The sequence below is a fragment of the Anolis carolinensis genome, chromosome 3, assembly GCF_035594765.1.
Source record: "Anolis carolinensis isolate JA03-04 chromosome 3, rAnoCar3.1.pri, whole genome shotgun sequence".
In the NCBI taxonomy this organism is placed as follows: Eukaryota; Metazoa; Chordata; class Lepidosauria; order Squamata; family Dactyloidae; genus Anolis; species Anolis carolinensis.
In genome coordinates, this window is record NC_085843.1 from 240,345,453 (window position 1) to 240,417,541 (window position 72,089).

Below are 72,089 nucleotides of genomic sequence, written 5' to 3' on the forward strand. Positions count from 1 at the left end.
TTATCATTTTTTTTTGTTAAAGATGCATGTTTTGTGAGAAGGAAATTTAGTTCACAAGAAAATTCAGACCCAGATACCAAAAGATATACAATAGTAGGAAGAATTGTAATCTAATGTTGTTGGATTTTAACCTAAGATATTGTGCATTTACTTTCCCTAAAGTTGTGGAAAATAAGAGAGACGCAGTTCTTTTCACCAAGTCTCTTCTCATTCTTGTCATGTTTCCATTCCAGAATTTGGGTCTTCCACACAACTGGTGCCACCAGAAACCAGCAGCAAACATATAGGGACCAACTGTTTGAAGAATATATGGCAGCCTTCTCTCCCAATTTGCTGTTGTGTACCTTCAAGTCATTTCTTATTTATGGAGATCCTATGGTGAACCTGTCAGGGGTTTCATTGGCAAAATTTGGTCTGGTGTGTGTGTGTGTGTTATTTTTGCCTTCCTCTGAAGCTGAGACAGTGTGGCTTACCCAAGGTCATCCAATGGGTTTCCAAGATTGAGCAAAGATTCAAATTCTTTTCTCCTAGTGACCCAATCCAACACTCCAACTACTAAATCATGTTAGCTCTCTGTTTGTGACTGCCTTGGAAAGCTCAAAAGGACCTCATAGATCTCTAGGTTGCATCAGGACAATCTTGTTCTATCCACACTCTTCTTTTGCCTAAAGGGAAGGAATGAACATCTCTATATGCTTGCTTAATGAATATCAGAATTAATTTGGCCTTATTGTACAAACTATCTTCTTCTGTCAGCAAAGGCTATGAAAGTGGTATGGCAAACTGGAAAAGGAAAGATAAATTGTCTGTAACATTTTACAATGTTTTATGCACAGTTCTTTCCCTTAATAATCTGTATTTTATTTTAAAAAAACAAAAACAAAAATATGCTTTTAGAATACACTCATAAATAATGTAGATACATGTTCATATTTAAATCTATTGAGTGTGTGCTCACATTTCAGTATGCATTTAAACATGCATTTTCTTTCAAAATATATGTTTAAAGGTGTACTTTCTTTCACAGTGCACACATAAAGGCTTACTTTGATGTGTTTAAGGTGCTAAGTGTTTAAGGATTATAGCTTTCCGAGAGGTGCAAAATCTGGTGGAAAATGACCTGCATGTTAAGCCAAGAAGTACAGATCAGATCATTTCAGAAATGAATTCACACAGATCTGATTCCTTACATATTCCTAAAATGAAAGAAATTCTAAGATCCAGAGAGAGAGAAGTCTGGAGGAACTGGTTGGTGAAACACAAACTTTGTTGTTTATTTGTTCAGTCGCTTCCGACTCCTCGTGACCTAATGGACCAGCCCACACCAGAGTTCCCTGTCAGCGGTCACCACCCCCAGCTCCTTCAAGGTCAAGCCAGTCACTTCAACGCAAACTTAGGGAGTTGAAAAGCACTTTTGATGACCAACAAGTGAAAGAGAGAGACAAGAGATGAATTGTAAAATTGGATAACTTTATTAATTTGTTATATTTATGTTTTCTCCTCGAGAGCTGCAAAAACAGGTTGGGGAAAACCAATCAAGATAAGAGGCCTCTTACTAAACATTTTTCCACAGCTTTCCTTGGTCGAAAACACCACACTAGAGCTCCAAGGGGAACCCTTAGGCCTGCATCTGGAAGGCAAACCTCAGTTTTCCCCTTCTCAAGTCATAGGACTTAAGCTTGGAGTTGTAACCCTCAGGCTAAGCCCTTTGATACCGATAGCCTGACATTTTAGCTCTGGCTTCCCATGAGGCCATCAAAAGCACCTTTTTTGTTGCATGACTTCACCAGCATGTAGGATTCAGTTTTTGCTTTGTGGGGATGGCTAAGTGGTTGTAATACCTGTCTGCAAGTCTTCCTGCTTCTGCCTTTCACTTGTACATATGCAAATTAAAAAAACAGGTATTAAAAAGCAAGTATACATCTTCAGCATCATCTTCTGACAAAGAAAAACACATAGCATGGCTTAACCTGGAACTTCCTACCACTCAGGGCAGTGATGAGTGAAGAACAACAAAGAATCATCTCCACAGGTTGAGTGGACTCTCATGTTGCTGATAAGCACACAGTGAAGAGATTTCAGGAGGCTTTACCAGCTCTTAGTATTGTTCAGCATTTGATGAGGTGCATGAAGAACTTGTCTGGGTAAATCTCTCAATCTCTCCTCTTCATGGACTTTCACTAAGGCTTAGATGTATTAAAGAAAATCAGGAGTGAAGCTTTCTGGTTAGGGTTAGAGCAGTTACAAGCAACTAGAAGATTGCTTTGCAGGCCAGTTTTAAGTATAGCACAGGAGCAAGATATTTAATCACTTCACTGCCGCCTTATCTACTTTCTTCTGCCTCTAGCATACACTCAAGCTAGAAGAAACTGAAAGTACAAAACTATCATGTTTCTGCCTTTTGTGGAAAGGCTATATGTAGGCAGGAAATATGGAAGCAATGAAAATTCTTTGGGCTGCCTCCTTTTTCCAAGCCTAGCTTGAATAGTTTGCATGGGGATAATATTCTCAATTTAGAGCAAAAGTAGAAAGGCATCTCCCTCTTGATTGTGTTCTAATGTTTTCAATACAGACCAAAGAATTCTGGAGAATGGGAGGCTAACATTAGTCACTAATGCCTAAAAATATCATAAGCAAGACGTATTTTGCTGTGTAGCTCCAATAAATGTGACTGAGCTTTTTACATTCAGTCCTTGCATTGAAATGAACTGTGCAATCCAGGAAGATTGACAATGAGTTGCTTTTTTAGTCAAAACATATCTTGTTGATCAGCTGGTAGCTGAGATAGCCAGTGATAATATCTGGCTTTTTGCTCTAATCAACCATAGTGTAGCACAATCTCTTTAACATCTGTTATGTATTGTTTTCTAGCTTGGAAATTAGTGTTCGGAGGTGTCACGCTTATTTGTTTTCATCCGAAGGGATGGATATTTCAACCCTTAGTGACGCTTAATTAATATAGTACAACATTCCTTGGGAAATCTGTATATAAAAAGGGTGTGTGTAGATGTCAAGGCATCCACAATGTTTCAGAAATTCATGGCATTTGTTTCAGATTCTTGCATTCATATTCTGGAAGATGAGCCAATTATAATTAAACATTTTTTAGTTACAAGAGGTTCAGCTATCTATAAATTAATAAAATAATACTAATATTTTAATCTCCTCTGGAAATGACATTACAGGCTCTAAAACATCACTAGCAACATGTCAGGGGCTTTTACTTGCTTATCCTCCAATGTGCTACATATGCAGTTCTCCCCCTACACTCTACCTTGGATGAACAAGTTAGTCTTTGCAGAGGTCTGCATATAAGCCTGGAAAATGGACACAAAGAAATGGGAATATTGCCCTTGTACCCCGTGCCCTCCCCCCAAATAGTTACAGAGCATTTAAGCTTTCATGAATATCCAATCTTTGATCAACAGGTAGCTATTTGGAAAAAAATTGCAACATCGGAAAGAGAAACGACTTCCTCCTTATTTACTATGGATACGCCCTGGTGTTTCTGATCAGTGCAATAGTGTCAGAAATGATATTGGAAATGGCCAAATGCACACTATTTTTTTTATTTCCCTTATGAAATGAAGCAGATGAAGAAATGAAGCAGTCACATGGATAAATCATTTTAAATGTTTCATTATACATCAAAACAGTTAAAAAGCACCACCATGTGGCTAAGTGCAAAATGTTCCTTGCTTTTCATTGTTACAATAAAATTTTGCAAATGATTCAAATAATATTTCAAGTCTAGTTAGTTTGCATGCATATTTATTTGCCACAAACTGGAAAAGAAGAATACATTTGATAGAAATGGATGATGTACATTTGACGTATCTTTCTCTACATAAAACAGTTTAGCATTTTGAAATATGCTGTTGTTATTTTAACTTTTGTACTCGGAGCTCAAATCTGAAACTTTATTCCGCAATAGATTTTATTGGGCTTCCTGAAACTTAATTCTGACTACACATGAATATTATTCCACTGTAAGAATAGTTATTTCAGGCTGTAAATATATGATTTGAGGCTCATTTGAAAAAGAAAAATACTTATCTGAAGGATATATTTCAAACATCAAATTTATAAAATATGGCTATGTGTGGGTATCTCTACATTGATTATTTTGACTACTGAGCTTGCTGTTTCAGCTTTAGGTTCATAACTAGTTTTAATGATCTCTGTCTTATTTCAAAAATATAGCCATGTTAATTTGGAATTTCAGTTAGCATTTGTAGCAGTAGATTTAGGACCTCTTCACACATGCTGCTAAAATTGCCCAGAATCGACTTGGATTGCAATGATTGTGGCAGCGCCTGCCCAGGGGGTGTGGGGACCTGTTTCTCCATGATGGCAGGGGTTTTTTTTGGTAGTGCCACCACAGAGCCACCACGGAAGTACTTCTCCAGGGTGTATTAGGAGCTGTAGGGGTCTGTGGCAAAATTGCTAAAAACCCATCATCGAGAAATAGCTCATGTGAAGAGGTTCTTAGTCTGTAAAACCTTTAAAAATCTACTCTATATTGGTCATAAAAGAGCTTTTGTTTTTGTTTTTGTTGCTTACTTTTTGCTATTATATAGTGTTGGTTTTTAAAAAAAATAATGTTATTTGACTTTAAATCCATGTCTGAGACCCAACACTGAGGTTGTGTATTGTAATTCCATGCAAGCAGAATTATTTATTAATTTATGATCTTTTTTTTTTTTTGGAAAACATTGTCCAACTGAACTAAGATATCAGACAATCAGATGTACAATCAATTGCATATGAACATACATGCATGATGTACATTGCCACATAGGCTGAGATACTTCAATGTAATTGTAAATAGGATAATGGAGCTCCACCATCCTAGTAATGATTGAAGATGCCACCCCAAACTTACTTTCACAGCCTGGCAATGTTTCAACTGAAGCATTTCTAAGATGTTGGGGATTGGGATACTGGGAAATGATGTTTACAGCATCATGCTCCTGGTCCCAGAGTGGCTTCAGATATAATATTGTAAATCCACCTTATGATATGGTATCTGATGGACAGGATTCCAGGCATAATGCTCATCTACATAGTGCTTGCTTATCTACATCTGCAACACCCTTCGATGTACAATGAGCAACTGCATGTGCTGTGGCACCAAATGAGCAACTGTGCATTCACAACCTTGAACTGAATGCATAAGTTCTGCAGCAGACAAAAATGTCTAATTGTTTTTGTATGGAAATATACATGCATAAGACTCTAGCCTTTCATTTCCTAAATAAGGCTCACCTCGCAAGCACTTTTTTGAGTTTAGCTAAGCATTACTCAGGTAATCGTCTCATACCTTATAGACTTTATGGGATTTGGACAAAATGATGCTAATCATAAACTGGATGTATCAGGTTTACAGTTCTGAATTGTAGGAAATGATATTCATCCTGAGATTGCTCTCTGCCCAAATCCCATTCTCTTTTAGCAATGTTAGCTAGACAGGGTTGCACTTTCTTCTAGATAATATTAATTAACACACTATTTGTACTGGTGCTCCTTCTTCTAATGTGATTTCATACAGAGTGGTAATTAAACATGACCTTGGTCTTGATCAGATTCACATTTAATTCATCTTGCTCTTCTCCATGACATGTTCTCCCATAATTAACTGTGTCTTTAGCACAGTATTCCTACTGTTGTGACCGTACTCTCTGCACACCAGAGATAGCAAAGGAATTCACCATTTATGTTCATTCTCCACCCTTCACTTATATTAAGCAAGTCCTATGTTTTAGCAAGAGTAATATAATAAGAAATAGCATATCTTCATGGGGGTAACTCCATTATCATAGGTGAAATATTAAGACATAGTTTTCCTATTCAATTCAGTGTATTTTCTGAGCAGATTAAAATTCAGTTGCTTTTCCTTTTTAAAAAGTTGGAAGGCGGTTACAAATAAAGGTTGCCAGGTTTCAGAATACCAGCTGAACCTTCAGGGAATTTTCCTTTGGGGGTTTCCAAGAGAAGAGACAATTCTTAGAGAAAATAGCAGCAAGGGGGAAAAGCTTGATTTTTATTTGCAAGATGGCTTTTTAGCTGGGATATTTATGCCATAGGTCAAGGCTCTCTGGCTCAGAGCAAAAGGTCTTTGCATATATGTTGCATTTGTGCAAAAGTGATTCATCAAAAAACCAGGAGTGCATAGGGGGATTGATGAGTTGGTGGGCTCATCAATTGCTCTATTTGAGGCAAGGCAGCATTATAAGTTGTGAGGCCTGTTTTGTACAAGCTCTAGCAGCAGTGGCACAGGGACAGTGCAATTGCTGTAAACTCCTATTGGTGAACTTTTCACAAACCCCAGGAGCTACTCAGGGATTGGAAAGCTTTTCCACATCTTATGTGCACATTAGTCACCCAGGCAGTGAGCTCCAGAAGAAATGATGGCAACAAATACTCAAGACATTTTGTCACTTGCCGAGTTGCTGAAAAAGACTTTGGTTCCCCTTTCTCCTGGCTTCTTGATTGCCGTATTACCTGGTTTATTAAATTTTTACCATGTACTGGGCTCATTTACCATTATTGCCACCATGTCAGGTTTCACACTGCATTCTAGCTGTGCTCCTTCCTAGAATTAGATGGTAGTGCACACTGGTAATCTTAAGGTTGGACTTCTGCAATACATTGGGCTACCTTTGTATCAACTTTGGAAATCCTAGTTTAAAATATGGCAGCCAGATAAGTATCTTGACTGGTTGTCAATTAGTTTCTGGGCAAAATACAAAGTGTTTGTTTTGACTTTTAAAGCCCCACATGGTTTGGATTCAGGTTTGCCTTCTCCCATATAATCCACCCCATATACTTAGGTCCTTAGGGAATCCCAGAGGACCTAAGTATATGGGGTGAATTATATGGGAGAAGGCAAACCTGAATCCAAACCATGTGGGGCTTTAATCTGTAGCCAGGATTTTAATTCGGGGGAGGGAGGTGGGTGGGTGGTGGGCTGAGTCTGAGTGAGAGAGGATCTACCCTAGAAAACTTTTTGTATTGTTATCCCAATACCCCCATGCATGTGGGATATATTGAGCATGGTGATCAGATCACGATATGAATAAACACAACAGTTTAAATACTACCAGTAAGGCCTTCTTGCAGACCACCCTGATAATTTCGGGGGGGGGGGGGGTGGTGGTGGTGTCTGAAGCCCCTCAAGCCCCCCCCCCCCCCGCCTCAGCTACATGCCCAATGGGAAGCATTTATTCCAGCCAGCCAGAATCCAACTGGCAACCGCTATCCAGAGAACCTTTTCATTGGCCACCCCATGACTGTTGAATGACCTGCCAGAAGAGATCCAACAGTTGTCAGAATTCAAGACACAACTGAAGACCTATCTCTTCTGATAGAAATACTCAGTGAATTTTAAACTGAATTTTAACCTGCATTTAATTGGTGCTATTCTTTGTTGTGTGTATTTTGGTATATGTGTTTTAATAGAGTTCCATTTTATCTGTTTCATTTAATTATGTTGTACTCTGCCTTGAGCTGTAAAGACAGGCAGGTAATTACTTCTTCCTCTTCCTCCCCCTCCTCCCCTCATCTTCTTTGTCTTCTTTCATAGAAGCAGTTTCACTCTTCTTGCCATTCCCTTTTTTTCTTCACTTTTGTGACACTAGTCTTCCATAAATCACCATATATATATTTTTAAAAAAAGAAAATCAGCATATCTTTTGGACATTTGTGCCCTCAAACCACATAGAAATCCATAAGAACGAACACTTATGAACATATCCTGATCTTGCTCCCCGCCCCCCCCCCCCCCAGTACAGATGGTCCCAAAGTTACGAACAGGATAGGTTCTGTAGGTTTGTTCTTAAGTTGAATTTGAATGTAGGTTGGAGCAGGTACATTTTTAAGTGTATACTTTGGATAGCATTAGGAAGGGTTAACATCCCTGTGATGTTTGTTTTGCTATCTGTGCCCCTGTTCAGAAGATTTGAATTAAGTTTCTGTCCCTGTGATCATTGGATTTTATAAAACATGACTTGTTGTGAAAACAAGGACTGGCAATGAAGCTTCAGTGGAGATATCTTTTTGGAGTGAATTTTCCTTCTTGGGGGTAGATGTCTCTCACTTCCTTTTGTCCCACTCCCGTTCTTAACTTTGAGTCATATTTAAGTCAGATGTTTATTACTCAGGGACTGCCTGTAATCTGTACTCAAATATTTCTGTTGTTATTTGCAGTCCCTTTCAAAATGGCAATCGAAAGTAATAAAATAGCAACAAGAAAGGATTTTGAGATTGTCATTTTGAAAGAGACTGCAGAAAAAAATAGAGATATTATATACAAACTCTTCACATGGGCCACCAGAATCATGGTGAATCCGGCAACCACCATTGGGAGGCTTGGGGAACTTGTCGTGCCACACTCCTCATTGCTTGGCTTGCCAGGAAGCTGATCACACAGGGGGAAGCGTCGACTGTGCGGCTTCCCCCCATTGCTTCCTGTGCAACATGGGAAGCCTACTGTGTTGCCAATGCCTACTGTGTTGCCACTCTAGTTGACCCACCGTGCCCTGCTGGAAGTTTCTCTATATCATGAGATGGGAGCTGGCAGGCTCGTGGATCAACTAAACTGAACCCGCATATGCCACTGAAGTAAGCCCTGTCTGATGAAGTCATTAGAGTTCTGGGAATTGCAACCTGTGAAGGGTTAAGCAGAGGAAAGTGGCTCCTAATTCCCAAGCGGTTGCTCACTCTTGCCAAAGACACACAGATTTGTCTCCATGATGTCATAAAGTCTCAGGTTTTGGACCTGAAGTAATGGGGACTGGGATGTTTCTGACCTGGAATATTCATTTTGGAATACATTAAGACCTTAAATGAAGAGGTCAGATGCATTCATTCTGAAATGAGTATTTTTTTTTCATATTCACAAGAAGGGATTATCTTATTATTGTGCCATCAGACTTCTCTTGGCCCCCAAATGTTGCCATATTATTGAATGGGTAAATATCCTGTATGTTGTCTTGATCTTGGATGTTTGGGGAGGGAAGAGCCAGCCCCCTCCTTGGTAGTAGTTTTGAGATATTATACTGTTGTCACTGCAGGCAGTGTGGAAAAAAACATCCAGTTTAAAATAAAGGAGCAAAAGCAATACAAATCTGAATAATTAAATAGATGCACTTTGGGTGAATTATTTATAAAACAGATGTGATTTTTCTGAATGAGTAACAAAAGAAATGAGTTTTTAAATAATGAAAATGAATGGGAAAAATAAACATTTCATTGCCTTGTTCAACACAAACAGCATAAATGTTTGAAAAAAGGCTGATGAATTGTTGTTTTTCTCCTAACTCTGTTTCTTGTTTCATCTTGTGTAAATAAAAAACACATTTCTTTTAACTTTGGAAGGAATAATACTTCAATCTCTAGGCACTGTAATCATCAAAAAACACTCAGATGTCTTCTTTTATTTTGTTGTTGGTCTTGGATTCAATGAGGTTCATGAATATTGTGAAGTCTGTATCACTGCTCTGCAGCAAAAAGACCATCCATTTTAATATTGGAAGATATAACTGAAGTTATGTAGAGACGGCACAGACTTTGTACAGTAAGGTTTTCTGTTGCTAATCTGCTTGTGATGGTTACTGGAAGAACCAAGGAAATGTATGATGAAATTCATGGCACATCCCCTAAGTCTGCCAGAAAGCAAGCTTGACACAAGGATTCTAGTCTGGGTCAGTTCTTAGACTGATAGCAGATGGTGAGAGATTTTTAAATCAAAAGAATAAGAACCATATTTATAAAAGTGAGACAGGACTACTACTACTTTATGGTCTAGTCCCTCATTTTATTTATGGTATGACAAATACTATGTTAGGCAAACAGTTTACACTACAAATATAGTTTTAATCTTTCATACAAATATAAATTCTCTATCGCTGCATAGATTTACAAAGATAAATTAGAATGGTTTTATGCAACATTGTATATACAATCTGTATTAACAACAGCAAGAACAGGCTTTCATCCAAATACTATTTCACTGTGAAAAGTGCTGAATTCACATATTCTGCACTGTGTGTGTTCTTAACCTGTATCTTATGTATAGTTTTTAAGCTTTTTCACCTTCACTAAAAATTATCTCAAGATCAAATAATCCCTTAACCAAATTTCACATCAGAAAGCAAATACTATGTTACAGTGGTTCTCAACCTGTTGGTCCCCAGATGTTTTGGCTTTCAACTCCCAGAAATCCAAACACCTGGTAAACTGGCTGGAATTTCTGGGAATTGTAGGCCAAAACACCTGGGGACACACAGGTTGAGAATGACTGCTATAGTAGAAAACAGTTGTCTGTCTGTCTTCACTCCCTTCGCCTCCCCTTCTTTCTTTTTCTTTTTTCTTTTATAAAAAAAACTCTTATTTTTCTATAATCAGAAAATCCCACCAATGACAGCTGATGCTCTGTGGTCTGAATAAAATATAAAAATTGACTTCAGCACAGAGTGATAGCTTCATGGATGGAAAATTCCAACATCCTTCTGGAGTAGAATTGTATTCCCATTTTTTTTACACATGAAAGAACAGAAGCAAATTGTAAGAATGTGCACACTGAGACATTCAGTTTCATTTCACAAGTTAAGTAAACAAGATTTGTAGAGTTTTAGACAAGATGAAATATTAATCATTTCCAGTGCTCTAAATGATATTCAAATCAGTTTTTTGTTGTTGATTTGTGCCAATAATAATTACTAGAGGAACCAAGGAAATGTATGGTGAAATTCACCACACATCCTCTAAGTCTGCCAAAAAGCAAGCTTAAAACAAGGATTCTACTCTGGGTCAGTTATTAAGACTGATAGCAGATGGTAAGAGATTTTTAAATAGAAGGAATAAGAACCACTATTCATAAAAGTCGGACAGGACTCCTACCACTTTATGAACCTAACAGCTAGGTTCATAATGGTCCTAGTGTGGTTAGGTTGGTAACCTGCACTGAACTTTATCTCATGTCTTTTATTGCCCTTTGTCTCTGGTTCACATGTGGCCAAGAAGGGGAAAGGCCTCTGTCTGCATTGAACTCCCTTTAACTGACAACATAAGTAACATCTGAGACAAAACGTAGGCCTGTGATGCTTAACACCACCATTTTTCACCTCTTGGATGGTTGTTAACATCTTTGCCTGATAAATAAGCAAATGAAGTTTTGAAAGCTTTCATGATATACCGTATGACTTCCATATCCAGGGGAGTGGTTATCTTCAGTTTCCTTTATCAATATCTGACCAAATAAGTGATCTGTAGGCATTCTCTGGGTCCTCCAACATGACTCTATATCAGGCATAGGCAAGTTTCGGCCCTCCAGGTGTTCAGGACTTCAACTCTTACAATTCCCAACAGCTTACCTAGAGGGCTGAAGTTTGCCCATGCTTGCACTATATGGTATTCTTGGGCTGGAAGTCCTTCTTTACAATAGGGCTCACTACCTTCAGCAGTTTTGTATGCAAACATGGAGTCCAGGAGAAAGATGTCATGTTATATTTTCTATGTTTTGCCTGGCCACTAAAGATATCACACCTTTGCGGATTTTGTTGGGTTTTAGTCAAATATTTAAAGGAACTATCTACGAAGGTAGCAGTGCTCTATGCAGCCATGCCAGCCACATAACCTTGGAGGTGTCTACGGACAACGCTGGCTCTTTGGCTTAGAAATGAGCACTAACCACCAGAGTTGGATACAACTAGGCTTAATATCAGGGGAAAACCTTTACCTTTACTATCCATCATGCTGAACGCTATTCTCAAAATATACTCAGCACAATCAACATCCCTTTTAAAGTTTGGACTAAACCTCATGGTGGTTTTGCATATATATATATATATATATATATATATATATATATATATATATATATACATACATACATACATACATACATACATACACATCCCAATTCTATTGTGCCTGAGGAGACCAAGCCTGCCTACAGTTTTCAGTGTAGCCGATATATAAGATTGAGAAAATCCTGGAAAATTGGACTGAGCAAATATTTGTACAGTTCCCTTCAGTGATACAAAGAAAACATTTAAAAATATTTCTGTGCTTTTTAAATATCTTATAACCAAACAATTATTTAATGCTTTGTGCAATTCAGTGACTGGTCATTAAATTCTATTCAACCCCTGTATACTCTGACTTGAAAAAATCCTACCTTCCTATAAAGTTCAATTTGTAACCACTTTTTTTTTTTTTTCGTGTCAGGAGCAACCGGAGTTGTAACCACTCAAGAATTAAGTTGTTTCTTGAGCTATGGTGCCACCAAGTGGTCACCTCTATTCTGCAATTTAATTTAATTTAAATATGTGTCCGTGTGTGAACTCCACTAATGCATTAAAAAGTATGAGTCAAAATGACTGGGTTCAGCTTGATTATGATGTAAAAGAAACCTCAAAAGAAAAAGAGAAGCTTCACCCATGAAGAATTGTGGCTTTACCGTGACAGAGAAGAACCATTATCACAGTAGAGCAGATTCAGTTGTACATGTCCAAGGATACTTTGCCTAGACTTCCCAGGAACAATCTAAGATTCTCTTCTTTCACCAAATGGAAAGCATTTGGACTAAGGCAGCACCAAATCTCGGAAGAGCTTCAGAGTCACTATCAATGATATTATCAGCAGGTTAGAAAAATCAGGGAAGAAGACAGAAGATAGAAATTTTCAGATGACCAGGAAAAAGGAGGAGCTGAAAGACAGTGTATGTGTGTATGTATACATCTCTTCTGGGATAATAGGTCCTTGTCAGAGTTCCATGGGCAGTTCTAGCTCTTGCTCCTTCCACCCCAAGGTAAAGGAAATGCCCATGGACACTAACTTAAGAAGATATTGAATATTCATGAATGGATCTCTATTTCTGTTAAAATTTGAGCAGGGTCATGATCCCAAGAGGGGATGAATTTACCTCTGATGACATATCCCAATCTAAACCACCTCTCCTTCAAAACTGCTTTTTGAGTATTTGGGAAAACATTTGGAAGGGGGCTCCAATAACCACATATTCCCAATTTCTTGTCAAGTCTGGCCCAGCACCAATGATTCTCTAAATGGTTCTGGAGATCACAGCTGATCTTCAACATTCCTCCCCCAAACCATCATTTGTGGGAGTGTTTTCACAGGCTACAAGCAAAGCTACAAAGCTTGGGCTGAAATGACTGCCCTATAAATCCATATCTTCTTTTATAAATTTTCAACATTTTATGCCAGGCTTTTCAGCAAAATAGTAAACTCATCTTGTTTTTATGAGGCTCATCACATGCATGACTGCAAAGGATGAGCAACTCAAGAGAAGAATTCAACATGCACGTAGATCCTACAAACCTGAACCTTCTCTAAAATCTGCATCCTTTTCTTTCATTTATGAGCTTCATATATCTCTTGGCTTCTCATAGGGCGATATTCCATCTCATAAGGCCATTGTGATGTGAAAGTACCCAGATAAGTGCAGGAATCACCAGGCACCAGTCCTGGGGTTGCTGGAGCTCCAGGTGCCCCGAGACCCAGATGAGTCCCCACTAACTCCAACACCTTGCAGTTTCTTGATTCTGGTGTTCAGGTGCTGGGTGGCTTCCTCTATAGATGAAATCTCTAAATCACTTTCCTCCTCAGCAACAAACTACAGAAGGGAAGAAGAAGAAGAAAAAAAGACAGGATAGCAATTGTAGATAGTGTACAAGCCCAATTGCAATTAAATTGATTGGGCACTTTATTCTTTGTAAATTCTGATGCAAACTGATGTGATTCACACCTTCGGACTAATGTGGTGATTAGAATTTAATTAAACTTTGAATTTGCACTCATATTAATATCATGATACATTTCTCAGCTCAAATATCTTTCACTCTATTGTACATGACTATTTTATTACAAAATAAATACAGAATGAATGATTGTCTATGAATGCAATTTGATAAACTTTTAAATACTTACACATTGAAGTCATTTTGGTGCACATACATTCAAGCTGTTTTTTTTCACAATCATAATGGGCCAAATATAAGTTCTTTTTAAAAACAGACTATTGTTTGCTGTTACTCTGAAATGTACACAATAATAAAGTTATGCTCTCTGTTGGAGCAAAATATAGCTTCCTTAAATTGGGACTAAAGGAAGTGAGTCCTATGGGTGGCAAGTGGCACCAAACCTCTTTTTTGTGCCCATACAAGATTTTTTACAGAGATCCCCAAAGCCATCCAACCCCTAACTTCAGCAAAGCATTCCTAGCCAATTGTGAAATTCCTCTTTAAAGTGGCTTCCAATTGCCTGAAATTTTATGTAAACATGATAGTTTTACTTTTTCTTCCCACCACACCTTAATAAAATGTTGAAATTGGCTGAAAAGAGGCAAAACATTGTGGCTGAGAGTGATGCCTCATTGCATCTGTAGCATTTGGGAGAAATACAGTCTACAGTAGAATTAGAATTAGCTATGATCTCAAAGACAATTGCTAGTAAGTCCTCTGAACAAAACGAGACCTACATCTGGGTAAGCATGTATATGGCAGTTCTGTGTTTTAAGGATTAGACTTAGAACGAAGACAAACAAGATAAAAATAAACAATACTGTCCTGTATCCTTCTTAATAGATGTTCAGATTACCTGAAGATTTTTAGTGGCATGGCTGGATGTAGACGCTTCTTTGGTTGGTACAGAAAAGAGCTTTACTCCACCGGCAGGCTTTATTCCAGGAGTGCTCAACTTCTTTTCCAGACTTTTAGCCATTGACTGCACCAGTGTTTCTGCATCAAGCATGGAATCAGAGGATCAGAAAAGAACAGCACATGTGACAGCAACCTTGTTCATCATACTAAGTGATTTCATAACAGGCCATTTATGACTTTAAACCCTTTATAGTGCTAATAATCCTTTCTTAACAACAACAACAACATCAACAACAACAACAACAACAACAACAACGGGGTAATGTGAAGTGCGTGCACACAGACAAATGATTTCCATGTGATACTCATAATTAAACTAGGGTTACTTGAGGGATTTGATTTTCACAAACTCCTGTATTAAATGTTCTTTTTTTTGTCTAAGAACTTTATTTAAATTATTGAGAAATTGTAAATTTTACATATTCTGTTCTTAAAACTTCTTATATATTCTTTAACAAATTTGCAGTACAGAGTTATGTATATCATAGCTCCAATAGTATTTTCACTCTCTAACTATATTACATACTCATATTATTTACCTTTTGTTACCCTTCACCTAGTGCTATCCCTTCACCCCAGACCAGCCAATTACAATATTTATTTCCAAAATTCCATTGTTTCTCTTACAAGTTTGTTCCCCTTACCTTCTACATATACAAACTCTATAAATTTTCCCAATATCTTCCCAAAATCATCCTTTTTTTAATAACCCTCTTTTAATCTTAATATTACATGTCAATTTATCATTTATCGCAATATCCCTAATCTCCTTATACCATTCTTCCAATTGGCACTCCCCCCCCCCCCCCTTTCCATTTTTTGGCTATTAACAATCTTGTTGCTGTTACCAAGTTGGCGATTAGTTCCTTTAACTCTTTTGATATTTGAATATTATTCATAAATGACAACAGTGCTATTTCAGGCATTCCTATTATTTCTCTTTTGGTGATTCCCTTTATTTCTTTAAAAACGTTCTCCCAGAATTTTTGAACATATTTACAGGAGCACCACATATGTATATATGTACCGATTTCCTGACAGCCCCTCCAGCACTGCTTAGAGTATTTCTTATCAATTTGATTTAATCTAATTGGTGTGAGGTACCATCTCCAAACCACTTTATAATAATTCTCTTTTATTCTTATTCTTGTATTAAATGTTCTGATCTGTATTTTTCTGATTAAAAGAAGCACAATGTATCCAACAGGTTTGACTCGTCTCTGAATACCGTGGTTGGTAGACTAAATGTTGGGGTAGCAAATCCACCTTTCTTGACTTTTTTGTCATTCCTCTCACAGTTGTTCTAAGTTGAATAGGTGTTGTGTTACAAGATTTTGTACTAGCAGGGCTGCAATCTGAAGCAGCTATATGAGGAGCAATGCATAGGTACATTGGGGATGTTGTGCAAGACTTTTCTTGCACACCTTCAGCAAGACCTCTCCCCTCTACAACAGAAGCTGAGTGGCACTGAGGGAAAGCTCTACTCACCCACCCTAACAACTCAGCTAGGAGAAATGGGAAGTCTTCAGATAGTTGAGATAGCAAAAACAATAGTGGGTAAACATAAACAATTGTTAAAAAATAGATTTGGAGATTATCCTGCAGATTAGGCAAAAACAGAATGGAATGGGATTTGAGCAAGAATGTATAAAAGTGATAGACAGCAAAAAAATAAAATAAAAATAAAGGTGGGCAAAATGCATTCCTATTGGCTGCTATTGGCAGCATTGGATGATCTACCCCATAAAATACTGGATGACATTTTAAAGGTTTTCAATAAGAGAAAAAGAAAAAAAGAATTGGATGAGACTAATCTTATTTAAACTAAATCAAATTACAATGCAGAAACTTGCAATGTCAACATATCAATGCTCTAAGACAGGCCTGCACAACCTGTGGTCCTCCAGGTGTTTGGGGTTCCAACTCCCAGATTAGCTTGTTGAAAATTTTGGCAGCCTAAATCCAAAACACCTGGAGGGTCACAGGTTATGCAAGTCAGGTCCAAGATGTGGCCCCTATGCCCCACTTTTGTGGCTGATAAACCACAAAGTCTCCCAAAGTAGTCTGATCTCTCATTGAAAACTGCTTTCAGTCATTGTGTCTACAACAAGCAGAATCATTCAATATTTCACCTGAATGAGTTGGTGCTGCAGTTTGAAAAACCATTCCTGTATTGTCTTTCACCTCTGGAGAATCCCTATCAGAGGAATCCCAATCACTGTCCTCTTTCTGAGCTATCCTGGGAAGTTCTTTTTCTGTCTTGCGTGGTGTGAACTTTGGAGAGATAAAGCTTCTTTCTTCCTCAGATTCCTCGTCTTCAGAGCTGAAAGGAGAAGTGCTAGGAAAGGGAAACATGATGAGGTTGCCTTAGGGAAATGAAGGAATAAAATAACATGGCAAACTCACAGTAACATATGACTAACAGAGTTTTGAAGGATTCCTAGAAAGAGACAGCTTTGCAAACCTGGTCCAAGCGTGAAGAAATTGTTTATTTTTGAGCCAGTGGACAGGGAAATTTATTAATTTATTTTAATTGACTTTTCTTTATAAAATTAATTCAACATGGCTTACAAAAATACTTCATAAGATTGTTGTTGTTGTGCACCTTCAAGTCATTTCTTACTTACAGTGTCCCTAAAGCAAACTCATTTTCATTGAGGGCCACATCAGCCTTATGGTTGCCTTTAAAGGGTCATCTGTAATTGTAAGGCTGTATGTTGTTCTGGCATTGAAAGCCTCATGGGCCACATAACATGTTGTGGTGAGCCAGATTCAGTCCGTTGGGTTTGTATTTGACACGCATGCCCTAAGGCAACCCTATTATGGGTTTTTCTTAGAAATATTTGTTGGTTTTCTTGCCTTCCTCTGAAACAGAGAGGGTGACTTGGCTAAGGTCACCTAAGGGACGCTCCCCCCCTCCACCATATACACAATAAAATTCATAGGGTGATACGAAAACGTGATGTTATATATTCAGTTTTATCATATTTATTTACTTCATTGTTATGTTTTATTCAACTTACTATATGGTGTTTAAGCATGTTTTAACAAGTCTTTTTGATACTGTGATATGGCCTAAGGGCTAATCAATAAATTTACTACACACAATAAAACCCATAGCATTTCAACATAATCACAGGGAGATAAAATATCAAGACTTTAGCACATAACTTACCTGGGCTGATGAACTGCAGAGTGTTGAGGAGAAGATGAGCTACTGTGGACTTGTTTTGGAGACGGTAACTTGGAAGCCTGTAGAGTATTAGCCATGGAGCTAACCTTGCTCCGAGGAGCTGGCCTGGGCAACTGTGAGGTGTAAGAGTGTAATTCGATCTGTTGCATTCTGGGCTTGGAAGATGTAACCAGGATTGGAGAATGTGGGCGTGTCTGCTTTTTACCTGGAAATAAATATTGGAAACATTTAGAGGAAAACAAGTTAACCAGCATCTAATGTGCACAGAGAGAATGACTGTGTCATATAGAGTGAGACGTCATTTTTATTCACTTTCCTCATTTATTAAAATATTTATCTTTCACTTATGAAACCTTTCAGACACCCAAGGTGAAGAACAACAGATAGAACCCTTTATTTTAAATGAACCAAAAACAATGGCAATTATTTTACTTCAGTTACTTAGTTATGTATACTTAAGCACCCGTCTTCGGCCAACACTCCCAAGCCTGATGGAAACACCCATGCTTTGATTTTCAGCAGAATGGACCTCATTCTCCCCATGCAGCAAATGCTCAGTAAAGTAGATCAGGAGGCCTTTACAACTGTGAGAATAGTGTCACCATTGTGATTATGTTGTGGTCATAAATATAGAACAGTTGCCTAAATTTTGCTCATCTGTACGTGTTCCGTATTCACTATTGCTACATAGTCATGATTGTGACACTACTACCAGGATTATAACTCCACTACTTTCATGGGTATCAGATGCATGGGAGAAGATCATCGGTTCTACTGGAGAATGATATTTGTGTCAGGTTGGAGGGTGGGCGGTTGGGCTAGGGGAGATTACTTAGTGAAGTATACTTCTCTATAATGGCCCAGTTCGCCATATCATAATTAAGTAGATGATGTAGAATAGGGGCCTGTATTTTGAACACATACACAATACTAAAAAAAACACCCAGGGTTATCCCAGCTTTTAGGAACCAAATGCCATATGAAAGATGTGATCTTGGCTCCCACCAGGAACACAAAAAAGATTAAGCTAGACTTTTGGGATGCAGATCTTAAGACATCTGACATGGGTGACCATTAATTTTCTTCTCCCAATATGCCGGGATGTGGCACCATATTGGTACCTATTGACTACTTCTGCTTCTTTCCTGGAAACTCACTAGGGGCCACCAGATAATGGCTTGTGGGACAGCTCTGGTCAATTGACCACCACTTTGAGTACGGACGAGATAATGTTCTGGTGGATAAATTTTCCATTAGTTGTAGCTTTTGGATACTTTTAAAGGGAAACATCATATGTACTGCATTAGCATAATCTAACCAGCAGATAATGCACCACTATGTTTGTTTTTTTCCTGTGTTTTTTTGAACACTGAGATGTGGGGAACTGTCTCCAAATCATGGCTATGTTTAAAAAGATTATGGCTTGGCAGTTGTTGGGATGGGAGAGGGGTTGGTGGACTCCAAAAATGGGATCCAGAGGCTACACGCAATCTGCAGGCTGCACTTTGTACTCCCCAGGAATAAAACCTTATTCATGCCTATTATTGCAACGTTAAATTCAGGCCACCATAAGTCATTGTAATTTTAAAATGGAGGTGGTTGATACAAATAAAGATAAAATAACATTGAACAAAAGATGTTAGTCATGATTCTAAAGACAGAATAACACAAGTCCTGTACCTGAGACTATGGGAAAGGGTAGGGATGTGTCCCTTTCATCCTTCTGTTCCCAACTGATTCTCTTTTTTACTTCTTTCTCAAGCTTGTCTCTCAAAGCAAGGAGATGTGGAAATTTTTTGGCCTTCTGCTGTTGCTGTATTTTTACCACATCTCTCAAATGCTTATAGGTTTGAGCTGGGATGCCTTTTGTACCCTGTAAGAAGAAGAGTGTAACCATACTGCCAGACCATTCTGATCTTCTTGCTCCCTCTCGTGGTAGATCGAGGGACATAAATAATATGTATCTTCTACCTCAAGTTTTCTTACACTTCTTCTAACCCAACACATATTTTCTTCCTGTCATTCCACCTTTCATCCCCTTTTTTGGTATGGATTCGTACAGGGTTTGTTTTAGAATGAAAATTTGTATACAGCATTCACATTCCCAACATGACAGCATTCTTCCCAACATGCATGTTCATTTTCATATTCTATCTAATGGAATCATATTTCTCATCAGGTTTTGTACTTTTATGTATGTTTTGTATGTTTTTCCACTTGTACACATATATTAGAAAATTAATCATCATTATTTTCTAGGAATTTTCCAGTACTTATAGCTGTGTTGTGATAAGGGAGTGCCTACGCTACATTTTTCTACTTACTCCCAGTTCCTGTTTCTTCAGACAATTCAAGATGCTTCTCAAGCTTGCTCTTATAGAAAAACATTATTTTAATTAGGTTGTTGTATGTTTTCCGGGCTGTATGGCCATGTTCCAGAAGTATTCTCTACTGACGTTTCGCCCACATCTATGGCAGGCATCCTCAGAGGTTGTGAGGTATGGAGAAACTAAGCAAGGAAGGTTTATATATCTCTCTGGAAAGTCCAGGGTGAAAGAAGAACTCTTGTCAGTGGGAGGCGAGTGTGAATGTTGTAGTTAATCACCTTAATTAGCATTGAATAGCTTCATTGCTTGGCTTCTTCCTGCCTGGGGGCATCCTTTGTTCAGAGTCGTTAGCTGCTCCTGGTTGATTAATGTCCGGAACTCCTCTGTTTTCAGAGTGTTGCTTCTTATTTACTGTTCTGATTGTTTAGTTTTTTTTAAATACTGGTAGCCAGATTTTGTTCATTTTCATGGTTTCCTCCTTTCTGTTGAAGTTGTCCACATGCTTGTGAATTTCAATGGCTTCTCTGTGTAGTCTGACATGATAGTTGTTGGTGTGGTCGAGCATTTTTGTGTTCTCAAATAATATACTGTGTCCAGGTTGGTTCACCCTGGACTTTTCACAGATATATATAAATCTTCCTTGCTTAGTTTCTCCATACCTCACAACCTCTGAGGATGCCTGCCATAGATATGGGTGAAATGTCAGGAGAGAATACTTCTGGAACATGGCCATACAGCCCGGAAAACATACAACAACCCTGTGACCCTGGCAATGAAAGCCTTCGACAACACATAATTTTAATTATTTTGTTTTCAATTTTAGAATACCTATATTGCTATGAAGACTGTTTAACTCAAGGACTCATTTAGGATTAAAGAACATTTAATTTGAGGGCTATAAACTTTATAGGTGATTGCTATTCCCATTAGGAAAGTAGAAAGCATAGATAGAAGAAATTTACTGAAAGACCAAGTAAAGAAACACAATGACCGTATCATCTGGCCCTTAACTTTGACTCAGTTCACTCCAAAAATTCACAAAATACTTAAGAAACATTGGCATCTTATTAGAGATATCCCTGGTTGCAAATACTTACCTATGATAGCTAATAAACGCTCAAGAAATCTTAAGGATATGCTGATAAGCTCTGATTTAACAACTTCTACTATCAAGAAATCTAACCTTAGAGGCCACTCAAACTGTGGACATTGTCAATGTTGCACACAGTCTCTCAGAACTAAACATTTTTTACATGCAACTCTAAAAATCCATATACAACTACGAAGTTTTACTACATGTATCACTGACCAGGTCATTTATGTTATACAGTGTCCCTGTGGACTTCTATATGTAGGCATGACCTCCAGATCGTTAAAAATTAGAATACTTGAACACCGTTCACACATCAAAAATAAATAATCAGAGTCTACCCTCTACTCTCATTTTTTAGAGAAAGCCCACTCATATACCAGCTTTACTTTTTGTGCCTTAGAAAAGATCACCATAAAACCTCATGGTGATGTTAAAAGGGTTCTACTCCAGAGAGAAGCTTTCTGGATTTCCAAATTACAAACTATGCATCCACATGGTCTGAATGATAAATTAGATCTCTCTTGTTACCTGTGAATTAGCTTTGCAATTAGCTCACAATCCTTAAAAGGGAGTAGCCCTTATCAGTCAATTTGCTCGCTCTTGGAAAAAGAAAAAGTTGCTATCCTGAGCTGGAATTACAGCAGAGCCACTACCTAGAAAAGTGAAAGTAAGTGTTTTTGCAAATATCCTTAAATTTTGTTTCATGCTACTGGGTGCTGGTAACAGCAAATCTATTATATTGTCTCCTTATAATACAGTTTGTAATAATCTTCAGAAGACTATACAAAAAGCAACTAAACCTGAAGAAGGGACACCCATCCTGAAACAAGGACATAGAATACCCCGGGAACCCTTGTTGTTTTTTGCTGTTGCTTTCTTTGAATATACATTCTGAAGACTCTTTCTTGCTTGGGACTTTGATAATTTGTTTAAAGGGTACAACCCTCATTTATAAAGATCATCAATTGAGATGCTTTTTCTACCAAGCTTCAAGACAACACTGAATACTGAGTTTTAACCTCAGTTTATGAACTCCTTTATTTTGGCAATATATAAACATGAATGCTATGTTTGCTATAATGCTGTGAAATAGTTTATATAATGCTGTAAAATAGTTTATATATGTGCCTTGGTGATTATATGTTTGCTACTTCATTTCTATTATATACTGTGTGTAACAGGACAACCTTTCTCTACATTATATATAGGTTTCTGTGTTATATTAGTTTTAGATTGCTATTCCCATACAGGAAGGTTCTCCTTTCTCTCTCTCAGTCAATCAGTGCATTTAACAAAGAGAGCCATACTGACTTTCAGTATGTGGTACAGTGCATTAAACCCTTATGCAGGCAAGACTGATGACTTGAAGGTTGAGTTGCTGAGCTGAAGGCTGCCGGTTTGAATCCAACCCGGGGAAATGCTGATGAGCTCTATCAGCTACAGCTCCATGCGGGGACATGAGAGAAGCCTCCCACAAGGATGGTAAAAACATCAAAAAAACTTCTGGGTGTCCCCTGGGCAATATCCTTGCAGGCAGCCAATTCTCTCACACCAGAAGCGACTTGCAGTTTCTCAAGTCACTCCTGACATGAAAAAAATGTGATAAAACTAAAGTCTATGGTGTAGTCTTTGCTTTTTTAGGCCAACCCAAAGGCACAAAATCAACTGTGCATGCATTTGAAACCACTCCTTTTTCCACCAAGCAGATATGATTTAAAAAGCATGAAAGGGAAAGCAAAGGTGAGGGAGTGACAATATTTACAGGCTGTCATGAGGTGGTAGGTATAGAGGAAACTGTAAGTTATCAAATGATATCCACTTCTTGATACAAAAATATCAAACTGTTTAGTTTTGCACTACAGCTTGGCTTCAGATCTCTCTTTTGTGTGTCTTCATTTTTACACCGCTTCCTTCCTTCCTTCCTTCCTTCCTTCCTTCCTTCCTTCCTTCCTTCCTTCCTTCCTTCCTTCTTTTTTTTGTGGCAATAAGACTCACTGCAAGCATATTAAGTAAAATAATTTCTGGAAGAAAAATCTTACAGAGGGCCCCTTAATGAGCATTTTGTCAGAAGGAATTATTTATTTATTCTGATTAGAAATTCAGTTCCTCACTAATTTTACTCTTGAAGAAAGCAAAAAAATAACTTCAGCAATTTTATTTCTAATGCAAGAAAGTCTTTGAACAGTGCAATTTTTAAAAAGAATTTGCAATTTGGGACTTATTTTTACAATGTTGTATTTTTGTGTAGAAAATAGCATTTTCTTTACAAGAAACATCATTTTAGTGCACAAAAACTTTCATGCTAATTTAAGGTAAAGGGTAAAGGTTTTCCCCTGACGTTAAGTCCAGTCATGTCTGACTCTGGGGGTTGGTGCTCATCTCCATTTCTAAGCCGAAGAGCCGGCGTTGTCCGTAGACACCTCCAAGGTCATGTGGCCGGCATGACTGCATGGAGCGCCGTTACCTTCCCGCCAGGTAAGACCTACTGATCTACTCACATTGGCATATTTTTGAACTGCTAGGTTGGCAGGACCTGGGGATTGAACCTGGGTCTAATTTAATACAGGCTAATGCTGCATAGCATTCCAGGATTTTCAGCTCTCAGGAAACCCATTTTTTTAAAACTATTTTTAAAACACTGCTTCTATCTCTAGTTCTGATTTATAGAGGGAGAAATGAGATAGGAACATGCTCTAGTTTACAAGCCATGTTCTGGAAATAAGGCTTTCTAAGGTTGAAGAAAGTAGGGTTTAATGTAGAGTGTGAATAGTAACACACACCAGAGAGCTCCTTGGGGAGATTTGTTATTAAGATTTAGTTTGCAATGCCAGATATGTATGTTAACAAGTATCACAACCCTTAGCGGGATAACATGAAAAGGAATTAAAAGCTGCTTGAATATCTGGAAAGGGAATAATGTTTCTCTCATTTTCTTTTATGGAACTTACTCGCTTCACTCCCATGTTCTCCAGTTTTTCTTCAAGAGTGTCCTCCAAAATTGGCCGGAACTGCTTCAGAAAATTTGGATCACTCCTCAGGACTTCTAGAACTCTCTTCTTTCTGTCTAATGTATCTTCCAGTTCTGTATTGAAAGCAATGGCCCAAATGAGAGAAAGAAGTACAGTGTAACTTCCACATTTGCTAAAGTTAAGGTGCAAGACTGCCATGAAAGTCGAAAAAACATTTTTAAAAAAAATCTGAGCAAACACCTTTCTAGGTATTTGTAGCTCCTCCAGTGCAACTCTACTATCAACTTCTGCAGCAGATTGACCATTTAGTCATACTAGAGGGTCTACCGATTCCTAGAGATAACATATTAATTAAACCCATGAGCAAAAGTCAAACCCACAAACATGGGGAGCTGACTATATGGAATACAAAAACTTCAAAAGATTTGCACTACTTTTGTATTTAAGCACAAGGCTGAAGTCTGAATTATTATTTTAGGCAACAAAGAATTTGGAATGTCAATAAGTATGAAAAGTGATGTTGATGAATTCATTTCTTGAGGAGAGTGACAAATGCACACATGTCTGTTCAGAATTTGTAGTTTATTTCTGATAAAGATTCAGTACTGGGAGAACTCTTGTCCAACCTGGAGCCTCTGAGGAAATGATGGCTGTAAAACCAGAGTAAATTTGTGTCGCACCTCAGCACTGGTTCACCTTGCTCCAGCACACTAACTCCACCACAGCAGGCTTGAGTCTTTTCAGGTTATTGAAGAAAAATAGCAAAACTTATTAAAAAGAAGAAAAATAGGATCAAAAAGGGAGAGAGAAAAAACCAGAAACTGAAAACAAAGCTAAAATGTCCATATTTATATAAAAAAGAAAAAAAACCTGAACAAATGTTCGATGTTAATTTACTCTATCTTATAAGGTAAAACTTCAATTAAAAATATATATTAAAAAAAGAAGAAAAATAAGTAAAAACCAACTGCAAGTGCAATCCTTAAACACAGTTCAATGATTTCGTAGATCTTAGTCCAAAATCCCAAAAATAGCACAGTAAATCTAAGGTAACATGAATACATGAGCTTCAAAAGTAATCCAAATACAGATTCTAGGCATGAAATGAGGCTTGAACCCAAAACAAAGTAAGAGTTGATTCTCCAAAAGTGAGGTTGCTCTGACTGGAATCTTTCCCAAATTACATCTCTTTTAACCCTCCTTGCAAGACATAAACACAGGCCTGATCTCAACTTTAATCTGGAATCTCTGTCTAACAAGCATTCATCCCCCTCACTATCATCTGAGCCTTGTTGACAATTTTCAGACTCCTGTAGAAGGTCTTCCTTATCTTTGCTCGACTGAGAACTTTTCACATTCCCTTCTGTTTTCTGAAGCCATCCTCAGCTCCCAAATCCACCTGCCTTCCTGAGTCAACAACATTTCCTGGAACAAACTGCTGTTCCCCAAATCCCCTGTCATCATCATCAGACTGAACCACAACAATTTGCTGCCCCTTCAGAGACTATTATTATTGACACGACGACGTTGTATGACACAGCAAACGAGATAGATATGCTGGGTTTCGTTTCACAAAATCACAAGTCGAACACTTCCCAAGTGTCTAGGACTGTGTGATGTATTTTCGGATGATGCGTGCAGATCCCAGCAGGGTGGCTTTTTGCAGTTGGCAGATCGTAATTTTGTCAATGCCTATTGTTTCCAAATGCCGGCTGAGATCTTTCGGCACGGCACCCAGTGTGCCCATCACCACCGGGACCACCTGCACTGGTTTTTGCCAGAGTCTTTGCAGTTCAATCTTGAGGTCCTGATAGCGGCTGAGTTTTTCCTGTTGTTTTTCGTCAATGCGACTGTCACCTGGGATGGCAACATCAATGATCCAAACCTTGTTCTTTTCCACAACTGTGATGTCTGGTGTGTTGTGTTCCAGAACTTTGTCAGTCTGGATTCGGAAGTCCCACAGTATCTTTGCTTGCTCATTTTCCAATACTTTTGCAGGTTTGTGATCCCACCAGTTCTTTGCTGTTGGCAGATGGTACTTGAGGCATAAGTTCCAATGAATCATTTGGGCCACATAGTTGTGCTTCTGTTTGTAGTCTGTCTGTGCAATTTTCTTACAGCAGCTGAGGATATGATCAATGGTTTCATCGGTTTCCTTGCACAGTCTGCATTTTGGGTCATCAGCTGATTTTTCGATCTTGGCCTTAATTGCATTTGTCCTGATGGCTTGCTCCTGGGCTGCAAGGATCAGGCCTTCTGTCTCCTTCTTCAGGGTCCCATTTGTGAGCCAGAGCCAGGTCTTCTCCTTATCAGCTTTTCCTTCAATTTTGTCAAGGAACTTTCCATGCAATGTTTTGTTGTGCCAGTTGTCAGCTCTAGTTTGTAGTGTGGTTTTCTTGTACTGGTTTTTTGTCTGCTGTGCTTTGAGGAGTTTCTGATTTTTGACTTCAATCAAAGCAGGTTCTTCACTTTGCTTTACATATTCTACCAGGGCATGTTCTTCTTCTTTGACTGCTTGTTTGACTTGTAAGAGTCCTCTGCCCCCTGATCTTCTAGGCAGATAGAGCCGGTCAACATCGCTGCGGGGGTGCAGGGAATGATGGATGGTCATGAGTTTTCTTGTTTTTCTGTCCAAATTGTCCAGTTCCATCTGTGTCCAGTTTATGATGCCAGCAGTATATCTTATGACAGGTATGGCCCAGGTGTTTATGGCCTTGATGGTGTTGCCTCCATTGAGCTTACTTTTGAGAATTTTTCTGACCCTTTGTGTGTATTCTTTGCTGACCACAGTTTTCACATGTTCATGCTTGATGTTGTCCAGCTGTAATATGCCCAGATATTTATAGGCCTCTGGCTGGTGACACTTTATTGTTTGGCCATTAGGCATATTTATGCCCTCACTTTCAATGATTTTTCCCTTCTTCAATGCCACTGTCGAACATTTGTCCAAACCAAACTCCATGTTGATATCAGTGCTAAAAATTCGGACAGTGTTGGTCAGAGACTGAATTTCAGTTTCTGTTTTCCCATATAGCTTCAGGTCATCCATGTACATCAAATGTGAAATTTTGTGAGAATTCTTAGATGTTTGGTAGCCGAGATTTGTTTTTTGTAAGATTGTTGACAGAGGGATCATGGCAATAATGAAAAGCAGAAGGGACAATGAATCTCCCTGGAAAATTCCTCTTCTGATGTTGGCAAGTCCATAGCTTTCATTTCCAACAAACAGTTCAGTTTTCCAGTGCTCCATCATGTTTTCAATGAAGGTGCCAACGTTTTTACAAATCCCGATGGCGTCCAGGCACTTGATGATCCAGCTGTGTGGGAGTGAGTCAAAGGCCTTTTTGTAGTCAATCCACGTCATGTGAAGATTAGCTTTTCGGCTCTTACAGTTCTCCAGGATCATTTTGTCAATCAATAACTGGTCTTTTGTGCCCCTGCTTTTCCGTTTGTTGCCTTTCTGTTCATCTGGCAAGATGTTTTTTTCTTCAAGATAGTCTTGAATTCTGTCAGCTATGATGCCAGTCAGTAGTTTAAACATAGTGGGCAGACACGTTATTGGCCTGTAGTTTCCTGGTGCTGCTCCTTTTGTTGGATCCTTTTGTATCAGGTATGTTCTTCCAGTTGTTAGCCATTCACTGATACTTCCTTTCTGCAGCATCTCATTGAATTGTTGGGCCATTTTTCCATGTAAACTAATCAGATGTTTGAGCCAAAATCCATGAAGTTGATCACTACCAGGCGATGTCCAGTTCTTGACTTTTTGCACTCGTTTGCTGATCATTTCAGTTGTTATTTCCATTAGTTCCATTTTGTTCTGTGAGAATTTTCCTTCAAACTCCTTTATCCACCCAGCGTTTTTGTTGTAGTTTTTATTGTTTTCCCAAAGTTCTTTCCAGAACTTCGTTGTTGCAGTTTTCTCTGGTTTTATGGTTACTGTGTCTGTTGTTTGGTTCAGACTCTGGTAGAACCGTCTATTATTATTATTATTATTATTATTATTATTATTATTATTATTATTATTATTATTATTATTATACCCCACTTTATCTCTCCCGAATGGGACTCAAAGCAGCTTGACATAAAAACATTAGCATACAATTTAAAATATACAAATATGCAAAAATTGAAACAGAATTAAACACAACAGAGCTAAAAAAAATCCTTTTAAATCCATCAAAACAAATTCAAAGTTACAAAACCACAGCAACCCATGACTAAATGTTAAAAACCATCATCTTTAAAAGCCTGTCTCAATACAAAGGTTTTAGCCTGCTCCTGAAAGGACAGCAGGGAGGGGGCTATCTTGGCTTCCCTGGGCAGGTAGTTCCAGAGTTAAGGGGCAGTCACAGGGAAGAAAAGCCCGCTCTCTCGTTCCCACCAACTGAGCTTGAGATGGAGGTAGGACTGAGAAAAGGGCCTCTCTTGAAGATCTCAGGGCCCAGGCAAGCTTGTAAAAGGGGATGTGGTTGGCAAAATAGCTTGGACCTAAACCATCTAGAGCAGGCATGGGCAAACCTTTTTGTTTTGGGCCTGCATTGTGGGCCTAGCTGGGAGGGCCTGGCTGGGAAAGAGAGTAGCCAGGCACATGCTGGGTGGGATGGACCCAGATGGGGGAATGCCTGGGAGAGGGTGGGGCCAGGAGGGGGTGGGTCATTCTCAAGTTGTCCTCTTGGCATAAGGACGGGTCTGCTCACCCATCTTTATGCCAGAAGGAAAATGATTACCCTGATCCTTCTCCCCAATACTCCTCCCTCAATATTCGGGCTATCCTCTCAGCATTATGTCAGTGAAGAGTGAGGCAGGCAACACACAAGAGCACCTCAGAGGGCTCTCAACCACTGTGTGCCTTCCTCAAGATGTCCTCCCAGCATAAGGACAGGACTGCTCACACCGTCCTTATACCGGGAGGAGGGCAAGACACACGGTGGCTGAGAGCACCTCAGAGGGTTCTCAGCTGCTGCATGCCTTCCTCTCCATCCTTTCTGCATAAAGATGTGGTAGGCTGTGGTGGCTTTATGCTAAGAGGACAGGGAAAATGAGAAGGGCCTGAGGTAAGTGCCCAGGAGGCCGCATCCGGGCCTTAGTTTGCCCATGCCTGATTTAGAGTTTTAAAGGTCAAAACCAGCACTTTGAATTGTGCCTGGAAACAGACCGGCAGTTAGTGGAGCTGCTGCAACAGGGGGACTGTCTGCTCCCTGTAACCAGTCCCAGTTAGCAACCTGGCCGCAGCTTTTTGGGAAAGCTGAAGTTTCCAAACACTCTTCAGAGGCAGCCCCACATAGAGCACATAGAGACTACACAGCACTCAGCTGCCCCTGAATCCAGCATCACTGCCATAAAATTATTTTGTGCTTAACCTGCACTGAACAAGATATTATAATGATATTGTTGCATTTTAATACAGAGAGAAATAAATAATTTATAATAATATAATATATATAAAATACAATGGTACAGCATGTGGCTACACTCTAGGATTGCTGGAGAGAATCAAATAAAAATAATACTTTGGTAAATCTTGGGAGAATTGGATAAAATTTTCAAGAATAGTTGGGTCTTCTAAACTTTATTGATGCCACAGGGCCACTGAGAGGGCAACTTGAATATCCAATAGTTACAAGCAAGGCTCGATGATGCTACACCTTCTGAGATCTCATAGACTCCATCCAACCTTCCTGCACTTTAGACAGAAAATTAGTAAAGACAGCTGGACACTTGATCAGTCCTGTGATCTGTCTCTCCAATGGCCCACACCCAAAGTGCTAGGATTGGAACACTCTGATAATTATCAGTCATAGAAATTATCAGTCATAGAAAATCATCTCTCCCCTTTCTTCTTCCCTCAGAATTTTCCTCATATGTTTTTGCAGGCTTGACCCCATTTCTAGGTCTCTCTCTCTCTCTCAACTTAAATCACAAATAAAAATTTAAGAAGGTTCATAATTGGATTTAGAATGATCCCAACTCAATGTATTGTTTTTCAAATCTCTGGATCCATTAAGTGTCAATGAGGAATCCACCCACATTTCAAAGCAAATGCTCAATATGTAGTATAAAATCAAAGTATGAAATATATTGGAAGTGGTGAAGAATACCTTCTTCAGTTGACTCTTCTGGTTTTTCTGCCTTAGGCACCTCTTGGATTTCTGGAAATCAATGAGCAAATTCTCAGCAAAAGGTGCACCACAATGACACGTTAGTAGGCGGAACTCACAGCTGTTTTTCATTTTCATGGGACCAACATTAAAAACTTAATATTGACTTAAATTATGATTTTAATGGGAATTAATTGCAATTAAGTTCAACTTTTAAAAAAAGAGTGAGGAAGATTTAATCATGACTATAAATCATCTTCCATGAATCATTAGCAGGTGCTTTCAGAAGTTTCCACGTACTGCTTTGACTAGGCCTGCAGTTAAGTCTAAAAGTATGCCATTGAGATCACAGTGCATCCTTTTCCTGTTTTAATATTGACCTCACATTTATTTAAGATATTTTTACCCTACCTTTCTCTGCAAGCAGACTCAAGGCAGCTTGCAACAAAATAAAACCATACAATACAAAGTTAAAACATGTTAAAAATCACATCGTAAACCTATTACCTCCTCCCCCATAAAAAAACCTCCTTTTGATAAACAAGTGCTTGAATCTTAAAATTCCATCCTGCCTTGGCATATACAATATTTAGTTAAAGCTTTCTTAAATAAGAATGTCTTTACACCTTCCGGAAGCTCATCAGGGACAGGGCAGCTCTTAATTCTTCTGGAAGGCAGTTCCAAAGTGCTGCTGCTTGCTCTGAGAAGGAGCCTTCCCTGTTCCTACTTAAGCGCATATTAGAGGGGGCCCGTGTGGAAATAAGGGTCTCCCTGCTTGACCTCAATGTTCACCCAGGTATGTAAAGGAGGACATGGTGTTCCAGGTAGCCTGGACTGAAGCCGTTTAGGGCTTCATAGGTAAGAACCAGCACCTTGAATAGGGCTCGGAAATGAATAGGCAGCCAATGGAGCTCTTCAATAACGAAGTAGTGTGCTCCCTGAGATCAGGTCCCATTAGAAGTCTGACTGGATATTAACACAAACTGTGGTTTCCGAGAATTCATCAAGGGCTGACCTACGTAGAGAGCATTGCAATAGTTCAATCTGGATGTAACAATTGCATGTACCACTGTGGCCAGATTCAAGCTCTTCAGGAACGGGTGCAGTTGTGTGTAAAAGCTGACCTAGTCACCACCGTCACCTGGGCTTTCAGGTTTAAGGCAGAGTCCAGGATGACTCCCAATCTGTGCACCTGAGATTTCAAGGGGAGTGTGACCCCATCCAGCTCAGGTTGTAACCCTATTTCTGGATCTGTCTTCCAAGAGACCAGAAGTACCTCCATCTTGTCTGGATTAAGTTTCAACTTGTTCACACTCATTCAGTCCATCACTGACTTCAGGCAATAGTTCAGGTGCAGAACTGCTTCCTTGTAAAGGAAGGTGGAAATGAGTAGTAGAGTTGGAATCATCTGTGTACAGATGATACCAAACTCCAAAACTCTGGATGATCTCTTCCAATGGTTTCATGTAGATGTTAAATAACATTGGGGATAGCGATGAGCCCTGTGGGACCCCACAGCTCAACAGCCATGAGGTTGAGCAGGACCAAGATCACCTTCTGGGAATGGCCCATGGGAAGGATCAGAACCACTGTGACAGAGTGCCTTTTAACCCCATCCCCTTGAGTCTCCCAATAAGAATACCATGATCGATGGTATTGAAGGCCACTGAGAGGTCCAGGAAAGTTAACAGGGCACACTCCCCCTAACAACTTCTCCATGTAGATCATCCATCAAAGCTGTTTCTGTTCCATATCCCAGTCTAAAGACAGATTGAAATAGATACAGTTAATCAACCCATCCAGAAATCCCTGGAGTTGTTTGGCCACCACCCACTCCAAGATTTTACTGATGAACTGTAAACTTGAGACCCTGTAGTTATCCAATATGGTAAGATCCAGGGACTGTTTTTTTAAGTAGTGGTATTACCACAGCTTCTTTTAATGAGAGAGGCATTAATCAGTTCCCTGATCCAGAACATACACCCCTTGGCTTGTTTGACAAGTCAAGAGAGACAGGGGCCAAGAGTGCAAATGGTGGTTTTCACTTCTCCAAGGATTCTGTTGGCATCCTCAGGTGGTACAAGTTGAAACAAATCCTCGGGGAGATCTTTCATAGATTCTCCCAATAATAACAAGAGAGAGTCATGCATGTTCCCTGAAAATAACTCTGCTGATTGCTACATTTGGGCAGGATATAGCGGGTTTGTTCATTGGAAATTAGTTGTTTCCTCCTCGATTGACTTTTATATTGCAAGCTCCCTAGTTTAGAAATTTTTCCTGTTGTACTCTCTAAAGTGCCATGATGATAAATGGCACTGATCTCTTTCAGAGATACACACTAACCATGTAAGAGAATCTAAAAAGCCCTTTAAGTGATACATGTGACATTTGTCCTACAATTTTCCATCTTCTTTTCAACAGTGTCCGGTGACTTCCATGCCAGTGGGGCCTTCATAGTTTTATACTGAACTTTAAAGGCATCATCTAAAGTGCTGAACTACTTGGGGAATAGAATAAAGCATCATGAATAACTCCTTTAAAGTTCAGACTAAAACCCAGTGTGCATTCACTATTCCACTGATGAAGAAACCACCACCTGCCATTGTAGTTCCACTTCCACTCAAGGACTGATTTGACTGCATGTTGTGCTAATCACTGTAAGTATTTAAGTCTCTCTGGACAATAGCCAAGAAGGAAATGGTTGTTTTTTCATTGTCTGCTGAATCTTTAGGGACAGTTGAAGACTTTTGTCCTCTTAGTAGCATAATGAAAAGATGCATGGTAGAAATTCAGCCTTATAGATTTTACAGATTCCTCCCTCGAAAGAATTTTCTTTCAAATCAGCAAATTATCTACAACTTTAGCATTTCTGTGAATAATTAATCCTTGATAGAGTTGGAACAGGGACTGCAAGAAACCTAGTCTCTAGAAAGCAGCCTGAAGTTGTCACCATCTAAAAGAGAAAATAACTAAGAAATCAAAGTGGCATCTCTTACTTCTAGGTCTCCTTTTCAATATTAAACTAATGGACATTGAGATCACAGTGAAATGTTCAGAATGACCTTAGAAGAAGAGCTGGATGATTAACTCCATTATGGGTTTTAAATTGACAGACATGGCTGTTGCAGAACATCCTTATCCACTTGCCTAAAAATTGCCTCTGTGATAATACAGTTTGACAAAAGAGGGGGAAAGAACACTTTAGTATTCACTATGGAAATCCATTAATTCTAGATATTGCCCATTACCTCTGGATTTGCTGGAAGACAGAAGTTTAATCTGAAAGGCAAAATAAGTTATTAAAAGATCAACTTTTTTTCACAAGGTATAATGACTGGTTACGTAATATGAGTGCCCACAGCTTCAAATGTAACATGAAATATTCAAAAGATAGTTTCACAAAGCATATAAGCATGAATTTCACATTTTATGCTAGGAAATGAAATAGAAAGCCAGAATTTCAGACTGGCACTGTGCTGTAAACTCTTTTGTAGTATGAAACATTCTCCCCATCAAACTAGTTTAATTACAAGAATCACAGAAAACTGCATATTTGAATATTCTCACAGTAAAAAAGAGAACATTCAAATATTCTGTTTGCTAATTCCATTCTGAAGTCAGCACAGTCCAATTAGATTTGCTCCATGGGATTCTGTTTATTTTATAGATAATGTCTTAGAGCAGAGAGGGTCTATGAAGCCATATGCCAGGAGATATGAAGTAACTTATTATACACAATCTGTGCTGCAATTATATCTTTTTTGCAAGAAGTAAAGCATAAGTAAATTACATTACAATTATAACAATGAAAGGTAACTACACTCTTTTTGTGGTGGATTTAAGCCACCAGAGGGAAGTCGAGAGCTTTGCACAGGAATATGAGTGTGTCACTTACTGTTTTCTCCTGAGTTTTGATGATCTTTGCCTGTTCCCTGAGTTGGGCACTGAGTGTTGCCATTTGCTGCTTACTTTGCTCTGCTATTTTCCTTTGGTCAGAAGACAAGGTAGATAGTAGCCTCTCATTCTCAGTCTTTAGCTGGGCAGAGAAAGTTGCATTATTCAGAGAGCTGGGCCAGTGATCATTGTGCCTACAACAAACACTTTCATAGCAGAGCAAAATGCTCTCAATGCAACCAGATAAATCGGGTTATCCTTGAATTTGATTTTGCACTGAAATCTTAACTTTTAAATGTTAAGATGTATATAGATCCAGCATATTTAAACATTTTCCTTGTTAGTTTTTCTTTCAGCTTCAGCTGAGTATCCACTGCAACCTTGTTTTGTGAAGGCCACCATGAGCAAATCAGATATATTCTTTTTGTTCTTTTTGGACTGCAAAAAAGGACCTATTGTTTTGGACCTGGTCATTTGGTAATATTCCACTGCTGCACAACCAACACAACAGTTGTGGGTGTGCGCATCAATTTTGGAGTGGGATGCTGCCTACAGGCTCTGTCCTTCCACATGAGCATTCTGAGCAATGCACTCACAAGGTCTACGTATGTGCAGTCCTAAGGATATGATCATACACTAAACACAAATGGAAAGAGTGTTGATCTACAATACAACCCTACTGTCCCTACTCTCCATATTGACTTATACCAGGGTAATGTATCTCTTGTCTTACTGGAAGAAAAAATTAGGAATCAGATGCTTAAGTGTACTCACCTGTTCCTTCTCTATTTGGTGCTCTTTCTGAAGTTCCCTCAGCTTCCACTTCCACTCCATTTTCTGTCAATATATAGATATGCCTTAGTATTATTCACATTTATTTTAGTATTTGAGATCACCACCAGTATAAATGTACAGGCAGTTCCTGAGTTACAAACCTCTGACTTACAAATGGCTCATATTTAAGAACGGTGGTGGGACAACAGGAAGTGAGATAAATCTACCCTTCAGAATGGAAATTCACTCCCGAAAGTGTTATCATGGGGGAAAGGTGTCTTCACTGAAGCTTTCTCACCAATTCTGGTTTCCACAACAAGTCATTTTTTTCAAATTGCAATTATCAGAGGGATAGAAAGTGAGCTGAAATATTCTGAACAGGGATACAGACAGCAAAACACAGGGGTGTTAACCCTTTTCTATACTATCCAAACCTAATATATACATATTTATGGCTAGTGTTCCACTCAAAATGTACCTGTTCTGACTTACATACACATTCAACTTAAGAACAAACTTACATAACCTATCTTGTTTATAACTTAGGGACTGCCTGTATTAGGAAGTCACCTGAAATTGCAAACATGCATTTCTTAATTTGTTCACATCCACTTCTGAGCCAAAATTAGGATGTTGTGCTATCTTAAAGCAACTATAAGGTTCCACCCATCATTCCTTTCTGATTCACTGAAGCTGTGAGGGATGCCGGTCAATGACCTGGTGCAGGCCCTTTCCAGAGGGGCAGTCCCGAATCTGATTGCTTAACTGCCAAGTTTTTTAAAAAATGCTCAATTTTGCAGAGTTCACTGACAAATGTGTCAATAGAAGCATCTTTACAGTTTGACCTAAGACATAGGTCCTCAAAACTAATTATCACTGAGTTCAACAGGGTTTATTGTCAGGTAAGGGAGCATGGCCTACCATGCTAATCATTTGTACATTTATTAATCAGAAAATTTTACTGTCTCAGGTGTAAATATCTGCAATATGTAGGGTGGTCAAGGTTTCTTGGTTTTATTGTGAAGCTTGATAGGGCTCATGTCTTCACTGAACTGGGAGGCTTGTTTGTTTTTCAAATTAAAATTTGACTGTATTTTTCTACATTTTATATGCATTTTAATGTACATTTGTAAAATACATGCATTTCTCAAATGTAGATTAAGCTTCATCTGGATTTTTGAAATCCAAAATAATCCAAAATCTGAAATTGTCCATGTGGGTGGCTGCAATAGTGATGTCTTTGCTTTCTGTTGTTTCAGTGCAAACATAAATGAAGTCCTGTTCAGATTTAGGTCTCATCTCCAAGATATCTCAATATTTATGTATATACTCACATGCATACATACATAGGAAATTCAGCAAGCAAGAAAGGGGTTATCAGCAAAGTGATGTCACAACATGCTACCTAGCTTGCTGTCATTTTTGTCCTGTCCACAATAGTTATGGAGCTTAAATTTCATGGTTTGGTCTTAGTTGACTAGAGTTTAACAGACCACAAAAAGTAGACACTAATACCATTTCCCAGCTACTTGATATGAGCAAGGCTTGTTATTGCAGAGCTTACAGCATGAATGCTCAAACTACTATTCCATCTAGGCTTATTACCTGCTGATCAATCTTTGCTTTCATCCCTTGTAGCTCCCTCTGAGTTTTTGTCCATTGCTGCTTGTCAACAGACTCATCATCCTGCAGTGTTCCCAGATTAGAGATGACTGTACTCTTGACTTGCAGTTCTTGAAGTTTCTGATGATGGAACAAGTGGTTTATGTAAAAATGTTGCTGTCAAAGATCTTGCAGTAGTGGCTGGAGAAAACTTGTACAAGAGATAAGTACCACTGAGTTGAGTGGAGCTGAATCCTACATAAGTGTGCATAGTCCACAACCTTAACCATTTTACATCTGCGTTCAGTCTCCCCATGGAAAAAGACCACTTGTTAGATAGTAAAACTCAAAATAAGAGCCAATATGAAATGTTTCCCTATCTTGATTGGGAAAACATAAGTAGTTTTAACACAGATTGGTCCCCTTCATAAATATAATCATAACAGTTCCATGGTTTTCTACTTATGAATGATGTTAGGGACCAGTAGAGAAATTTTGTCTCTGATATTTTGTTAGAGTTCTTTATAGGAGTTTTTTATGCTGCCTCCCTGCTTTGTGACTGGCTGCTGGCAGAGAGCATGGGGCAATTGAGGTGTCTGGCTATATGCAGCATGATGCACAACAATGGAGGCATCTTCTGGGAACGGTTCTGAAATATGACATCATTGTCATGTGTCTGGCTATGGCCACATAACCAAATGATCCCAATAATGCCCCATTTTCCATGGGACTTTAAATGGGCATTGAGTGGGTACAGGAGGAAAGGGAGAATTGTGGGAAGGGAGAGGGGGCAGGGAGCACACATCACCATTTCATCATGCTGGAACTGTGCAATGCATCTCCTGATTCAGGATCTCACGCATGTATTTTCTGCTACTTGGAGAGATTTCTCAAAGTCTGTTCCTGCCTTCTCCTTGGGTGTATAAATGAAGCATTTAAACTAATGAAAAATTGAGGTTTCCCAACAGTATGTATATTTGTACAAACTGCAGTAAACATAGGAAGAGTATTATCTGTATACATCCTTACCACAATCTGTGTCAACATGCTCTAGAGAATCATTACGTTATGTTATAATTCAAGATAACCATTTTCTTGTTTTAATAGATCTTAACTTGGGTCAAATTGCCCCTACAAGAATGATCTTTTATAGCAATGTAACACATTTAGAACCTCATCCCATTAAAGGTGGGATTCATCAGGCACTGTGGGGAACCCGTCACCCCATGATCCGCATCGCCTGGCTTCCCCCTCACCCCATCCCATGGGAGGAATTGTTCAGTACCCGGTTTCCCCCCGTTGTTGTCTATGCAACATGGGAAGCCTTCCATATTGCTATCACAGTGGCTTACAACACTTCCTCTTCACTTGCACCACGGAGCCCTGACAGAATTAGATCTACATTGTGGGATGGGACCTGGCATGTTCCAAGCCGCAAATGAAGAGGGAGCATTGCACAATGGACAATTTTGGCCATCTGATGAGGTTGTAAGAATGAAGGGAACTTTCCTATCCACATTAGGAGAAATTAGAAGACCAGCCTAATGGATCAAGCACCTAACTTTATTTAGAGACAGAAATGCATTTCTTCCCCACCCTGAAATACCAGAATCTGAACACAATGAGATCCCTTTCACATATTTCCAATTTAGTAAGGTATTCTAAATATTTCCAGATTAACTTTTCATCCAAACAACATTGTGTTTAGATGCTTAGTTTAGCTTTTTAGACTAGGCATATAAACCAACTTCATATGGACACCTACTATGCAAACAATCCAATATTCCTCCCAAGTTATCAGAGAGCTCTAAACACTAAACACTTTATGTGTAAGAAGATACCAGATGGATAACATTCTCTGTCAGATTGTTTTCTAGAGGAAAGCCAAGGCAATACAAAAATATTTTTCTACATAGCTCCCTTCGAAATCATATTGCATAGCTTACTGTCCAGTAGTGATTCATTGAACATTTAAGTAGACAAGAAAATAACAAATCATACATTACCCTTACCCCTTCCAAGGCAGTATTCCTGCTGGAAATATCCTTGAATTCAGTAAGGAAGAGCTGCCTAAGGTCTTCCATTTCCTTTTCGAATTTTGCTCTCTCCTCCTCCTTCCATCTCTCAAATTTTTTTCTTCCTTCCTCTTCTCTTTGACGAATATTTTCTGCTTCCTATCAAGGATATCAAAATTCAAAATTGGTTAGGAAAAATGCAGAAAGGCTGTGGCTAACTAGAACAATGTCCATTTTTTCAGAAATCTAATTTCTAACTAAACTACATATATTCTGAGGGACTCATGATCAATATGGGCTTTGCTGGTCCAAGGTAGATATTCACAGGATAGAGGAACCTTTTTCAGCCAGAACTATGCCTCACTCCAAGTTTGATCTATCCCGAGATCAAATAATGCCAGGGGATCAAATCCCATCAAAAACCAAAGACTCTCTTCCTTCTACCATCATAGTGCCATATCCCCTTACCCATTTTAGTTTTCTCTATATAAAGAGAAGCATTAAGTCCCTTTTTGCATAGTCTGGGTAGTCCTAAGCACTGGCTTACTTGGGTATCTACTTCTTGTGATGCTTACATGAAACATTTGTGAAGTGGGAACCTCACTGTTAATATAAGTCAGTGGCAAGTAATAATAGAAGATCACAGCAGAGATTCCATGTATTCAGTTGATCCTTGAAAAGATGTTTTTGTTCCCAAATTGTAGCAGTATCGGGCCCCTGTTTTGCACATTCCCTCCAGCCAAACAACAACTGTCATGTTAGGTGGAATCTTTTGAGTTGTGTTCAAACAGCAAACAGTGAGAATTTTGGAGTATAGAAATGTGGAATAACCTCTTCACCCATTGTCCTAAATGGTTCTGCATCCTTGGCCAGAGAAAAGGGCCTGGGAGGCAGAGCAGGTTCCAGTCTGGAATCTCCAAAGACATATGGGAAACCTCTAGGGAGCACATTGAGCCCCTGAGCTGCAGTCACCCTTCTGTAGGAGGCTATCAGCCAGTCCTTTGGGCTTTTCTGAGTCGTTGTTCATTCATATGTTTATTAGTTCATACCTGAGTTCTATAATGACTCTCAGTCTCCAGTTGGATATGGGTTTCCTTCAGCTTGACCTTCAGTTCTTCAATTTCACTTTCCATTTGCTGCACTTGTTTCTTCTTCTCCTTCTCTGTAAAGTTGATTCCAAGAGAGGCAACATTAGCAATGCCCTCAATTGCAAAAAAATATCCTGTTTCCATTGTAAATATAAATTGTTGGGGAAAACAACATGGCCAGAATACTCTTGGACAATTACTAATGTGCAAACTTCTTCTTTCAAAAAATATGTTTTGAGGGGTCTAAATATGTTGTGAAAATACCAGATTAAGTAAGGTCATTTTGAAGCTTAAAATAGCATTTTAGGTTAAACATTGTTTGATTTCTGAGTGGTCTATGAATGTTCAAATGTGATAGAAGTGCCTTCCATAAACCATGGAGGGCTTTGGAGAGCATTTTGGAATACTTTCATCTCTTCCTAGGAGGCTGAAAGGGTCTGCAGCCTATACTTTGCCTACCTCTGCTCTAGAAGTTCTGGAAATTATGGCAATACTAAATTATGCTGAATAGAAATTCCTCTCCTGTTCACTGCAGTTTGAAATACCTTTCCCGCAGAAGCTCAGAATGAATACACATTGACCCCAGGAGCTCACCAGCTGCAGTAGCTTCAGGGTGCCTGCGTTGCATGTGGGCTTGAAGAAAGGAATAATTCATGAAGGTCTTGTCACACAGCTGGCACTACCGAAAAAGAGAGGGGAAGCAGATGAAAAGTTTCAAGATATAAAGCACACTGAAAGGTTAAGCATAGAAGTTAAGGGTGAGAGAACTTCCCATTCTCTTCTTATTCAACCACTTTACATAGAATCATCACATAGCTGGGAATCAAAAGAGTAACTTGACTGCCACTAATATTAATGCAGACCTGCTCATGTGTTAAAAATATTCTCAAGTACTAGTCCTTGTATCTAGAAACTTCTGTGAAAACAGCAGCTCATTGTAGTCCCTTTGTAGTCCTAATAGTTGACTATTGATCTTTGCTTCTGCGACCTTTCTCATATAAAAAAGGTAAAACAAAGACAAAAAGCATACATATTTCCTGCGAACAATCTAACTGCATGGGTCTAATTGATCCTGAAGGACAATCGTGCTCAATTGTCTGTATTTTATCTTTGTAGGATGTGTTAAAAGAATAACTATAACAACAATAATAAACAACTTGATAGAGGGCAGACTCACACAGAAGAGCATATTACCTCTTTTTCTACCTCACTAGCCATCTCTATATAAACACCAAATATTGGTATTTGGGTTTGCTTGAAAAAGTTATATTTTTTAAAGTACAGCTCCAAAACTCATTCAGCAATAATAATAATAATAATAATAATAATAATAATAATAATAATAATAATAATGCCTCTTTTCTTCTGTCAAAAGAGACCCAAAGCGGTGAAGAATACAAAAAATAATACAATATGCAATTGTGTTCAGGAAGTATGTTCTCCAACATAACCTTTATAGGAGAGGAGATGTATAAGTGCATACATTTTCCTATGTATACTTAATAAATATTTGGGATATATACAGCTACAATAAGCCCTATTTCTATGGGGGTTAGGGGTATAATTCTTGTGAAAGACAAAAAAAATCATGAATAAAAAACCCCTAGATGTTTTAATGGAGAAAACACCTCTTTAGGAATTTCAGGGATTCCTAAACAGATCATGATAATCAAATCCACGAAAGATAAACCCCCAAATGAGGGGTTTATAGAAAACAAGGAATACTCACAAAAGCTGTTTGCACTATCTATTAACATACCCAGACATAGATATAATACTGAGAAAAGGACCAAGCCCTTTCTGCTTCTCCTTAGAACTAACCTTATGGTAGTTATTGGCTCCGGCTTGCAGGAGCAACTGCTGGGTGGCAATCATCTTCTTACGCCTCCTGCTCTCTTCCCTGACACTCTTCAGCTCTTCTGCTTGCTTATCCAAGCCATGCTTGAGGCGCTTGATGTCTTCAAGGGCAGCCTGGTGCTGCTCCTCCTGAAGTGCCAAGTTCATGCTCAGGTACTCCTGAGAGTGGAGCAGGTATTCAATGATCAGCTGGGCCATCTTGAGGACCTTTAAGAGAACAGGGTCTACTGGCTGTTGACAGTATGGACACTTCTCTGCATCAAGATTGCAAAAGGTGACACTGTTGATGTTTTCTTGGAGGGTAGCAAGATCCAACTCACGGGCCACCCGATCCACATCGATGGCACTGATTCGCCTCCAGTCTATGGTGTCCCGCCGCAGTTGGAACTTAAAGGCAGGAATCACACTAGGAGTGGCTAGCATGTTTCCAAAGTGGTCACTGCTACTCTGGAAAGGAAATGTTGAGCCTGGCATACCTGCCCAATAATTTCGATATACTGGCCGTGGCAATGGGTAGTAAATATTGAGTGCAAAAGGCTAAAAAACAAACAACAAAACCCATATGGGTACAGATGAGTCAGAACTGGAAGAAACCAATAACTACTGACTTACAATAATTTAGTATTTACATGTAACTACATATTCAAAATGTAGATGTAAGGTTTGTGTAATATATTTCTGCTGTTATTATTCTACTGAAGTACTCAAATCCTCCCCGCCCCAAATATCAGTTTATGTGTTGCCATATCAGTTCCTTAATCAGCTATTAATTCAAAAAATCTAGTAAAATGAATCAAGAAATAAACAAAATAGCATGATAAACATATGAACACATGGAAGTGACTGCTTTTATAGTTCAAAAGTTTGACTTGCTCACAATGCAATACCTACAATAGGTACTCCAACTTCCACCTAAAACAAGAATCACACACAAAAGCCTGTTTGCACATTCCATAAGCACACACACATACATATTTATAATTTCTCGGGCAGTAAATGGTTAGAAAAATGTACGTAACTATTCATGTTGTGTTTATATTCCCACCCAAAACAGATCATATGCAAACTAGATCTCTGCATTCACAAATCAAGTAATAGATAGTACACATACTTTACATGCTTGATTTTGACAATATAGGTTGACCATCGTTTATCTAGAATTCAAAAGTCCAAAATTGTCTACGTGACTGGCTGAGAGAGCAACATCTTTGTTTTTTGATAGGTCAGTGTACGCAAATGTTATTTCATGCACAAAATTATTAAAAATATTGTATATAAAATTGTCTTCAGGCTATGTGTATATGGTGTACAGTGTTCCCTCACTACTTTGCGATTCACTTTTCGCAGATTCGCTGTTTCGCGGTTTTTCAATAAACTCTAAAAGACTATTATAAAACATAAAAAATTACAATTTACAGCCTAAGGAAGGGAGGAAGGAGAAGCCAAAAGAGAGAAAAGGAGCCCAAGCAGCAACAGCAGCAGGAGGAGGAGATTTATCAACATACAATTGGTTGATAAAGACTTAAAATAGTGTATAACTACTAAAATAATGTATAAATATCAAAATAAATATCCTGTCCCTACTTTGCAGATTTTCACTTATTTCGGGTGGAACCTAACTCCCGCGATAAGTGAGGGAACACTGTATATGAAACATGAATGAATTTCCTATTTAGATCTGAGTTCTATCTCCAAAATATCTCACTATGTATATGTAATTACAGACAGTCTTCAAGTTACAAACAAGATAGGTTCTGCTGGTTTGCTCTTAAGTTGCATTTTATGTAAGTTGGAACAGGTAACTTTTTAAAGTGTAACTCCAGCCATATGTGTGTGTGTGTGTGTGTGTGTGTGAGAGAGAGAGAGAGAGAGAGAGCTTTGGATAGCATAGGGAAGGGATAACACCCCTGTGGTGTTTGTTTTGCTCTCTGTGTCCCTGTTCAGAAGATTTTCCCTCTTTCCATCCCTGCAATAATGGGATTTTGAAAAAAAAATGGCTTGTTGTGGAAACAAGAGTTGGTGATAACAGCTTCAGTGGAGTCACTTTTCCCAATGATAACTCTTTCAGGAGTGAATTTTCCTTCCTAGGGGTAGATTTCTCTCATTTCCTGTGGTCTCACCCCTGTTCTTATCTATGAGTTGTTTCTAAGTCAGATGTTTGTAACTCAGGGACTGCTTGTTTTCCAAAATCCAATAAAATAAAATAAATCCAAAATACAGAACACTTCTGGTCTCAAGTATTTTAAAAAGGGATACTCAGCCTATATTAGCCTAACGCAAATAAACTGTATTGGCTACATATACATCCACTTTATTTGTTAAAATACTTAAAACTATTGTTGTATAAATGTACATAAATGAAAGAAAGAAAGAACCAGAAAATACAACAGTCAGAATAAAACAATTAAATAATAATAATTGAACTTACACTCATGCAATTGCACATTTGGCATTTCTTCTACCTCAATGGTCAGGGACTACAACAAGCCAAGTTCTCTGTTGTTGGCATATAATATTTTTTGGGGAAGAGGCTCTTTTGATTATATTAATACATGGGAATGCTGATCTATTCATCTATATATCTACCCAGGCAGAAATAATAATGTACTTTGGAAGTTGGAAATGAAATCTAAAATATATCCCTGAAAGAGCTAGGAGGCTGCAGATTTACTGAACTCTACATTGTTATCTTACAAAATCTGGCTTATCTGAGAACAACAAACCAGGATCCCAGATTTAGACTTCACAATACAATTACCCCATATACTCATGTATAAGTCTAGAAACTTTAGTCTTTATCTTAAGTACTTTATCTTAATTCTTAACAACAACAACAACAACAACAACAACAACAAAGGAACCTTCCCCTTCTCTGAGTGGAGTGGCAAAAAGTAAGATTTTAGTCTGTTACAAGAAGAATCACCAATGCCATCTACTATTTCCACTGATGATCTGTTTCTGGACTTTTTGAATGCCTGGACAGAAAAATAGTGATGGTGGCCAGGGATGGCTGACCTCCTGAGATAGCACTGATGCTTTCCCCTCTCAGAGGAATGACCCTTGACTTATCTATGGGTCATAAAAATCCATAATTTTGGCGCCAAAACCTGCTTCATCTTACACATGAGGTCAACATATAAATGAGCTTATATGGTATTTCCACCTATTCAACTGAAGGGGGAATAAATAGCTTGCGCTCATTAGCATGCAGGTTGTTCACAGTAAGCCATGAATCTTGCTTTAGTCTTGTGACTGTAGGCAATGTAATATTAATACATAGAAAATAAACTGTGCATTAAGACACAAACACAATTTGATACCAGTAATATTTTTAGCACTTGGAAGAAGGCAACGAAGTCATTTGCAACATTTCCATTTTCTCACTCATTGAAAATGATAAATTAGGGACATTTCCATTTCTTTACAATACTGAGAAGATCATCTTATTTTATGTTGAAACTATGGTGTTTAATTAGTAACATTTAGTGTACCATTCTAGACAAATATCAGTACATAGATTCAAAACAATCTATTGCTTTACTTCTGCAGATAGAATTAGATGACAAATATTGTAATGCTGAAATGTGGAAAAGTAGTCCTTCATAGATTCAAGTATTTATGTTACTGCCCAACAGGGCTTGTTCTGATTTGTAGCAACTTTGCATAATTTAACTTTTGAAAACAAAGGTATCTGGCACTATATTTTTATTAAAATATTTACTTTAAATATTCTATCCATTTGAAATGTATTTGAAGCATAAACCCCCTGCATGTTTTTTTAGAAATAAATTTCACTGAGTTTAGATGAATTTACTCCAAGCTAACTATGTATAGGATTTCAGCAGTGTAGTGCAATTCCATATATGTTACTTGAAATAAACTTCCATTATGCTCAGTGAGTCTTATTCTGAAATAAATGGGGGCAGGATTGCAGCCATGGGGATAAAATTCTTACAAAATGACACCTACCATGTTTTCATTATAGAGCTGCTCAAATACTGTCCTGATCTATCTGGACCCCTTGCAACAGTCAGGCAGTTGTGTTGAGCAACAGTGTGTTTCTAGGTGTGTCCTGAGTGATGGTAACAGGACTCCAAAGTTCTGCTCACAGTAGCACAAATATACCATAGCTAAGCAGAACACTCCAAGTGGTTAAATATTCATTCTCTGCTTTGTGTGCATTTGTTTGAGGCTCCAGTGTGAGCAAACAATGATCAAGACAAACAACTGAGTGATACACTTGCTGGATACATTTCAGAAATGCTGAACTCCCTGTCATATTATTCCAATCAAGCACCTGTTCAGGACTGGAGATCCAAATGAACTGATGCTAGGCAACAACGTGTCCTTTACTGGGGGTAATGGCCAGACGCCCAAAATGACGTGCCTCCCACTGGATGAATCCTTGCTGGAGGCTAACCTGGAGGTGCCCAAGTCAAGAGGAGCCCATGGCAATGGGCTTTGACCAGCATCCAAGGTGGTGGCACTAGGAGAAAAAGGTCAGGGGTTCATATACTGTGAAGAGCATATGGCACTGGAGCAACAGGATGCTCAGATGGCAGCTTTGGTTTTTCCACTATGTTACCCCAGAAGAAAATGCAACTGCTAGCAGAATTCCAGCCCAAAGCATAGATCAAGAGATTCAGGCATTGGGGAAAAGAAGTGCAAAGTATCCTCCACTTTTTAAAATCAGAAATCCTAACTAGTCCAAAAGTGTGCAGGCAATTAAAGGTGCTGGCCCAAATACAGACACGCAAAGTTGTGAGTTGGATAATGCTTATGAGTATGCTGTTTCCTCTAGTAATGTTGATGGCCTGTATTCAATCAAGTATAATCTGGTGGTTTGAGTATTGGATTATGACTTTTGTAGCTAGGGTTTGAACCCTTGCTCAGCCATGAAAAGTACTGAAGGCCATTCTACATAGCCATATAATCCAAAATATCAAGACAGAAAATCCCACAATATCTGCTTTCAACTGAGTTATCTGAGGGCCTTTCCAGACAAACCCTGTATCCCACGATCTGATTCCAGGTTTTCTGCTTTAAACTGGATTATATGAGTCTGCACTGCCAGATAATTTGGGATAAACAGAAAACCTTGAATCAGATCCTGAGATATAGGGCTTATCTAGAAGGCCCCTGAATCCACACTGCCATATATTCCAGTTCAAAGCAGAAAATGTGGGATTTTATTTCGCTGTGTGTAAGGGGCCTGAGTGACCTTGGGAAAGTCACATGCTCTCAGCATCAGAGGAAGCCCACAGAAAATCTCATTTGAACAATCTACAAGAAACCCTATGACAGGTTCACCTTAGAGTCACCAAAAGTGAAATGAATCACAAAAAGTGAAATGAATGAAGGTACACAACAACCATCTATGCACTGGTTGGAACTTTGAAACCTTGCCACCTCATCAGACAAGCAGATTTGCTCAGCATATTCTGCTTCCCCTTCAGATGATTTACAGGCACTTCTGGCCTGGCTCCATGCTGCAAAGGGAGAGAGAAGAGCTGCCACTGTGGCAACACTGGAGCCTTCCCGTGTTGCCTTCCCTTCAAGGGGGGAAGCCGGGCGGTGATGCTTCCCCCATAGGATGAGGGACAAGGCAAGGCAGGCAATGTGGGGTGTGGAGTGGTAGCTTCTCCACACATTCCACCCCCTGCCAGAAGCCCATGGATTTGCCCCAATGTGGAGAGAATCCATGGGCCTTTATAATAGTTTTTAATAGGTTTTTAGTCTGGAAAGATTTCACTCCAGGGCAGATAGTTCTGGAGCCTCCGGTGGCACAGTGGATTAAACTCTTGTGCTGGCAGGACTGATGACTTGCAGGTTGGGTTGCTGACCTGAAGGTTGCCGGTTCGAATCCAACCTGGGAGAGCGCGGATGGGCTCCCTCTATCAGCTCCAGCTCCATGTGGGGACATGAGAGAAGCCTCCCACAAGGATGGTACAAAGGGTCTAGGCATCCCCTGAGCAATGTCCTTGCAGACGGCCAATTCTCTCATACCAGAAGCAACTTCAAATCATGTTTTATTGATTAGCCCATCGGCCGTATCAAAACATCTAACGCATAGGCATACATACAACATACAACCCACGGTACAAAAGAAGTTAAAATAAACAAGCTGTTAACAAGACCCCGTTCAGGTCAAATATCTGCATCACCTCCACAGTTTACCCCAATTGATTCCAAATATGCAATTCTCACCTGTGTTGCTTTGAGGGCTGTTTTGTGTGTTATTTTAGGATTCTGGTTAGCCAACAAAAATGAAGTTTTAATATGTGGGTCCCAGTGTGTTTTGTGAATAATGTATGGCCCCAGGCATTGGTCTCTCTCTTTCTTATACAATTCACAGCTGGACAGTACATGTGTGATATCCTCCACCTCTGATGCTCCACAAATACAAAATCGTTTGTTGTATGGAACTTGATTAAACCTTCCGTGTTTGACCATTGTATCCAGCTGCTTGAAACGAGTTCTGGTAAATACCCTCCTGAGGACCAGAAGCAACTTGCAGTTTCTCAAGTCACTCCTGACACACACACACACACACAAAAGTTCTGAAAAAAACATTTTTGCACCCATTTCCATTTTTGTGTGTATTCTAGCCCCCCAGCTATTTTTTTTATCCTTCTACTGTTTAACTCTATCTACTGAATGTGAGCCCATGACTGACCTTGTCAAGCAGCTTCTCTATTGCCATGCAGTAAGGAGCAGGATGCAGAAGAAAAGCAAAGGGCTCCTTGGGCTTGAGTATCTCAGTTCTAAAATTGGGCCTGTTGAATATCAATTAATTCTCCCATGTTGTATTTGCTATTGTGTAGGTTATACAGTTTCTAGCATTTTAGAATGAGGCTATTATTGCAATGCAGGCATTCTTCACTTAACAAAGTCTCAGCCAAGAAGTTCCTTTTCATAATGTCTTTTAATGTTCATGCAGCCTCTACTTTTCTTTCTTGTTTTCTGCCCGATTGGAAGAATTTTTTAAAGCAACATCAGCATTTTTAGCAGTATTAGGAGGATAGGGAAGGTGGGCAGGAGAAACACATACTTTTAGTGTTGGGTTGCTCTAATGTATCTGCAGTAATCAATGCAATAAAATTTGATCTGGAAATGAATAGGATTCTTCTCTAGGTGATCCTTTTGTAGTAAAGAGTGCATCTACACTATAGAATTAATGTAGTTTGACACCATTTTAACTGTCATGGCTCAATACTATGAAACCCTGGGGGGTTGTAGTTTGGAGAAGTACCAACACACTTTAGCATAAAAGACCTTGTAAAATTACAATTCCCATGATCCCATAGCATTGACCAATGGCAGTTAAAGTGGTGTCAAACTATATTATTTCTACAGTGTAGATGCACCCCAAGTGTGCTTACCTCATCAGCTACTTGTAGTACGTTAAAGAAGTACAGATCTATAATGGAAATCATTAGAAAAGTTGGAACTGGTGAAAATTCATCTCTGTATGGATTTTGAGAAGAAGCCTTACCTAACCTGGATGTTTAATTTCACATGTCAATATTGTTTGCAGAAAAATACTGAATTGTTGTTCTTTCTTGTAGTATAGAAACTCATTCCTATCCCTTCCATGTTAATTCTGTTTCTGATACCAAATTTTCTGTTAGAGATGTAATGCCCAGGAATACATCTGTCTTGCTAACCGAGATATACTTCTACATTTAGAATCCATTAGTGGTGCTAAAACAACTTGATTTAGGCCCCTGAAAACATTGGCATTCATGCATCTATCTCACTTTCTTCTTCCTGGAAAAAAGACTTTGTTAATAAGTAGTAAAGCAACCCAGGTATCATAGGAACAGAGGCTTAATGAGGGCTCAATGTACATTAATTAGGATAAATATCTTTTATATAACTTCGAGTACCTGGAAACTGAAACAAACGAACAGAAAAGCTTAAAGCACACTCATTGATTTCTATTTGGAATGTTTATCCTCATGAAATAGCAGCGGGAGCACATAATGATCATTTTATGTTTTTCAATAATTAAAAAACAAAGCATTCCAAATCTATGGTTCTATTCACTATAGAGAGGAGGTTAGTTATGGGCCAAGTTAGTTCTAATCAAGAATATCACCACTGTCTCTAGAATCAATTCAACTGAATGTTGCCTCTCCTAACTAGCTCTGCAACCCCAATTTGTAGGCTCTGCAAACTTCAATTACTCCTGCTTTTCCCAGAATGCCTTTTACATTATTTATTAACTGGCAAAGCATTTGCCAATATAATGAGCAATGTCTATGCAAAGGCAATGCTTGAAGTAGAGCCAACCCAATGTATTTTGCTGCCTGAATAGTGGTAGAAATGGTTCCTTCTTCTCAATTCTACCTACAGAAGTGGATGAGACTAGCAATCCTGCTTCAAAGTTGGTGATGTGACTGAATCATCCACCATCCTGAGCATAGCTCAGGGTGCATTTACCCCAGTATTTCTCAAACTTTGCTCCTCCAAAGAAATCCCAGCCAGTTTACCAACTGTTAGAAATCATGGAAGCTGAAGTCCAAAACATCTGGAGGAGCAGAGTTTGAGAAACACTGATTTACGCTGAAGAATTAATTCAGTTTGAGACCACTTTTAACTGTCATGTTTCAATGCTATGGAATCCTGGGAGCCTTCTCTGCCAAAGGGTACTGCCAAAGAGTACTGGTGCCTCACGGAACTACAAATCCCAATAGTCCATAGCATTGAGCCATGGGAGTTAAAGTGATATGAAAGTGTATTAATTTTAAAGTGTTAATTCAGCCTCAAAAGATGCTGGACAGGCTACTCAATCCTACAATAGAAATAAATATGCATGGCCTGCTCCTTCCACCTTTTTCACCCCACCAGCATCTGCTGCCTGAGTTGATTTCCCCACTCTGCCTAATTGCAGGGCTGGCCCTGATTTGTAGATAAGGTAAAGGTAAAGGTTTCCCTTGACAGTAGGTCCAGTCGTGTCCGACTCCGGGGGTTGGTGCTCATCTCCATTTCTAAGCCGAAGAGTCAGCATTGTCCGTAGACACCTCCAAGGTCACGTGGCCGGCATGACTGCATGGAATGCTGTTACCTTCCCGCTGGAGCGGTACCTATTGATCTACTCACATTTGCATGTTTTTGAACTGCTAGGTTGGCAGAAGCAGCGGGTGCTCACTCCGCTCCCGGGATTTGAACTTGGGACCTTTCGGTCTGCAAGTTCAGCAGTTCAGCGCTTTAACACACTGAGCCTCCGGAGGCTCCGATTTGTAGATAGCAAAACCCAAAAGGATGCAGGGTGAACGGAACTCTTGCAAATTTTCTACATTGTTGCTTTTACTCAATGTAGGATTTCTACATTGAAGGCAAAGCCCTTCAGCTTCAGAAGTGGAGATCAACTGATTTATCAAAACAAACAAGCAAACAAAACAAAACAAATGAGATATAACATTTTTGGCTAGATTGCTATTACTGTTGCAATCACTGAATAAAAAACTACACTTTCCCCTTATCAGAGTCTATACCCACAATTTGGGCCATGAGTGACTAAAAATCAAACCTGCTTGTTATTGCATATCATACTTGTATTGTCACCATTGCTTAGCCTAAACTCTATTTTTGATCAGGCCAAGTGTGGTGGAACCTTAATTGCTAAGTGGGATATTTTTACAGAAAGAATAGCCACATTAGCAAAATAATTGGGAATATTTGTGTATATGAAGGGAGGCTTTATATACTGGAAAGTGTCTTGATAGTGCCGTACGTGTCTTGCAGGTCTCAGCACTCTGTCCCATCCCTATTGCTAGGGCCAGACTAAGGACCTCATCACATGGAGCGCTTTCCCTATTGTACGACACTTTAGGTCCATTTCAAGGACGAAGTGGCACAGAGCCCATCAGATGACATGTGTCAATTTCTGACTGTCATCTGTTGTCTTTGGTTGTTTAAATGGAGCTGAAGCATGCTGAAAGGAGGAAGTTCACAACACAGGTGAGAAATCATGTTCTGAGCCCCTAGTATATGCCAGAACTGTCGCTAATGGAGAAAAGCACATGTGTCCCACCTCTTTTAATGTAAGGGGCTTGGGGGAGAGCAAGCGATCTCATGGAAGGAAGAGTTTTTAGCAAGATATTAATGTTTTTCTCTTAAATTTGTGTATTTTTAATCTAAGTGTTTTAAATTGCTTTATGTGCTTTACTGATTATATAGTATTTTAATTTAAGTTGTAAGGAGAAGCATGTAAGAAAATCATAATCACCAAAATCATCTTTTTAATTAACTCTCAGGGTCTTTCTACACTGCCATATAATCCAGACTATCAAATCAGATAATCCAGATTATCATCTTTGAACTGGATTATCTGTGTCTACAATGCCAGATAATCCAGTTCAAAGCAGGTAATGTGTATTTTACACAGCTGTGCAGAAGAGGGTAGTGTCCTTATCTACAGGTTTATCAGATTCATTCACAAATATGGCTGTGAAATTTGTGCTTCTCTTGCTGCTGTAAAAATCCAGAAACCAGGTGGTGATCCTCACTTCAAACCTCTATACACAGACTCCAGCCTGATTGTCAATTATTCCTTTTCTTTCTATGGCCCCTTCCACACAGTTGTATAAAATCCACATTGAACTAGATTATATGGTAGTGTGGACTCAGATAATCCATTACAAAGCAGGTATTGTGGATTATTGGCCTTGATATTCTGGGTTATATGGTTATGTGGAAGGGTACTAAACCATCACAAAAGAGAATAACCTTACGAACATCCTTCTCCCTATGCAAAACTCAGCAGTCTTTCTCACATCTCCCAAGTACAGTATAACCTCAATATCCATGGTAACTAAGGTTTCATTCATCTGCATCTGACAAGGTTATGTCCCTTCTAGTGATTTCCAAGATCCTACAGTACAACTGTGATATTTTTGGGCCAGAAGTCCTTCATGTTGATAAGATTCACTATTATTCATAGTTTTGCATATCCATGCAGAGTTCAGGGTTGTATTCCCTGCAGATATGGGAGTTATACTGTAATATACTTGAGAAGGAAGAGGGGGATGTTGTAGATGCCCTTTAGGCTCGGGTGACTTTCTGAGGGCCATTCCAGACAGGCCCTATATCTCAGGATCTGATCCCAGGTTTTCTGCTTTAAACTGGAGTATATGAGTCTGCACTGTCAGATAATCTGGGATAAACAAAAATCCTGGGATCAGATCCTGGAATATAGGGTCTGTCTTGAAGGGCCCTGAGGCACTATTGGAATTTTCCAGCTTCCGCAAACAAAGAATATGGCTAAAAATCATTACAAGGAGTCCTTGGTGGAGCAGCGTGTTAAAGCACTGAGCTGTTGAACTTGCGGACTGAAAGGACGCAGGTTCAAATTTGAGGAGCAGAGTGAGCACCTATTGTTAGGCCCAGCTTCTGCCAACCTTGCAGTTCGAAAACATGCAAATGTGAGTAGATCAGTAGGTACTGCTCCGACACGAAGGTAATGGCGCTCGATGCAGTTATGCCAGCCACGTGACCTAGGTGGTTTCTACGGACAACGCCGGCTCTTTGGCTTAGAAATGGAGATGAGCACCAACCCCCAGAGTTGGACACAACTGTATTTAATGTCAAGGGAAAACCTTTATCTTTACCTAAAAATCATTACAGTGAATTTTCAAATCACCCATGCTCCAGTACTATCAAATTTTCATTTTTGATCCTGCTTTCTAAGCAGACTGCATCCTATTCAGCTGCCCTAATTCATTTCCTAGTAAATAAATACCATCCCTGCCACAGTGTAAATCCTCCCCAATTACTTCAACTCTGTCTGGACACAAAGAAGTTTCCAACAAATCTGATCTGAAGGAAAATGTTCTTAACTGAACTGGTTAAATTGGACGAATAGAGAGGGAGAGCTGCTCGGTTCACTGGTTACTTCCTGTCTTAGGAGTTCAACTGTTTCTTTGAGGGCTGTACTTTACCCAATGCAACAGCTGCTAATGCTTAACTGAGCGATGGAAATATGCAAAAGCAAGAGAAGGCAAGACTTGGCTTGAACACAGCATAGCCTGTGGGCCTCCCAACTCCTCCTACTTGCGTTGTTCTCAAACTTTTCCAAGGCAGAACTTCACAGTTCAAAAATTTACTTCTGGAAAACAAAGAAAGCAAATCCTTACCTGTTCTCAGGATGTATGTTTTGTAGAGTGATTCTGGGAGCATATGTGTGATAGAAGCAGGGGGTGGGAGGGAGAAGGTGGGAGGAAGGGAACTGATGCAAGTAGCATGGATTTTAGGCAGAACTCCCTGAGCTGGAATCCTCTCTCTCTCTCCTCCCACCCAGGAAATTCAACACCATCCCGGCTAGATCCCAGCACTGGTTCCCCAGAGCAACAGAGAATCGCTTTCTCTGCCTAAACTTGCAACGTCAGGAGGGGTGAATCATTAAAACCAACTTTCTGGCTCTTTTCTAAATGAGCTTCTTCTCCCTTGGAGGATGAAAACAGCTGTTACGCTGTCCCCAAAGCCAAGCTGTTGCTGTAGTAACTTATGAAAACATTGTACCTGATTGCCGCCTCTTTCCCTCTCTGTTTACCTTTCTTCTACTAATATCATCAGCTTCAAACTGACCAGAATGTAGAAGGAGGGTTAGATAATCACAGTGTATCAAAACATTAGTACTCTGGGGTCTATTAAGTTGTTGCCTGTTGGGTATCAAACAGACTCCTGTAGCTACAATTCTGCCCTAACCTACAACTACAGAAAGGAGACTGGGATGAAAGCTGCCGTCAGGGATGTGAGAATCCCCATGGAATCCACTGGTACAACGTTTGCCCTAACCAGTGGCATCCTCGTACTGCTTTGTCTCAACAGAATCTGTGGTTGGATCTCCTGTCTTTGAAATGTATAAAAAGGTAAAGGTTTCTCTTGACATTAAGTCCAGTCGTGATCGACTCTGGGGGTTGGTGCTTATCTCCATTTCTAAGCCGAAGAGCCGGTGTTATCCATAGACACCTCCAGGTCATGTGGCCGGCATGACTGCATGAAGCGCCAATACCTTCCCGCCAGAGTGGTACCTATTGATCTACTCACATTTGCATGTTTTCGAACTGCTAGGTTGGCAGGAGCTGGGGCTAACAGCGGGCGCTCATTCCGCTCCCGGGATTTGAACCTGGCACCTTTTGGTCCGCAAGTTCAGCAGCTCAGTGCTTTAACACACTGTGCCACCAGGGGCCCCTGGTATAGGTATATTTATTTATACAGTACTTTTGAAAGTAAGGGATGACATGAAAAATATAGTAATAGTAATCATAATAATCACAATAATCAAGATTTGTTATTTGTTACCTGCCTTTCCTTATGAGTCTAGGCAGGAAACAACATGGTTAAAACAGATAAAACACAAAATTATTAAAACATATATACCAAAATACAAACAACAAAGACTGATGCCAACACCACAAAATGCAGATTAAAATTCACAGTTTAAAATCGAAGGAGCAGGCCTCCTGGAAGAGATAGGTCTTCAGGTGTGTTTTTAATTTTAATAGCTGATTCTGACAAAAAAACCCAGAAGAATATTTTATAAATATATGTGTAAGCAGGTCTATAGAGACACTTACAGAAACACCTCAGCAAGCGAGAGTCCAAAAGTGGCAGGTTAAAACCTGGAACCTCAGTCCGTGGCTGATACCAGATGGGAAGCTCCTTCCTGGGACCACAGAAGACTGGGCAACTTGGAAGGCTCTGAAGAGATGCCGCTCTGGCACCATGAGATGCTGAGCTAATCTTAAGAAATGGGGCTACAAAATGGAGACCACAACATGCGAGTGTGGTGAAGAGCACAGATCACTTACTACAATGCAGCCTGAGCCCTGCCACATGCACAAGGGAGAACTTTCTCACAGCGACACCAGAGGCACTCCAAGTGGCCAGCTTCTGGTTAAAGGAAATCTGGAAAAATGTCAGGTTTTTTACTTTGTGTGTGTGTGTGTGTGTTTAAAAAAAACAAAAACATTATAACTGTATTTATATCAATTCGCTCCTGACATGGTAAATAAATAAGCAGCTTCATTTAAGTGTGCATTATAGGAAAACATGTTTATAATTTTGCAAGTTATTTTCTGATAAAAATCCACTAGCATATGTAACTTGGGTGTCGAAAATTACTAAGGAGGGGGGAAAGGATCAGCAACAAGAGGTTGGGGAGAGAACTTTGCTTTTGCATTCTTTCCTAGTGATGCACTTCCTCTGGTGATGTGTAACATGGGCATCCTAGCAGCAGCCCAAGTAGTGTGTTGTGTCTATGAAGTTAAAGTAGGTTCTTGGGTTTAACAAACATACATACACACACTCACGGAGAAAACCCACCACCTCTGGCCCAAAGTGAAGCCAACACAAGGTTGTGAAAAGCTCCATGATTCTTGCAGCTTGTAAATCCAATGCCCTACAATAACTGGGGCAGTTAATTACTACTAAAATACAGTAAGTCCTGTCTCTTCTTCAAAATATATCAATACAAAGTTTATAGAATAATACAAACACCAGACTATGTAGCAACAGTGCCCTCATGAGACAGTCAGTGGTAGCTCATCCATCAGGAGGAGGAAAATGTAGCATCATACGTGAGAATTGGTGAGTTTGGATAGTTTATGTCATGTTTCTAAAGCAATTATCAGTACACTTCTGAATGGTTTACTTAGAAGAAAACCTGTTTGAGTTAAATGAGGTTTACTTCTGGGCAACTAAGTATAGGTAGTGATGCTTGGTAGTACATCTGAACATCAAAGAAGCTACACAAGTGGCCAACCTATTTGGGAGAAAGGATTCCGTACTTTTGTTAGATCCTTTAAATTTCACAGTGAAACCTCGAGTGGATGAACTGCCACACTGGCATGGAAGCCACTCCCATTATTGGATACAGGCTCCACCAAACTTCTGGGATCCTTTCTTCTAGCCGTCATAAGCAAAAACAGGTGCAACATAATATAGATCACATTAAAAGGACATAATAATTTCTGCATATCATCTTAGCAATATTGTGATTATTGTCTTTTACAAAATTATGCCTACTTTTGTTTTATAAGCAGAAGCCACAGCAAAAAGTAAAAGTACATAGCAAACATCTTTTCTTATTTTTTATAACAATTTCCATCAGAATTGCCTAATGCTGTCATAAGGGAGAGATCAAATGCCAGTATTGCCAAACCACAGCATTCCATTGTTTTCTATGTTGCACTTTCAACGATTTAAAACTTTGCAGCATTTTATGGTTATAAACACAATTGAAAACCCCAGATTTTCTAGTATGAGTTGCTGGCAAAACTCTACTGATGAACCTTAGGGAAAGAACATTTTACAATGCAACATCTTTCTGCGTTGCTTCCTGCTTACACTGAAAATGCCTGTTGTAGTGGAGCATGTACACAAGTTCCTGAACTTTTGTCTTGTACTTTGTTTTCTTTCTTTTAAAAAACTCTCATGGTTTTGAACGAAAGTACAATTTTAAATAATAGAATTGTAATTTTATTTTTTTATTTCCCCCTTTCACTGGTGGTGATGTATATAGCATTATTAATAAATGCCATATGGAATAAGTCTACGCTGAAGAGCAGTATGGCCCCAGCACCATAAAAAGGCCTGGATATGGGGATGGAGGGAACCCTTAGGTAACACTTACAAAATATAGTAAAATCCCTGTAGAGCTGAGTTGGAATATCTAGAGTTTGCTAACAGAACTCTATGATGATGTCTGTGGGAAGTATATGGGTAAATGAAATTGTAGATATGGGTTCCATGGTTTTGGGGGTCTTAGAGCAACATTTAACATCCTATAGTATGCTTTCACAGTATAAACCTATACATGAAGACCTCTGTTAACAAAGCCACTGACAAAGAAGCTCCTTTTTACAGTCTTTTAAAACCCACCCTGCCCCTTCTTTAACACCCCATCCTTGATTTGGAAATTATTTTAGAATCATCAACAGGATGATGAAGCAAGACTGGAAAAATACAGGGAGAAAGAATGGGTCCTTGCTGTAGATGTGTCTGCTTATTTTACAAAAAGCAATAAATAGTAGCTTCCTCCAGAATCCCTGAGTATTTGTGAACAGCAAAACAAAGAAAAGAGGAGCAGATATGCCTCCCTCACTATTTACTCCCACCAAGTTAAATAACAAAACATAGTCACTAAAATGGAAATTGTAAGAAAAGTGAAAGTTTGTGAAAGAAAAGAAAAAGAAGCAATGGGTGCATTTAAAAATAAATCTTCAGGTTCAAAATGATTTTGTTTACATATAGAAGGTTTAACTGATGTGATTGTTTCATTTTATGTGTGGATATTGTTTGCTTTGAACAACTGCCCTTTTTATGCATAGGAACACATCCCTATTCTTTCCATGTTATTCCTGACTCTGGCCTCAAAATATCCAAGATATAGCTGTACTCGTGAAGCGAAGTGGTTATTCTGTTATGCTACTCTTCTGCTCAGCAGCAGCACAATTAAACTCTTGACATATCTGGAAATGTGCTTGCAGTTTCTGAAATACCAGTGAATCAAGTGGCACACCACCCCAGAATGTGCAACTGCATATACAACAGTACACTTGTGAAATTCTGCTTACACAGCTGTGAACGGAATACAGACAGTCTGTCATGGACAAAACAGTATCACTGCATGCATAAGGGAATTTGCTGACACATAAAATTACCAACATAATGCTAGCTACTGTTTTATTGCATAGTATCATAGAATCATAGATTTGGAAGAGACCACTTGAGCCATCTAGTCCAATCCCCTGCCATGTAGGAAAAGCACAAAAGTATATTCCACGGATGGGCAAATCTTTCAATTTCTCGGTTTTCCAATGTCAGTTTGGACTTCCACATGACCTTGGAGGTGTCTATGGACAACAATGGCTCTTTGCCTTAGAAATGGAGATGAGTACCACCCTCCAGAGCCAGACACAACGAGACTTAAAGTCAGGGGGAAACCTTTACTTTTATCTAAAGGCTTGATAATTTGCTAGAAGATGGCTTTTTAAAAGACAGAATTGGAAATTAATATGAATATTCATATGTATTTCTCCTAATGAGCTTCAAATCAACATTTTTGGTATACAATTGTTAACTTTAATTTAATTTAATTTTTTTATTTGTTGTTTGGTTTATTTTAAATCCAAATTTCTCCCAGTACAGGGCACAAGAAGGCCATGTTTAACATTTATTAATAATTGAACATACTAATATTTAGCATTATACTATATACACATTTTGTGTGCATTTTCACCAACATTTGCACTTTTGTGCAGATTTCTATATCTTACAATGCCATTATAAAATTCAGAGGAATATAAAGTTTGAATGATACCTAAGCTTTGGTTCCTCTGTTGGTTCAAAAGTAAGTTTACATTAAGATGTCATTTTGATTCAGAGCTGAGGAAGTCAAAAGAAGTGAAGCATTAATATGATTAAAAGTGACACTGTGAGTGCTTCACTACTTTTGACTTCCTCGGCTCTGAATGAAGATGATAATAACACCCAATTAAAAATATTTAACATTTACTTTAAAAGCAGAAAAGAAACATGTGTTCTCTTTCTCAAACAAGGCTACCCCTAATGCAAGAAGGTTGCCCCCTTTTTTACATGACTAACCCAGTAATAAATACATCATTTTTATACCTAATATGAAGGAAAACAGCATGTTTGTGGTGTGTGATTGTGAGTGTGTGTGCGTAACAAATGCCCAAGACACCTAAGAACAAGTTGTATATTCCTTGCACATAATAAATCCATTTATGTTCTATAGCCCTGTTGGATTAAAAACTGTCTGGTTCTAAAAGTGTTTCATTTGGGAGTCTAATTAACATGAGTATTGCAATTTGTAAATGCACACATTCAGTTTTGTCAAAATTCATCACCTTGTCTCATTTTGAAACAAATGTTCACTTTGTTTTGCAGCTCGAATGAGAGTCTTGTACGTCGTAGGGCAATATGTTCTGAACAGGTTTTCCACTAGTGTATTACTTCCAACTGTGATATTTTTCTTCTGATCTTGGTTCATATAGTTCCACAAGTGCAAAGCATAAGAGTTATTAAACTCTGGCCTTGAATCCCACACTTCATAGTACTTTGTCCAAAGTCCGTAGGGGATGGGATAGAAACGTTGGGGGTTCAAAAAAGAAATGTTGTGACATTTCTGATCCTCTGTGTCCACAAAATCTGTGAGATTGCATAACTTACTAAGCATCCTTGTTATTAAATACGGTCCCTGATTCCCCCAAATGTCTCCATTGTAGTTTTCAACAAAATCTTCCATGCAATCCCAAAGGAACTGATGATACTGTTGAAAACCAAAGATCCCATTGCTGGAGAACTGGGAAGACTGTGCTGCCAGGAAATTGGTCACTGGGATGGGTCTGATGGAAATGACATCTGTGTCCATATATATTCCACCATATCTCCATACCATTGCAAGCCTGATTGCATCAGATATAATATAGACCCAGTGTTTTTCCTGTGTTGCATTGACCTGCAAGGTTCAAAAATAGACAGTCATGTTTTAAGGAATTTTTTCTTGTTTCTAAGCAAGAATTTCAATAGTTGCAGTTAAGAAACTCCATACATCTATGAAACAGCTCATACTTCACACAGGGAAGGACCAGAGCTGCAATTTTGGATAGGATTGCCTACTGGAAAAATCTGGGAGATCTAATATACACACACCCGGGAGAGTATGATTCTTAGGTGAATTTTTAGACACTCCCAACTGTAAATCTGATTTTTTAATGAAGCTACCTGATTACATTCATTTGAAAATTAGTAGGCTTTATCACTCAAGAAAGGCCAACTATTCCATATAATTCACCCAATTATGCCAATAAATAAAAAAATTACTGACAATTCTCTTTTAAAACCTGTTTAAAAGATGTGTCACTCAACCATTTTCACATCAATTTGTTTGAAATTTGGCAGACACTACTTTTTCTTCTAAGGAATTGCTATGTACTTAATCACATTCTGACAAAGAGAAAAAAAGGTGATAGCTATTGGCTGATTTGCAGTCATAGCCAATGGATACATTGAATTGGGGCACAGCTGCCAATGAATCAACCCCAAAAATTATTTTGGGGAGTAGAGGGATGGAGCCGCCGATGGCACAGTGGATTAAACTGCTGAAATTGCTGATCGAAAGGTCAGTGGTTCGAATCCGGGGAGCACCAACCCGCAGAGTTGGACATGACTAGATGTAATGTAAGGGAAAAAGGGAAAAACCTTTACTTTAGAGGGATAGACTAACTCTATATTTATTTGTCTCGGGAGTATTTATCCATGTCCTACTAAATTAAAAGTGTGTAACAGAGTTTGAATGGTGTAGTTGTTGTTGTATTAGACTATGACTCTAGAAACTATATACCCTTCCTTGAGAAATCAAATAGTTGAATAACAGTTCAAGTTCACAGTTTTCTGGTTATAATGAAGTGTTTATTCTATATCTCTAAAGGAAATCAGGTCAGGCCTTTTCTCTTCAATATCTGCCATTTGTCCTTAGTTTTCTCTGCATCTTTCCATGCCAATCAAATGGCAGTCACTCTCAGGGATTTCCTGTGGTTTTTTTCATGGATCTCTAATATTTTGGCCCTCAGTGAAAAGTTGATGAGAAAAAATTTAAAAAGTCGAGAATATCATTAGATGCACCAATGTATTACCGTTTGTTAATATTGTTTTGTTTTTCTTTTACCTGTACTGCAGAGAAATGTACATGTCTAACCTATTATGCCACACAGCAGTTCTACAATGTAGGTTTTCTACTACCAAGCAGAGATCTGAAGCTGGGTCTCCCTGTTCCATATCCTCCACTTTAAATGTTAGTCTGTAATGGTTTTCTCCTGCCACTTGTAATTAAGTTTGAAACACATAGGAAAAATATAGCAATTAATATCATATTTGCATAATTAGACTGAAAATTTGGGTTTCTGGATTTGACTAAGAGGAACATGCCAATCATAACGGTAGAACATGTGCTTTGCCGGCAAAATACCTCAATTTCAATTCCAGGCATCCCTAGTAACAATGATTGGGAACCAGAAGATAGCAAAAACTCTGGAGAACAAAAAGGTCAGTTGCTTTCATACTTTTTTTCTTTCACCTTGAGAAAAACAACCTTCTTTTGCTCTTACCTGAAGGTACCAGGGAAGCAAAGGTGTGTCCTGGAACAAAATGTTCAACTTCAGTGGGAAAATGAAAACATTCTTCATAGCATATAAAAAAGAGAGAGATGGGCAAGAAGATGCTAAATCTGTCATTGAGTTATTGTCCATTCCTTTCATTAAGAAAATGATGGGCCTATCTAAGTATATTCTAGCGGCAGATTCAACAGAACATAAAACTAACGGAGAAGGCTGCAAATTTTCAGTTGTCTCCAGAAATATGATGCTTCTGCCCTGGGACATGACATCTTTAGGTGTCAATGAATGTTTTGAAATAGGTTTGCAGGAGAAGACACAACCAGGATCCTGATACAGCTGGTAAAATATTCCAAACGCAAAGATGAAGATGGCACACAGACACAACTGGATTTCCTTCAGCATCTTTACCGTTCCTCCAACTTTGATCTTAATAAAAGCACAACAAAATTAGTGATATATCTTCTTGTTCCTCTCTTTTCTCACCTCTGTCTCTCTCACACACAAACATGCACTTAACTTACTGTTCTCTGGCTATGCAAAACCTTCGATACTAAGCAATAAGTTATCAGCTTCACTGAAATCTACCTTTTTATTAGTACATTGCAATGTGGGGTGAAAGGCCATGTGTAGAAATCCTGGGAGGAATTCAATGAAATTATTAAGTTACTATTTACATTTTTTGTAAAAACAAACAAAGAAAGTCAACATGAGAGTAGGGTCAATTTTCAAGAGTGTTTTTAAAGAGGTAGTTTTGATACTGAATGCTCTTCTTAAATGGACCCAAGAACATCATCCTACCATTATGCCTAGTTTCAGCATGTTACATTCATTTTTCTTAATACTAACTTTCCACACCTTGTGGAAGAAAATGACCCTCCCTCCTTCCCAAGCTGTAGCACATGGAGATTTATATTTGCCAGCTTACCTGGGCCCTATGTGGCTATTTTCAGAATATCTTAAATAAACCACAAATCATGACTCGGCTGTCTTCTTCAACAGATGTCTGCAGTTCTTCAGGCCAGCTGTCTGAGCAGGGAACCTTAGGAAAATACAGCCGCTGGTTCTCCATCAGGTAGCATCTTAGATGTTGTTTGTTAGCTTGCTTTCCATATCAACTCCTCACAAAATGGAAACTTTCTTGAATTTGGCAGCACTCCTTCCAAAAACGTTGAGCTGATGAGATTAAACATGGTGCTTCCTCTTTTAGTTGGTGCTTTGGAACATATCCTGGTTATGAAAGGATGGGGAATGGCTGTTCCATCTTTCTGATAATGCTCATATTTTGCAGTTGGAAGGTTTTCATCGCCACGAAATTGACTGGAACCGGTTAAGCTTTTTCCTTCTGTAGCTCTTCCTAGAGAAAACTGCCTGGTGTTCAGTGCAAATGTGAGGCTAAGTTGAGTTTTTCAAGTCTGTCTTCCACAAGATGCTGATTCTCAGGCTAGCTTCTCAATAAATATTTCCCTCTCCTTTCTTGCATTGCCTTTCATGATAGGAATTTCCAGTTACAGTGCTTTAGCAAATGGCATTGGAGTCGTTTCAAGCAATACGTTGTTGCAGAAAAGGTTGCAAACTCTCTAAGTGACATGAATTATTTAATATTCGAGCAAACAACTATCTGTCACTGCAGAACGATTCTGGAGAAGGTTAGGAAAGCACTCTGGTCTAAAGAAGTGTTTGGGTGACTTTGGAGATTGATCACCCTTCAGTGAATATTAATGACTTACGCCCACAGCTTAGGCTGCAGGACAGTTGAGGAAATTCAATTGAGTGTATCTGTGTGTAAGAATGTATACATGCATACATCTTCCCTGCACATTGAGATTATAAATATTGTGCTTAATATTTCTTATTTTTTAAGACTGGGAGAATAGGAAACAGCAATGACATTTGGATTGGAAAATTGTAAGATCAAGGAACTTTTTTTAGCAAGATAAACCTTCCTGGTGTTGCCATGAAAGAAGTCTGAAGTCAATATTGTCGGTATCCAAGCTGTGTTGCTACATTCTTCGTGTATGTAAAGGTATTTGCAAGTTACCAAATGCAGAGAAAAAGACTACAATCATTTCTTATGGAATTCATTTTAAATCTATCAAGAAATAGGCATTGCCATTGCATGCTCCCTCTTTACCAGGTGGTTAGAAATGGAAGGATTTTACTTTTTCTAAAGGAGGAGAGAGGCAGCTCCTGTTCAAACAAACTATCCAGAGCGTGGGCTTCCACAGTCCTTGAAGACAACGGAAATCCTGCTACCTTAGATCATTGCTCTACTGCTGAGTTGCTCTTACTGTCATGTTACTTCTCTGTTCAATAAAATCTATCCTCCACTGCATTGGATGCAAGCAGCTCAGATGTTAGTTTGGTTAGTGAAGATTTCAGCTTTGCCTTGGTTTCGCCTTCCTCGGGAAATTGAAAGAGATTCATAGAAGGCGAGTTTCCAACTCTCACTTTTCCTCCTGCAGGATCCATGCAAGGCTTTCTGAAAGGGTGGAGTCCTTCTGAATCATGTGGATTGGGAATGGGGACAGCTATGGATCATGGAGATTTACAGAATATTCAGGGTTGCATTGGGTAAAATGAAAGCATTGCCTCCAAAAATGTATTTTACTTCAGTTATCAAATTTCCAGCATTGCATAAGACGAGACACTGAAAATCATTGTTAGATCAGCTGTTCATATTCATTTGGAAACTGCCCACCCCTTTTCTGTAGATGCCTACACTGTATTTCAAAATACTCAACTGTAGTTTTATAATTGCAATGCTAGAAAATTGGGCAATGAAAGAGAATTTTAGGGTGAAGAAGAATTCTTATTTGGGGTACCAAAGCCCTCATTTTGTCCCATTATGTTACTTGCATTGGTGAGACACTCTCCTTTTTTAGCAGCCTGGTGCACTCCAATAACTTTTCTCCCTTATTTGCAGTATGGCAGACAGATGGGGATACTTGTAAGATGACCCGCTATCCAAGGAGTTTGATCCCACTGGTTTTTAAAAAACTTTTGTAGTGTTAATCTCGGATCATAAATACAAAATTAAGATTCTTATTTGGAACAGGGCTTTATAACTTGTCAATATTGTTCTGTTGTGAATAAATTCCATATCTTCTGCTGATTTTAACTGATTTCTTATGGAACATTCATTTATTATATTAGAGCTGTAATCTGAACCATGCTCTGTTGGTTGTGAACCCATTAAATGCCAACAGAGCTTACTTTAGAGTAAAACTAAATAGGATTGGACTGTTTGTACCATGTTTTCATCTTCTACATATTAATTAAGATTATAATTCCAGCCTTTTATTCTTTATTAAAGAAAGGCAAACATTACATTGATGAAAAATTATTTGCTCACATAGTAAAAAGATGGAATTATTCCTTGGTTTATCCATTCATCTGAAACTGCCACATGAATGATAAAGTTATATATTGGGCATTAAATTCAAAGAGTAATCTTATATCTGAAAATCTCTTATCTGATAGATCTATTCAACTGAGTTCTTATTTACATTTACTATTCTTTTACGGAAATAACAAATGAAACGATGCATTTAAAAATAAATTAGAACTTACCTGTTGTGGCAGGTGTAACAGATAGTTCTTCCAGCTTGATAAAAAGTGCCAGGCAAGCTTTGAAAAATTGAAGGGAAAGAAAGCTATTTCTAGGTTTGGTTGCACATGAACTCAAGAGAGCATCTCATGAGAACTTTTAATTTCAGATGCTGGTTCCAACATCTACTGCAGCAACTTTTTCTGGAGCTGATATTTGTACACTGCCTGCCCTGAGATAAGAAGAGGAAACAAAAGAGTTCTTTTTGAAGGAGAATATAATAAGCCAGTAAGTTAATAAGGCTGCTAAGTCCTATGTTGTGTAGCGAGAAGAGATTGTCAGTGGAAAAGTGGACACAAATGCTTCAATATGACAATGAGAACATCATATGCCAAGAATAGAATTAGGGCTCACAAGAGAATAGATGAACATTACCGAAAGCCAGTTTTCTTCACAGCATTTGAGTAGGTGCCTAGATACAGTGTAAACATGCCATCCCTTCTTCACTAATCTCCTAATTGAATATATTGTGAAGAGATCATTTAAAGCTGGGATGAGAAACATGATGAACCGCAGCTCACAGATGCCCTAGTCATAGAATCAGAGTTGCAAGAGACCACAACCAACTTGTACAATGCAGAAAAGTATGCACTCCTGACAGATGGCCATCCAGCTTCTGCTTCAAATATACCAAAGAAAGAAACCACCACATTTCATGGCAGCATTTGTACTTATGGAATACTTCAGTTATGCTGTTATCTGCTGAGAGGCTGCTTCTGCTAAGCTTGGGTTTCAACAATATGCCTTGGAGATAACTTCCTTTTTTAAAAGGTGGAGGAATTAATAAGAGGCTCAGCAATCCTGGATTTGATCCTGAACAACAGGGAGAAGTTGGTCCCTGGGATCATTTGATATTTTAGAGAGAACTCATCATGTAATGCCAGTCTTTATGGGGCTTGCCAAAAAAGAATATAGTGAAACACAAATCTTGGATTTCAGGAAAGCTGGTTTTGTCAAGCTCAGAAACTTCCCCAATAGCATCCCATGGTTGGAAATGTTAAAAGAAAAGCATTAAGCATGGGTGAGATTTCATGGAGAAGGAACTGTGAAAAGCATAATCATGTGCAATTCAATAGAAGAAGGAAAATGGGAAACATCTGAAAAGCTAATGTGGTTGCATAGCAAACTTGAGGAAGTGAAAAAATATATAAAGAATGGAAAAATGATGAATCACCAAAGAGGAATACAGATGTGGGGAATCAAGATTTCAGGACTGAAATAAGAAAAGCTAAAGTTCAAAGTGGCTGAACTCAGATTGCAAATCAAGATTGATAAGGAGTTGGTCAGGCATCATTTAGTTAACCTAAATGAGTTCAGATCTGCAGGAGCAGATGAACTGAATGTTAGGGTTCATCTGCATTGTAGAATTAATGCAGTTTCACACCGTTTTAACTGCCATTGTTCAATGCTATGGAATCATAGCATTTCTCTGCAAAGAGTGTTGGTGATTTACCAGACTACAAGCCCCATGATTTCATAGATTGGTGACATGGCAGTGAACATGGTGTCAACATGCAATAATTCTACAGTGTGTATACACAACCAAAGAATGGAAGGGACCTGATGAAATTAGGCCGGGTGGTGGTACAGGCTGGTTAGCAGCCAGCTGCAACAAATCACTCTGACCAAGATGTCATGAGTTCGAGGCCAGCCCATGCCTTCATCTGTCTCTGTTCTATGTTATGGCATTGAATGTTTGCCTTATATGTGTGCAATGTGATCCGCCCTGAGTCCTCTTCGGGGTGAGAAGGGCGAAATATAAATACTGTAAATAAATAAATAAATAAATCTTGCAAAACCATCACGCATCATTTCCAAGAAATCTGGAAGAACAGGTGAGACACCAAAGGATTAGAAATCAGGAAACATATTCTCTTGTTCTGCTCGGTGAGGAGAAGACCCAAGGTTGACATGACTGTACTTTTTAAATATCTTAAAGACTGTCACAGAGAGGAGGGGGTGGGTTTATTGCCTCGAAGCATAGGATCATATGTAATGGTTTTAAGTCACAGAAAGGTAGATTTCAATTGAATTTCTTAAAAAGGAATTTCTTGACAGTAACACCAGGGCTTTAAAGCAGGTAGCTCCACATTTCTGCCTCTTGCAGAATTTTGGGGAAAACAGTTTGGTAAGGCAAGGACCTCTCTAGCTGAGAATTCAAAAGACCCCACCCTAAACAACATTTCCCAGAATTCTTGCCTGCCTTAAAGCCCTGGTGTGATAACATGGTAAGAGTAGCTTGGCAATTGAATTAATTGACTAGAGGTGTGGCGGGCATGTCTTTTTTGGATGCATTGAAATAGAAGTTGTTAGTTTTTTTTTTCTTCTGGGGATGCTTTAGATGGAAATCCAGCACTGGGCAAAGGGATTGGACTTGATAGCCCATGAGGCCTCTTCCAGCTCAATGTTTCTGTGCTTCTATGCTTCTAAAGCACTGGGAAAGTGCCAGAAATTTGGCTCTGCACCCCTTTCAATGCAGGAAGCCTCTCTTACATGTGTAATGCAAGAAGATGCCTGAGGCTGTCCCTATTCCAATTGGGTTCCCTAATTAGAACTGGTAGAATGAGATGTCATGATTACAAATCCTACAACAGCTATGAAGTTACTGGATGATTTATAGAGTAAGTCATTCTCTCATTTCCTCTAACCATAACATGAGTAATTACATCAAATGCCAATTTCTCCTACTATACAAGCAACCACCACTTACCTTTATACATTTTGAATTTGATAAGATTGCTTTCATGCACAGTTACTGTTCTGAAATAATATCAAATATTGTTCCCATTAACTCTTATCATTTCTTTGATAGCCAATTAAATAATCAAGTAACCATGTTTATCATATAATGATTATGTTATCTGTAACCACTATATGACAAACATAGCAATGAGAAAAGCAATGTGGAGCTTAAACCTAACATGTGCAGTTAGGAGCAAAATGTTACACTGAATAAAATGTTCTTATTTAACATTCCAGTAACCACTTCTTCTAGGGTTCTCCATTTTATTTCCCTTCCCCACCATTCATGTCTCCCCAACCAAAAGCAAGCATTCCTTGACTCTACTTAGAACACCATTCCCTCATTGGGATGTTGTAATACCATTCTTTGATTGCAGGGTTGTTGTATGTCTTTCGGGCTGTGTGGCCATGTTCCAGAAGTATTCTCTCCTGACGTTTCGCCCACATCTATGGCAGGCATCCTCACAACCTCTGAGGATGCCTGCCATAGATGTGGGCAAAACGTCAGGAGAGAATACTTCTGGAACATGGCCACACAGCCTGAAAGACATACAACAACCCTGTGATCCCGGCCATGAAAGCCTTCAACAACACATTTTTTGATTGTTTTTCTTCTAAATTCATTTTACACTCCTGCAAACCCAAAACTTTTCTACAGATTTGTTATTACCCATTCAAAGAATGAATTTGTAAGTGTGAAAACCAGTTCTGGATGGGGTTACATGACCCCTGAAAGACTGTGTTCACAGCTTGGCAGTGCTCCTGGATCACCTCTCCAGATATCAGCTCAGGTAGATGGGATGATTAGGAGTGCTTACTACCATTGTTTCCTGATACTCCAGTGCACCCCTTTCTAGATTTGGAGGACCTAAAGATGGTAGTACATACACTGGTGACCTCAAGATTTGACTTCTGCAATGCTTTATATTGGGCTACCTCTGCACCAAGTTTGGAAACTCCTGTTGGTTCAAAACATGACAGCCAGACTAGTTACAGGAATATCTAGGAATGAACACATCACACCCATACTAAAGTCACTACACTGATTGGCAATTAGTTTTCAGGCAAAGTACAAAGTGTTTGTTTTGACCTTTAAATAGTTTGAGTCCAGGTTACCTTCAGGATTGCCTTCTCCTGTACAGTCTGCCCCTTAGAACACTCAGGTCCTTGAGACGGGGGGCATCTACTCCAACCAGTCAGAACCCAAATAGTGACCTATGATCCAGAGGGCCTTTTCACCAGCTGCCCCAAGACTCTGGAATGACTTGCTGGAAGAGATCCAACAGATAGATCAGCTGTTGAAATTTAAGACACAACTGAAGACCCATCTCTTTCGATAGGCCTACCCAGTCAATTTTAAGTTGTGAATTTTAATATGCATTTCATCAGTGGATTTTAACTTATATATTAATTCTGTGTATCTTGTTGCATGTGCTTTAATAGTGTTTTATCTCTTGTTTTAACAAGGCTGTACCTCGCCTTGAGTTGCATGGAGAGGTGGTTAATACATTTATTATTATTATTATTATTATTATTATTATTATTATTATTATTATTATTATATATTAATAACAATTTTTCATTTGTAGCTGTTGACACTGACAATGATGCAGAAATCTGAACAAGAAGGTGGACATAAGAGAGAGCTCTGAAAGGAGAAAGAGCAAGAGAGCAGTGATGTGACTACTTTTAGATGTTTTTTGCCCACTCCATGCACTTTATTCTGACTCAGGCACTTCATTCATCAGTCCTAATCTATAATGAGTTGCGACTGTTTGCCCATTCATGCCTAGGATTGTACCTTTCATAGGCTCACTGACGATTGGTTAAGATTATTTTTATGCCTTTATAATTTTATGTTGTTTTAAATTTCTGTTTGATTATCCTGTTTTGTATGATGATGTATGTGTTTTAATTTGATTATTTTATGATGTTTTGATGTTGATTGGGCTCGTCCCCATGTAAGTCACTTCGAGTCCCCATGGGGAGATGGAGGCGGGATACAAAAATAAAGTTGTTGTTGTTGTTGTTGTTGTTGTTGTTGTTGTTGTTGTTGTTATTATTATTATTATTATTATTATTATTATATTTCAAACATTATTAAATGAATTACATGGGGAAAAACAAATGAAGCTACGTAATAAAAATCTAGATTTGTGTTTAAATTTCATGAAAAAAATGTTGATTAGAATCAGAGATACAGCATCTTGAAATATCTCTTCTATATATATTTTCATTTTAGTTCTTTTTTGCTTAGAGGTGCCAATTACAAAGTGGTCATGCCCACTTTGTAATTCTGGCCATTAGTATTTGAACCCACCTGATGGAGTAAATCAAACTGGTTTTTTTTTTAATTTTTGTAGTTGTTTTAGTAGGATTGTATGTTTTTGTTTTATGATGTTCAATTTTGTTTAATGGTTCTCCTTTTTGGCAATTGACTGTTTTGCTTTATGTTGGAAACTGTCCTGAGTCCTCTTGGGGAGATAGGCAGTATATAAATAACAACAACAACAACAACAACTTCTTCTTCTTCTTCTTCTTCTTCTTCTTCTTCTTCTTCTTCTTCTTCTTCTTCTTCTTCTTCCTCTTCTGTCTTTACAGTCTATGCATGGTGAATCTGATATCTAACAAGACTTTGTTTATGCTCTATTAAATTTTAAAAAAGACTTGAATCCTGTTTTAAAACCAACCTGAACCACTTTAATTTTATTTGTAGTGGATGTAAGGACATCTGGGCAATTTTGGGAAGATTCGAGTTCTTAAGTGCAGGTCCACATTTCCCTACCACCCAGTTTGCTCCTGCAGAATTCTGGGAAATTGTGATGAGTCATGGGCCATGTAGTCCCATTCCTAGTGCTGTTGTGACTGACGAAGAGGAGAACTTGGGTTTTCCTCCATTTCAGCCAGAAAGGGAACCATTTCAGCCAGAAATTGAGCCTTTGCACCTGCAGGAGGCTTGTCTTCCAGAAATCTCCCAAACAAGCCCGGAGTCCAGTTCTCCCCCTTTTTCGCGCCGTAATTATATTCTCCAGCAGAAAGGAGTGCAACAGGCTAATCGCAGGAGTTTGAGAATAGCAGCAAAGCATTCAGATGATTAGGCCTGTTCCCATGAGAAAATTTAGGGAGTCATACATCTGGACACAGAGATTGACTTTCGTTTCTGGTTCCCCAGAGAAGTGTTCTCTGGTGGGGAAAACAAGGCCTATTTAGGTTCCTTGCTCCCGGAGGGATCTTGCGGAGTCAATTCGTCAGCAACTGGAGTAGTGTGTGTGGACAGCTACTCCGCTTCCAAGCCTTTGTTCCTGGTTCAAGCCTTTGTTTCCCAGCCTTGTTCTTCCACGGAGTTTGCCTTGCTTTCCAAGACCCAGCCTTGCCTTGTTTCCCGGATTTTACCAAGTAAATACCACGGATCTTGTTCTTGCTCCTCGTTCCTTGTTGCCTTGTATTCAAGCCTTGTTTTTCCGAGAATCGAGTTACTTCTAGCCTCGTTCAAGTTCATGGACTAAAGGACCTTGTCATTTCCCCTCACTTTGCCTGGCAAAGTGAGTGTTTCGGTTATTGGATTACAACTTTGGACATTAATATTTCATATTGGACATTGTTTCTTTGGACTAATTTTGACCTTTCCTGAAAGGTCTAATTCTGGACTATTTCATACACTTGCTTTTATTAACTTTATATATTTCCTTAATAAAGATATTAGATAGATTCTGGCCTCTGTGTATGGTTATTGGTGCTCTGCAGCCTGGGTCGTGACAGTTTGACTCCGCCACCCTAAGCACCAATTAACCTAGGCCAGAATGTCTACCGGAACCGTGCCGGGTGGCCAGCCACTTAGCTACACCATCGACAAGGACGAAGTAGACCGCATCCGTGACAAGCTCAATGCGCAGGAGGGAGAAATAAAGGGATTGAAGGAACGCGGAATACGTCTCCCGGCCCTGGCATTGCCAACCAAGTTTTCTGGAGAAGCTTCTAAGGTTCATGTTTTCCGTCGCC

The 72,089-nt window shown here is 38.9% G+C and overlaps 2 protein-coding genes across 3 annotated transcripts; both read right to left on the reverse strand.

The window, feature by feature from the left end:
• Nucleotides 1-9,796: 9,796 nt before the first annotated feature.
• Nucleotides 9,797-54,143, reverse strand: dzip1l (DAZ interacting zinc finger protein 1 like). 2 transcript variants are annotated; one of them, XM_008106390.3, is made up of 16 exons: nt 53,735-54,143; nt 41,559-42,131; nt 40,332-40,416; nt 39,699-39,811; nt 38,647-38,808; nt 36,638-36,775; nt 35,033-35,095; nt 34,260-34,400; nt 33,613-33,643; nt 30,365-30,415; nt 24,246-24,379; nt 19,558-19,750; nt 17,860-18,082; nt 16,817-17,022; nt 14,623-14,762; nt 9,797-13,639 (listed from the first exon to the last, which is right to left on the reverse strand). In XM_008106390.3, exons 2-16 carry the CDS (start codon nt 42,066-42,068, stop codon nt 13,475-13,477), a joined length of 2,355 nt encoding a protein of 784 aa, XP_008104597.2. In that variant the 5' UTR covers nt 42,069-42,131; nt 53,735-54,143; the 3' UTR covers nt 9,797-13,474. The 2 variants fall into 2 exon arrangements, with proteins under 2 accessions (XP_008104597.2, XP_003218462.3); XM_003218414.4 differs by lacking the exon at nt 53,735-54,143 and adding an exon at nt 45,564-47,067.
• A 4,899-nt stretch (nt 54,144-59,042) lies between these two features.
• On the reverse strand, nt 59,043-62,678 carry a4gnt (alpha-1,4-N-acetylglucosaminyltransferase). Its single transcript, XM_003218413.4, has 2 exons — nt 61,733-62,678; nt 59,043-60,084 (listed from the first exon to the last, which is right to left on the reverse strand). Exons 1-2 carry the CDS (start codon nt 62,141-62,143, stop codon nt 59,470-59,472), a joined length of 1,026 nt encoding a protein of 341 aa, XP_003218461.1. The 5' UTR covers nt 62,144-62,678; the 3' UTR covers nt 59,043-59,469.
• Nucleotides 62,679-72,089: the final 9,411 nt, after the last annotated feature.

Coding starts and splice junctions, on each gene's coding strand:
- dzip1l (XM_003218414.4), bottom strand. Junction 39,812..40,331: donor CCCTGAAGCTACTGCAGCTG/GTGAGCTCCTGG, acceptor TCAACTTTACAG/AGAAGGAGAAGAAGAAACAA. Junction 34,401..35,032: donor ACCAAATAGAGAAGGAACAG/GTGAGTACACTT, acceptor TTCTCTGCCCAG/CTAAAGACTGAGAATGAGAG.
- a4gnt (XM_003218413.4), bottom strand. CDS start 62,143: ATGCTGAAGGAAATCCAGTTGTGTCTGTGTGCCATCTTCATCTTTGCG. Junction 60,085..61,732: donor TGCTTCCCTGGTACCTTCAG/GTAAGAGCAAAA, acceptor TGAACCTTGCAG/GTCAATGCAACACAGGAAAA.